We start from the raw sequence: 72089 nt of genomic DNA, 5'->3' as shown, positions 1-72089 counted from the left end.
GCAATCGTGACCAGTTCGAGTTCGATCGAGAAACGAAATGAACTATAACGTGAACCCACTCACTCCATCTATAACGTGGGTTTCGAAATTCGAGTTGTGAGAAATCCGAAACGGAAATCTGAAACCATTTTAGTGTGCCTTATTTCGTGTGTTCACGTCACGTACGAAACCACGTTCTACTTCTATGAGTGTTACAAACCTATTAAATTAAAAAAAGGTATTAATGTGCTTTCCCGATCAACGTGACACACAAACACCCATTCACCTTCCCTATACAAACCCACACCAATCAACTAATAATACTAGTAGTGGAAAAACAATCAACAAACAAATTAAGGGATCATCCAATTACCAAGAAAACATTTAGGACCTTATAGATTACAAGTCCACAAAATGAGATTTAGTGGTCAATTCCCCTAAATTTTATAAATATTAATAATTATTGAAGCTAATTGGATTAGAGCATATCACATTATCTATACTTGGAGTAGTTTTGGTCACGCGGTGTGGTGTGGTGCAGTGCAGAGGATTTGGGATACGTGCTATGACATCACGCGTACCGTCACACTTTGTTAGATTTATTTTGGTTATATTTTAATGATTTAAATTATTTATATTATAACATAAAAAAAATAAAATTAATCGAATAAATATAATCTCATAATTAAGTCAAATAATAATCTTAAGAAATTATTAAAATTATATTAATTATTTATTTTTTTAAACATAAACTTGAATTTATTATAAATTATAAATGTTTCATTAATTTGAATATTTTTATAATATATATTCAACAAATCTTACCATACCAACTATTTGAACCATTGTCCTCTTGAACGAGTTCAGATCCTCTCCTTTACTCCCCTCCTTCATTTCTTCTGTGCAATGGCTGAGATTGAGCCCAACAAATCCAACGGCTATTAAAAACAAAACAAAACAAAACAAAAAATTCAAAATTGGAACTAAAATGTTCCCGCACACTCTCTCATCTCTCTCTCTCCTCCATGGCATTACCCTTTTACTTCTTTTCTTCTCTCTCTCCTCACACTCTGCCACTCCCAACAACAACACCACTCCCTTAACTACTACCAAAACTCATGACCTGGATTCAACCAGATCATGCAAGACACCATCACTAACAAGCAGATCACCTCCCCCACCACCGTCGCCGCCACTCGCTGCCTACAAAAAAAAATTAAAAATTCAAACAAATTGGCACCCCCTCTCTCTCTCACCCAGCCTCACCCTCACCCCTTCTCCGACGACTTGTTTGGGAAAGCTTCCTGCAAAAGATGATTGAAGTTCAAAACGTCCACACCCATTGCTACCAAGAACAAACATTTCCACCACCATGTGAAGTTGTATTTCAGTGGATGTGGCTTGCACTATTTCATTTTCCCCTTCTTTTTTTTGTTGGCACAAAATAAACATAGTTGTTTGATTTCAAATCTGGGTTAGACAATGCACTGCAAATGTTTGAAGAAATGTGTGACTGGATAGTTGTTTCATTTTGGTTAACAAGTTTCTCATACTCTGTTAATTTTTTCTGATATAAATGTTTGAACAAATGTTAATTTTTTCTGATGTTTCTGAGATTCTCGGATTGATCTGTATTCAATCCAGAACTATTTCTCAAATGTGATAATTTCTCAACGGCTGAAACAAACTTCTTTAGATGCTTTATGTACTCCGGATAGATCTCCAAGTCACAATGATTTCCTCCTTTAATCCATAGTGGTTCATATTTTTCTTTACAAAGCTCCTAAAGCTGCTTACCATGGGAGCAGTCCACAACAGCATCTGCAGTTCCCAGCAAGCACCAACAGACAAAAACAGAGTGAAAAAACATGTCACCAACATTTCAGTTCCAATTTTGAGGCTGAGAAGGAGTGTGTGAGGCTGTATAGCTGTGGGCGGGAAATTTTACTTTCCAATTTCCATTTTTTTTTTTTTTTTTTTTTTATAGCTGTTGGATCTGGTTGGTCAGATCTCAATCGTTGCATGGAAGATTTGAAGGAGGGGCCTCAAGTAGAGGATCTGAACTCCTCCTGAACACCCAATAGCTTGTCTTAATCATGTCCAATCTATAGACCACCCATTTGTTCATTTGGAATGTTGGTTAGTTTTTGATTTTTTAATTTTTTTTGATTATTTTTAGGGATAAAAAATCTCGTTTGAAAAAGATTTTTTAATTTTTTTGATTTTTTATGAAATAAAAAATATAATAATTATGTGTTAAATGTGATATTTTTTTCTTATTAAGTTAAAAAATTATTTTATCTTTTTATAATTAAAATAGTCCCAACCCTTCTTCCCACCATTTATGGATACCATCATCTATCATTATGTACTATAAAAACAAATTATTTCAATACAATTATAAATTCCATCAAAGGGGGTGGCACCAGTTGCATTTGAGGATATTGAATTGAAGAAATTGAATATATATATATATATATATATAATTTATGTATGTTTTAATTTGTCATTTGTTGATCTTGAAAATTCGTCCTCGGCTACTTTCATTGTCATTTGCCATCTTTAAAAAATTGTTTGAGCATCAGCTTATTTGGTTTCATTTTTCTGAAAACGTTTTTCTAAAAACAGTTTTAAAAAAATTCTATTTTTTTATTTTACGTGTAATTTTTTTACTGAATTTTTTTAATATTTTAAGCAATTTTTTTAATTTTTAGATATACCTAACATAAATATACCTAAAAAGTAAAAAAATTATGAAAAAAACCTTTTAAAAATTCACTAAATACCAAAAATATAAAAAAAAAATACGAGAATTTAGTACATTTTTTATATTTTTATGTATTTATTAATTTTTAAAAATATTTTTTCACAATTTTTTTATTTTTTAGATACATCTAAGTAAGGTGTATCTAAAAAAATAAAAAAATTGCTTAAAATTTTAAAAATATTCACTAAAAACAAAAAAACACGGAAAATAAAAAAATCAATTTTCAAAAAACTTAATCCAGAAAACTCAAACCAAACACACTGAAAATGTGTTATCTGTAGAAAAAATTTCAAACAGCTTTCTCATTTCAATTTTTTTTTCTTTTTTCTTACAATCAACTTAAACTAATCGGACTGTCGTTTATCACCTCTTAAGAAAATTGAATACTTTGCTTGTTTACTTGGTCCTGTATGCTAAAACTTAATATTTTATTTTATATCCAACTTAACTTAATCTAATTAAAGTTCATCAAGTAAATCATTCATATAAAAAAATTAAGTTAATTAAATAATGTTAACTATATGTTTGAATCGGTTTTATATTAAAAAAATAAATAATTATACTCATCATTTTACATATAAAATTGATTCCGAACATAAGGTTACCATTTTCTAATTAATTTAATTTTTTGTATAAATAATTTACTCGACAAACTTTAAAATATGAAGAACTTGAATCATTGAATTTGATCTCAAAAATGGGCCAACTGTTAAAACTGGACGGTCCAGTCCATATTTGTAAACAAGAATGATACATCCCCTAAAATGAAATAGCTCTAAGGAGCTCTAATGACATGAAAAATCAACAAAAAAAAAAAAAAAAAAAAAAGAGGAGAGAGAGAGAGAGCTAATTTAGAGCTCTAAAAAAAGAGCACTAAACCAGCTCTAATGAGTTGAAAATTCAAAAAAAAAAAAAGAAAAAGAAAAAAAGGGCAGACAGCCATCAGATCATGGGGGGCGAGCTCCATACTTAAAGCTTCCAAGCATTTTCGGAAAAAAAAAAAAAATAAGGCACAAATATTACAAAAAAACATTTTTGTATTTGTAAATCAGGGAGGAGACATTTTAACTTCTTGTACCAAACCAGTCCAAAACATCCAGAGGACAATCATAACTATAATAGAATGTGAAAATGATACTTGCATGCAAAGTTTTTTTTGATTAGTATCATAAGAGCTTTTAATGGATTCATCTAAATTACCTATTAGAGGGTGGATCCTTTCTGTCTAGATTTTGAATTAGGGGGTGTTATTTGAGTTCGTGGAGTTCATCATAAATCTCATTTTGATGAACCAAATTCAAGTTTAAAATAAAAAAATTTAAAAATTAATATTTTTTTAAAATAAATTCAAATTTCAAGTAAATGTTGATTCATCTTTAATTGAGTCCATTACGAGAAGAGGACAAATAATTTTATTTTTATATAGTTTAATGTGCATATAAGCTTAATGAATCAAATACAAGTTTACGATAGAAATTTAAAAAACTAATATTTGTTTAAATAAATCCATTTTAGGGTTGTTATAACCCATTAGGTCTACAAATGAATATTATAACCTGATTAGTCCCATAAACTGTTCTTTTTATTCCATTAGGTCTATTTTTCTAATTTACTATGTTTACTTGGACTATTTTGCCCTCATATATATATATATATATATATATATGTATATGTACAGTGTTAATACATATTACGTGCCTGTTTCCACGCTGATTCACTTTGGCAGTTTATATTTTACGCTTTTCATCATCATTCCATTTCGAAGGGATACGTTTCTATTTTGCATGCTTGTTCCAAGGCTTGGTTGTGCTAGGGTTTCATTCTTGCGGTTGTAGTCTAGTTCTGTGATTTTCGAGTGAAGACGACGAAGAGGAAGGTGTTCGATTCTCACATTTGCTGGACTGTAATTAGTTCAAATCAGTTTTTTTCCAGTTTCTGGACGATTGTAGGATTGCGTGATTAAGGTTAGTATCAATTTGGTTATGAATACATGTTCATTCGTATGATGGATCAGATGCTCTGTTTTTGGATTGATATGGATCGGATGCTCTGTTTTTTCAATTATATGCAATTTACGTGGTTCTGTGGAGGGGAGTTCATTCAGATTATGTGAAGAATGTTTAGTTCTCATTTTACTTTGATGTATCCATAATGAGGCTCTGTCTAGATGATATAATCCAGAGTATATGTATTAATGTGAATGTTTATATTTTGTTAATGTGGAATATGTGAAGAATGTGGATGCTCTCATTTTAAATTGATGTTTGCTTAATGAGGCTCTGTGTGTGTGATATAATTCAGAGTATATGTGTCAATGTGAATGTTTATATTTTGTTAATGTGGAATATATGAAGAATGTGGATGTTCTCATTTTAAATTGATGTTTGCTTAATGAGGTTCTGTGTGTGTGATATAATTCAGAGTATATGTGTCAATGTAAATGTTGACATCTTGTTAATATTGTGTGAAGATTGTTGATGGTCTCATTTTACTTTGATGTTTGGTTTATGAGGCTCTGCGTGGGTGATATAATTCGAAGAATATGTATATGTATCAATGTGAATGTTCACATCTCTTAATGTGAATTATGGATTTAGCACTTGAACTGTACACATAGTCATCTATTTTCTGCACAATGTGAATGTTCATATCGATTTTGATTACTGTTCGTTGTTGTGGTTATGTGTTTTTACAAGAGATGGATACTTTTATGATGTTGGTGTGTACATATGGTTGCAGTACAACTGTAATAAATGTTGCCCGCGCATTGTGTTATTCTCGTTTGGTGGAGTGTTTGTGTGAAAAGTGGGATGAGCTGTCTGCTGGTTCTATTTCATTGTTCTGTAAACTACCTGGGATTAATAGGTGTGATTTGGACAATGAGGAAGAATTTCAGAACATGTTACTGCTTGCTAAATCAATGGGGGTACAACATGTAGAAGTTGTGGTCGAGTTGAAAAGTGATATTGGGCAGTCAAGTAGCTCGAGATTACTGCGTATGGGGGTTGGGGAAGAAATTGATGCACTACGGAGATTTTGGCACCATAAGGAAAAGGTATTGTTGTCAGCCCCGTGGGCAAATGGTATTACGCATGTGGGACAACGGTTTGCTGGAGGTGCACAAGAATTTCGTGAGGTTTTATGTAAGTATGCCATCCAATGTGGGTTTCAGTTTACGTACGTCAAGAACGAGACAACAAGAGTTATTGCTGTGTGTGCGCTGCGGGAGGAGAGAGGCTACTTGTGGGCTATACATTGTAGAGCACAACGAGCAAATGGTTTTTTCTACATCAAGAGGTTTAGTAATGTGCCTAGTTGTGGTACGGATGTCCGAACATCGAAGAATACGCGAGTTAGTTCGAATTTGGTGCGAGTACCATATCTGAAATTGTGAGGGATAAGTCGTTGACTCGGCCGTGTGATGTGGTGACTATTTTGAGAGGGATTATGGGCTAGATGTGAGTTACCATGTCGTATGGTTAGGTGTGGAGAAAGCAAAGGCTGGTATTCATGGAGATCACTCATTATCGTTTGACCAGCTGCGGTGGTATTCGGATGCTGTGATGCGGTACAATCTAGGGAGTTGTGTAAATATTGACTATGATGCGAGTAGTCAACAGTTTTTTCATTTTTTTGTGTTATTTTCTGCGTGTATTTCTGGGTTCAATTCTTGCCGACCTTTATTATTCCTGGATGGAACATTCCTCAAAGGAAAATACAAAGGTCAGCTACTTGCGGCAACGACGAAAGACGAAAACAATGGTTAGTATTTTTTTTAACTGTCTATTCATGTCAATATTCACATTGAGCAGCATAGTCTGGACAAATGAGTGATTGACAAATTATAAGTAATGTGAACATTGACATTAGTATGCACTGATGTGAATGTTCACATCTGTGTCTGCTAATGACAGTAATGTGAACATTCACATTATTATACACTGATGTGAATGTTGACATCAGTGTATGGTAATGTCAGTCGATCCATTAATGAACAGTACTGTGAATGTTCACATTATCAATGAACATTCACAATCAACAATGAATTATTAATGGTCGTTAATGTGAATGTTCACATCATTGATGTTTACGAACTCGAATCCAAAAATAACAATAGTAATAGGGCAATGTAGATATAAACATTCACATGACCGATTTTGTTTATATTGTTTTCTATTCACTTTGGAATATTGTGAACAGTTGTGTATTGGTGTTGTGTTGTAGGTCTGTTTCCTATTGCATTTGCGATTGTTGATTCAGAGACCACGGCCAATTGGGCGTGGTTCTTGCATGAACTTGTGAAGGTTGTTGATGGTAAGCGTTAGATTACTTTTATTTCGGATTGTAATCTTGGTCTGTTAGAAGCTATGCCAAAGGTGTTCCCATCGACTTATCACAGTTATTGCTTACAACACTTGAAGAGCAATTTAAGAGACCGGATGAAAGGAATTAATAATGGATTCAAGGATCACCTAGTAAGTAGTTTGGGTGACTGTGCTTACGAGCCAACTGTGGTAGGGTTCCATGAAAAGCTTGCAAAATTAAAAGAGGAGAGTAAACAACGAGCACATAATTTTTTCAAGGACTTGGCACCTGAGCACTGGGCAAATTCATACTTCAGGTAATAATAGTTTCCTAAAGTGTTCCATTTGTCAAGTTTAGAATGGTAGCAATGTGAATTTTCAGTTTAGAATGGTAACAATCTTCCAATTGTGTTTCATGTTCAAGGTAAATGATGTGAATGTTCACATCTGCTAATGATAACTGATGTGACTGATGTGAATGTTCACATCTGTTAATTTGTCAAACAGTCATGCAATGTATTACAGATTTGAATGTTGACATCTGTCATATTTTGTTGTTGTTAACATTCGCATCTGTCTATCATTTAAGTTTACGTTAATGTTCACATCTGTCTATCAGTTAAGTTGATGTTAATGTTCACTGCGAATGATGGTAATGTTAATGTTCACATCTGTCAACGTGAATGTTCAGACCTGTTAAATTCCGTATTGTAATATGTTTGTGATATTGTGTAGGGGCATGCGTTATGGGGAGATGACATCCAATGCGGCGGAGTCATTTAATAACTGGATTAAAGAAGCACGTAATCTTCCTATCACTCAAATGGTGGACACAATTCGTACTCAGTTGATGCAGAAAATGTCTGCACGGCATGACCAAGCAAACAAATGGAATGAGCTTATTTGTCCTACATTCGAAACAAGGCTGATGGATTCGTGCAATGACAGCAGGTCTTGGCAAGTTAGCAAAGCCAATGAGGATGTGTTTGAAGTTCATTCGATACCATTGGTTACAGTTGATGTTGGGAGGCGTACATGTTCTTGCTTCAAATGGAAAATCAACGGATTCCCATGTGACCATGCAGTTATTGCCATTCAGAAGAGCTGCTACAATCTCAATGATTGTGTGGAACATTACTTTCATGTAGAGACATATAATGCAGCCTATTCGGGTGCCATATTCCCTATACCATCGGTGGAGAAGCCGTCTTTTGATCCCACGGACTTCACTATATACTCGCCAACTATGAAAAGACCACCCGGAAGGCTGAAAAAAAATAGGATCCCATCAAGGAGTGAGAAATTGAAACAAATAAGGTGCGGGAGATGTGATAAGTTGGGGAGCCATAATCACAAATCATGCAAGGAGTCGATATAGGATGTACATTGTTCATTTCGACATTGTGTTTTACATTAGATTCTTATATTCATTTTTGAAATAAGATTGTGTTGTGTTGACAAGCAAAATAATGGTTTGGCAAACTTAGTATTTCATTTGTGTTTTTTTTTTTGTTTTTTGGTACAAAACTGATATTTTGTTAAACTTGTAATGATGAATACATGATGTGGACATTCACACTTACGTACAAGAATCATATTATGTGAAAACTTGCACATGGGTGTGAACATTAACTGTGATGTGAACTTTCACATGCATAGAGATTGACATGGTGTGAACATTCACAACTGTTATGAATGAAAAGAAATGTGAATATTCATACCTGTGTATGTTATCTGTAATGATGTTATGCAGACAATGTGTACATTCATGCACAAAGTATGTGTATTACCAAAAAATCGGGTTCCAAAAATCACATCAATTATGCGATTCACAACACGGCATTATGAATATCATCATTGAATATGAACATTCACATTATTATAGTAACTGTCAACATTCACATCTGCAGAACATTAGTGCATATGAATATCGTAAGTGAATGTTTACATTTGACTGAGAAGCATAACATTCACAACTATTATGAATAAGAACAAACGTGAATATTCACACATGTGTATATGATCCGTAATGATGTCATATAGACATTCCTGCAGAAAATATGTGTACTATATAACAATCAGGTGCAAATCATCGCATAAATTATGCTCATCACAACACAGCAGTATGGATATCATAAGTGAATGTGAACATTCACATTAGTAATGCAACTGTGAACATTGACATCTGTTAAACATTAGTGCATATGAATATCATAAGTCAATGTTCACATTTGGCAGAGAAGACCACCATTCACAACTGTTACGAATAACAACAAATGGGAATATTCACACGTGTATGTGATCTGTAATGATGTCATGTAGACCAAGTGTACACTCCTACACAAAATATGTGTATTATAGAACAATCGGGTTCAAACAATTGCATAAATTATACTCATAACAACACAGCATTATGGATATCATAAGTGAATGTGAACATTCACATTAATGGTGCAACTGTGAACATTCACATCTGTAAAACATAACAACACCAAAGGTAGTTCAAAATTCGCAGGTGGCTTTTTCCCATTAATAGATGTTGTATCACTGTTTTACAATCAGTTGTTGTGTCAAAATGTCAAAGCATTCTATATTAACATTCATATCGAATGTTGGTTAGTTTGTAGGTAAACACCCCACACCTATAGGTTTTAATGAAGCTCTGATTTCTTATGATTCAAAAAACTATGTACTAACAAATCTCGTAGTCCACACCATTCTGAACAAGTGAGGCTGCCCACAATTTCTTCATGGTATATGTGCGCCCGCATGATGTAACATACTGCAGGTCCGCAGTCCACTCTGTAAATGCAAAATGGTTTTGATTAGCAATTGACATATATGTTTGCATAATGGTTATGGTGGATTTGTAAAAAATATAGTGAGGCTTACGAGTCTTTGTAGACGTCCCCGAACGTCCCGGGAGGAAATCCCCCCCGTTTTGTTCGTATGGGCTCACTACAGTTCAGGACTCAATGTCACGGTCCTGTATCTAATCTCGCAGAGTGCAATGCAAGACCGATGAAATCATCAAAGAGTCTAAATCCGGAAAATCGTTTTTGAAAATAGATTTTTTGAAAGAAGTGCCAAACATGGACTGCTTTGCCAGATACAGAGTCGCCACCTAAATATTTTATTTTGGAAAATTTGGGAAACCCTGACTCGTTGCCTAAGGCCACGTGTCCGTCATCGCCAAAGTTGCCTCGGCTCGGGAACTTGGGTACGATTGGGGAAGGTCACTTCGTGAGCACCCCCGCTCGCCCGATCAAAGATCGGCCTCTACTAACCATGATATCTAGTTTTGAAAACACTATGCGTTCTTAATCCGGTTATTAGCCTAGATTTACTATGTGGTACGCACAGCATACAAATATAGACCGGATCGCCTGAATTGAAACGACACATCTCATGTTTGTTTTTTAAAGCGGTTTGCTACTCGCAAGTAGGCCAAAATGTGGATTTGCCACCCTTAGGTGGGCTTAGAAAACAAGGTGATTTGTCACTATCTAGTGGGCTTAAAACTCACAATTGATGAATTGTTCCAATCCAAATAACCCAACCTTCACCCACAGGCATTCAGGCAGGTATATCATATAAGCAAATAGCCTCATGGTAAGCATGCTATCATGGCAGTCACTCACACGCATGCAAGGATGCTAAAGCACAAAACTTACCGAGTACTCCAAGCCAAAACAGAAGCTATGTTAGAAATCCATGCATGATCCTAACTATACAGAAATGCCTAATGCAACACATGCAAAATGCAACTAAGATAGGCTCGGCTATTCTAAAGATGGCATATGAAATGCTACAACTAGCAAGTATTCAACTTGGAATTGAAATACAAATGCAGTTAGTATGATGCGCCGAGCCCGGCACATGCAAGACAGATGAATGATGCAAACATGCTATCATACTGTATGCTAATTGAAACATGCCCTAATCTAACCATCATAAGCTGGTAAATAAAAGGGAGAAAGACGTAGGGTTGGAAAACATACGTCACACACACGCACACTTATTACAATTGTGCCCTCACTCGGAAGGTTCAAAAGAATATTACAGTCCGAAATGAATAATTAAATATTACAAAACCCTAATTAAGTAACAAATTAACTAGGAAAGCGATAAACTAGTATGTAAGCCTCTGGACTGCTTCAGCTCTGTTTCGAATGGTGGAATGATGCATGCTTGAATTGCCTGGCGCGAAAATCCATTGCGATGCCCCAATTCGCCTCTGTTTGTAATTAATCCCGGAATGCTGTGCAAGGCTCTGGAAAGCTGATTTCTGGTTTGCTGCAATAGAGAACAACAAAGGGGCATGGCAAAGTATTTTCACATATGTATGCATGACTACTCTTCGGGGAGTATAGTCCTCGATCCTCGTGCCACCAATCACGCATATCGATGCATGATGGCCGAGGAGCCGAATTGCATGACTCAATATGAGATGAATGCACATGAAAACACAACAAGACCTAAACTCCATCATGGGTAATCCAGAGTGTCGGCGACAGGGAATTGAGACACGTTCCGTCACTCGAAGTACGAAACGTCCCTCGTTTCCCGTGCTTGGGCTAACTCCTATCCCAAACACAATGCAAATGAGATGGCATACACAATGCGACTAACATACAACCTAGCATACGCAATGCTATGAAACGACATACACAATGCTCTAACATGCGACCTAGCATACGCAATGCTATGAATTGAAAAGGCAAACGCAATGCATAATGGACTTACGCCAACATGAGTGGACCTCATCCACACTCACGTCAGTGGCCATAAAATGAAAATGAGATGACCGAAATACGTGCACACATGCACGCAAACCAAGGACCAAACTTAAGACATTAAATGCCACTCTACCAAAACATGGCAATGATGAAGCATGGATTCAAACATGTAATTTTCAGCACTGAAACATAATGCTAAATGGTCCCGAAACATGGAAATATGGCACCCGATGCATGGAATAAGCCCCGAAACTCAAAACTAGGCACATGCATTGAACCACAAGTATACAAAGCAAGCATTATTTGATCATGAAGTCTAAAGACAGAGCCAAGGAAGTCCCAAAACATGCACATTTCTAGTTTAGAGCATGGCCAAAAGATGCTAACATGATGGACTAAAATAGCATGCAATATTGGCTAGCATGCATGGTTTACATGGCATGTATATGAAGAAAATGAGAACTCATCAAACCAGCCAAAAACAGTGAATAAAATATACCAAAATATGCCCAAATAATCACTGAAATGCAGCCCATGCATGCAAAAATGAGGGGCTTCTTTGGAAGTCCATTCAAGGGGTTGTTAAGCACATATAAGATAGACACTTAGCATGGCAAAACCAACTCTGGAAATGGATTATGACAGCCCTAAAACTCACCAAATAGGCCCTGAAATTAGTCTAGGAAACATGCAAAGAAAGGCTTCTTTGAAAGGCCTTGGATGGGATTGCTCTACACATGCATTGTAGACATAAAATATGGCCAAAAGGGCCTTGGACAGAGCCAAGGCAGACCTCAAAACTCACAGAATGAGGCCTGAAACATGACTTCGATGCATGCAAAATAGGGTCCCTTTGGAAGGCCCAAAAGACCCCCAAACAAGACAAGGAGAGAGGGGGTCACCCCCCTCTAATTTTGGCCCTCAAAAATGCACCAAAGCCACTGAAAATCCACTGGATTTCAGTGGCTAAGAGGCCAAACCATGGCCAATGCAAGTGCTCTAATGCATAGCCTTAATCATGAAGAGATGAAGCATGCATAGGGGGAAGATGACCCCAAACAGAAATGAGACCTTAAAAAAACTTGAAGAGGATGTCAAAACAAGACTTTTTCCAGTTTATAGAAAATCTCGAAAATGCTCACAAGTAAGGCTAAAATAGGATGCAAAAATAGCCCTAAAAGAGAGATAAAGGATAAGGGGAAGTAAATGACCTAAAACAGCAAAGTTCCCTTAAACAAAGTCGAAGAGGGGATCAAAATATGACACTTTCTAGTTTATGACAAAGCCCAGAAATACTTGCAAATAAGGCTAACCAATCATGCAAAAAAATGCAAGTTTAAGGGAAATGGACACTTACCCTCGAAGAGCCGACCTCCAGCAGCTTTTGGACCAAGTTGGTGAGCTTTCAACCTCTGCAAATGACTTTCAAGGTGCTGGAATTGATGATGGGGGTGTGGTGCTAAGGGTTGTAGTGCAAATGGACCAAGAAAGTTAGGGTTTTGGAGCTTAGAATAGTGACAATGGAGGAGGGAGGTTATGAGCCTTAAGCAATTTTGTTTAACCTCTAGATATGAAGAGGAGGGCCTCTCTTATAGAGAAGAGAGGTCAAAGCTTCTCTTGGAAGCTTCAAAGATCCTCCATACACGTGTATGGAGGATGCACCAAATGCCCCCCAGCTGGCACAGCTGTAAAGTATTCAGAGAGGGCAAAAAGCAAGAAGCAGGCCGGCCAGTTCAAGTGGCCGGCCGGCCACTCCCCCTGGTCGGCCGACCAAGGGTCAAAAGGTTCAAGCCCCAAAGCTGGTCGTCCATGAATCCCTTGAAGTTAGCTTTCCAATGTCGTAAACCTTGCATTAAAATTCCTCATGTGCAAAAAGTTATGCCAGTTTTGGTGAAGCCGCGCAGATTCGGTCCAAACGGACTTCAACCAACCATATCTCCCCCACCCGGACTTGTCCTTAGGAGATTCTTGAGTGAAAAATAAAGCCCCATAAGTAAGCTTTCCAACGGTGGTGGCCTCATATCTTAATTCCTCCTGTGCAAAGAGTTATATCGTTTCGGTGAAGCCACGCAGATGTTTTCTCTCCTTCTCGGATTCATGCTGAACCACTTTTGACCAAAAAAGTTGGTCGGCCATCTGATTTTCTGGTTTTCCATGTGGCCACATTGAAGCCCCAGAAGTTAGCTTTCCAATGGCACCAACCTCGTATTAAAATTCCTCCTGTGCAAAGGGTTATGCCCGTTTCGGTGAAGCCGTGCAAATTTGGTCCTATCCGGATTCATGCCGAACTTCTCCCAAACTAGTTTTGCTTTCTCTTCTCCTCTTTTCTTCAACTCCAAACCCCTAGACAAGGTGTTTTGAAATATTTTTCAAAGATTTCATCTCTCTTCGTTCATTTCCACTTTGTCCTTGCTCGGTTTACCAAAAAGCACAACATTTGACAAAATTCGAGCCTTGGAACATCATAAAAACTTTATTTCAAAAACGTTTTGAAAGAGAGGGTTTTAAGGTCTAAAATTTTTTGATCAAGATTGTTTTGGTCCAAAAAGGGGTACGAAGTTGAGATTTGACTCTCCTCTTGCCGAAGAAATCGACCCTTTGCACTACACAACTTCCAAAACCATCAGTCGCGTCCAAGTCTTAAAGGTGGTCAAAAATGGGGTGTCTACAGTTGCCCCTCTTTGACAGAACTTGGAAGTCAAGAAGTGACAGGAGTGACTGTCAAAGCCCAGAGACGACCCATATTTGACAAGGCCGAAGACTTGGACAAACAAACAAAATATAGATAAATAAATGGTTGTACCCGCAAGCTGCCTACGTATCCCTTTGCAAGGAATCAAACCAGCGTAGTTCAGGGATAGGATGCAAAATGATATGCAGAAAGATTTTGATAATTGGACTTATACGCTACGTGAAGCTGGTTTGAAAATTGGACTTATACGCTACGCGAAGCCGGTTTGAAAATTCAGGATTTATGCAATGCACTGTAATGACTAAAATGCAATGTGATAGCTAAGAAAATGGAGGTACCTTACAGGGGCAATTGGCAATGACTTACCTCGACAATGTCCTACCTCATGCTGATGTGGGAATCTTCCTCTTCTTCTCAGTTGAACTACACGTACTACTTTTCTCCCTGACTATGGTCGCAGTTTTCCCTATTCTCCGACAGGGTGACAGACTAGGTTGATTCGGTATCCAGAATTGAGGCGCATACATATGCAATCTCAATCTATGGGGCTGCCATACAGATTTCAAGCCGAGGATATACCCCTAGGTATTTAAACCAGATTTTAGTCTCGGAAATCCCAAACCTTTGCATTCTAGGCAAGAGCCATTCGAACTCTAGTTTCCACCGTCTCAGTTGGTCTCCTAGGAACTCACCGCAAACACAGGCAGGTGGCTATACCAGACCACTGGAAGTCGTTCGGGCACGACAAACACCAAAGGAATTGTACCTTTAGAGGATTTAAGGTCTCCTAGACCAGAGAGTGCACAAGACAGTGCGAATGATACAAAAAAAACAATGTGCACAAGACAGTGCGATGCAGAGTGAATGCACAAAACAGTGCTAAGAAGATGCACAAAATAGTGCGATGCTAAAGGTGTACAAAACAGTACGAGCATGGTGAATGCACAAAACAGTGCGATACAGATAAGGTGCGCAAGATAGCGCGATGCGATATGCAAAGCATAAGACAGTGCGATTGAGGTGCGTAAAATAGCGCGAATGTAAACTTCACAAAACTGTGCGATGCGCAAAATAGAGCGAATGATAAACTGCATAAAACAGTGTGATACGCAAAATAGGGCGAATGTAAGCTGCACAAAATAGTGCGATGCGCAAAATAGCGCGAATGATAAACTGCACAAAACAGTGCAATTGAGGTGCGCAAAATAGCGCGAATGTAAACTGCATAAAACAGTGCAATTGAGGTGCGCAAAATAGCGCGAATGATAAACTGCACAAAACAGTGCGATTAAGGAGCGCAAAATAGCGCGAATGTAAACTGCACAAAACAGTGCAATGCGCAAAATAGCGCAAATGATTTGAAATGTACTAACAATGCGATACGCTAAACAGCGCGAGTGATTTGAAATGCACTAAACAATGCGATACGCTAAACAGCGCGAGTGATTTGAAATGCACAAAACAGTGCGATTGAGGTGCGCAAAATAGCGCGAATGTAAACTGCACAAAACAGTGCGATACGCTAAACAGCGCGATTGATTTGAAATGCACTAAACAATGCGATACACTAAACAGCGCGAGTGATTTGAAATGCACAAAACAGCGTGATACGCTAAACAGCGCGAGTGATTTGAAATGCACTAAACAGGGCGATACGCTAAACAGCGCGATTGATTTGAAATGCACAAGAAAGTGCGATACGCTAAACAGCGCAATTGATTTGAAATGCACTAAACAATGCGATACGCTAAACAGCACGATTGATATGTAATGCACAAAATAGTGCGAGTGAGATACAACCACAAGATGCACAAGACAGTGCTAGTGAGATACGAAGTGTAAGTGCACAAGACAGTGTGAGTGAATGCATGTTCTATGCAAATGAGGTTCATTTTCGATGCAAGTATGGAAGAGTGCGTTTTCTATGCAAAAGATACGAGCATTTTCTATGCAAGAGACAGGAGCATATTCTATGCAATATTGAAAGCATATTCTATGCAGAATCGAAAGCAAGCATATTCTATGCATGAATCATAATGATGCGCAGCACGCATGTAACAGAAGTGTATATGAAAGTGCACATTCTATGCAATGGAAGGGCATCAAACATGTACTTTGGTGCCTCCGATTTACCTTTCGGAGGACTTGGCAATACGCTCAGCTCAAAAGGGGACACCTTGTTTATATTGGCGAGAGATAATATCTGCCTGTGAAACCCTCGAGTGCTGCTTGGACTGCCATTCTGACTTGAAACAGGCTTATACTTGGGGTCGAGATACACTCATACTCCAGAGAAATGGCGAGGCCTGAGAAGGTGCACCTGGAGTGCAGTCTCGGAATTTGCCGAAGTTGAAACAGACTAAGATGCTCCAAATTTTCCCTCTTTTCTTTTGCTTTGCAGTCCGGAACCTAAATAGCTTCAGATAGGTCCTTGCTTTACTATTCACACATGACCTGGGTTGAACCTTGCGGTTTATGAAAAAAAGAATCTTGTTTTGCATAAATGTGCAGAATGGCACAGCACTCTGAGCACAAAACGATTTTTTTGAAAATGAGAAAAGGGTTCTCAACCGGGTATTGAGTCTACAACTGACCACAGCCAAAACGACTCAACAATGGAAAACAAAGGTAGAACAACCTAAACACAACTCAACAAAGGAAAAACAAGGTAAAATGACCTAAACACATCTGTTGACACTCAAACGACTCAAAACAAGAATCGAGACAAACACAAACGCACAAACACAACACTCAGCTGTGTTACAAAGGCAAGAGACCTCTCGGTGCACGAGGAGCCAGTTTCTCTGGGTATTGTTTCCCACCCTTTCTTATTTGTGATTCTCACATCACTCGGCCCTCAGGCTCGGCTTTTCTCACAAAATCATTTTTCTCACTTCTTCTTTCAGCGCACATCTCTCTATTCTTTAATCTCTCATTTTTTTTCATCCCTCCCCTGGGTGGTTGATTGATAAACAAGAAGTTGCGGGCTCTTGCCTCTAGCATTCTGCTAGATTCTCTTTCTTCTGCGCACAACTAGTGAATTCCTCCCATAGAGGAATTGCGTTACAATTGGGTGTGTAGCAAATCTGCAGCTGACATCAGTTGACGATGCTCTGCTGGGGAATTTGGGCGTGATCAGATCTGTCCAGATAACGGAGTGGAATATCTTGCCCCATTCCAGTTCGTGCTTCGCACTTGGCTTGATACCTCGTTGCTTGGAGGATGTGAGAGCTTTCTGCCCTTTTGCGGTCAGCTTCCGCTGTGCCCTTTCTGGCGAATACAGTGCCCTTTCCGGCAAGTAGAGTGCCCTTTCTAGCAAGTATGTTGACAATGGGGGAAAAGACAGAACACCTGACTCAATTGTGCCCCTAGTTCATCATTTTGACCATTTTTTGTTTTTGGCTTCTGCTAAAACAATTTTAACCAAAATGAGGGTTAGATTAACATGCTTGTTCGATTTTTAATTTGAAATCATACAAGTCAGGTTATGAACACTGAAAATTTTCCTTTTTTGGATCCAAGAAAACGGCCAAGTTTTAGAAAAAGATGGAATAATTTTCGAGAAAATTAGTCAACCTCAGTAAAAATTTTCAAAAACTGTTTTTGCAAATGGTCACTGCTCAACAAGAACGGAACCTACTCTTGAGATGCACAACCTTAGATCCATAACAATGGAAAACTGCTCCTCATCTGAAGGACACTGCATGGCAACGAAAAGTTGCCCCTTGTTTGAATAGCACCGCAGCACATTGTATGGCAACAGAAAGTTGCCCCTTGTTTGAGCGGCACCGCAGCGCATTGTAGTCAGTCCTCAGAGCGACGAACAAACCCAGACTCTCGGATACAGAAGATGATCAGAACCATCACATGGACATAGTCGAATTTGAAGTGTTTTGCGGCTGGACTTCAGAATGAAGTTGCCTACGTATCCCAAAGATAGGAATCAAGCCTTACGTAGTTCGAGCTTAAGGTACACTCGGGTATTAACCTCTCCTTTTGCGCTCTAACTTTTGCCAAGGCCGCCCTTCCGGGTTTTTAACCATGCGAGCTCTGCTTTTCTTTTCTTTTCAATTCTTTTCATTTCTTTTCTTTTTTCAATTCAATTTTTTCTTCATTTTTTGCATTTTCTTCATTTTTTTTGCATTTTTTTTTTTTGTTCTTTTCCTTCTTTTCTTGCTCTAATTTTTTCCTGGGTCGCCCTTTCGGGTTTTCGGCCCAGCGAGCCTCTCAAGGGTAAAAGTGTAGCTTTTGTCCATATGGAATGGTTTGAGATCTCAAAGCCATCTGAATCCAGGAGAATGGCTGTTGTTCGCTGATGATGTAGGAGTCCATCCAATGGGGGGCTGAATTTGCCCCTAGTGTTGTGGATAGGAACTTGGTTGTCCTTCACCAATACTTCATTCTTTTCTCCCTTCTGGGATTTGGCATTCCCGCTGATCTTCATCTTTGACTCTTCGAGCACATTTGAAATTCTTTTGCCCCTACTTCGAGGGGTGCTCGTGATCCAACTTTGCAATTTTCTGTTGACGACGTTTGATCTTCTTGATCTGACTTCCATGCCCTTAGTTCGAGGGCTGCTTCAAATCTGGCCACACAGGCCTCACATCGTGATTGACCGTTGAGCATTCTGAATCTTAGTTCAAGGTTTTGAAAGCAGAGGGGTCGAGTCTCGAGGCTGAGAGCGATCCTAAGCTACACAATCTCAAGAGCGATTCTACACAGGTCTTCGCAGGACCGCGCAAAACATTTTTCGAAATCTTTTAAGAAAGTGACCAGTCGCTCGCACTGAAGATAGTGTAGAACCAATCTGGATCAAGCCAGGATCCTTCCCAGCACTCATACTAACAAGCATGATTTCATTCATTAAGGGCTTAGCATGCCTCTCTTTCTCTCAATTGATCAATTTTTTGCAAAACCCGAGGAATTCCTTTCTTTTCGTTTTCACCGCAGTGTTCAAAAAGTTTTTGAAAAACTTTGGTCAATGCAATAATTTCAAGGCACAAGAGAGCAAGTGGAATGCACTGCCGTTTCATTCAAATCTCAGCACAACTAGCACACGGCAGAAGCAAACACAAAAGTGCGAAAATTACTGCTGTTTCAATCAGATCTGTTGGCACAACTGGCTCCGTGGCAGAAACAGACTCAAGACAAAACGAAAAGACAAACACAAAACAAGATAGTGATGTCCGAGGTAACACCCCCGGAACCACCCGACTCCTATACAACAGGACTGACTCGATACAACAAGACAACCCAAAACAAAAAGACTGACTCAAAACAAAAGGACAGACTTAAAACAAAACAACAAGACTGACCCAATACCCAAGTCAGAATGCAAAATTAACAGCACTTGTACATTGCTCAAAACAGTGCATGCCATCCACTACAACTGGAGTAAATCGAGTGCCGCCCGCAGGTGGTTCATCCTCTAATCACATCACATTATCCCCTCAAGTTCACCGATCCAGTGCCGATAGACTTTGCTGAGCTCGGCGAAAGGATGACCCCATTGTCAAATAGATCCTGTACTTCGTGGCAAAGACGAAAATAGTTGTCAGTAGTATGGCCAGTTTGCTGATGGTACGCGCAGTACTGGATAACATCATGCGTAGTCAGAAGAGGGTTCGGGAGAGGTCGAGGCTCGAGGGGTTTGAGATGGCCTTGTCCAACAAGGATTTGGAGAGCTTTGGACAAAGGCATATAGAGGGCATGGAAGACCCTTCGACCTCGGGGTTGGTACTTCAAGGTTTGTGGATTTTTGCTGGGCGCACCAGAAAAGAGATTGGCAGGTGCTGGCCTGGCTTGCTGATCTCTTCCAAGTGGAGGATTAGAGCTAACAGGATCGTCTCTGGTATGACGGCCCTTCTCCTAGTTTTCCCTTTGATTCAGACTGCCTCCAACTTGAGTAGCGAAAGTGTCATCCACAGCCTTTGCAACAACTGCAATCACTTGCTGTTTGTTCAGTCCTTCAGTTTTCAAAGCCTTAACAACCCACATGAGGTGTTCATGGGGATCAATGTCTACCCCTACCTTATTCTTACCACTGGCCTCCACTTTATCAAAGGATCGGGTCGCTATATCTGAGCGAAGCCCAGTTGTTGTCGACACGCCAACACTCAGATCTGAGATGGCTTCAGGTTGGCCCTTTTCAGTTGCAGCTTGCTCCAAGATTAAGGAGCCTTTTGGATTGAAACTTCTAGCCTGTGATGTGGTCGATGATGGAGCCAAAATTCCAAAGGCTAAGTCTGCCACAGTTCTCTGAAGATCTTTGATCATTCTCATCAACTCAGAAGTGGTGGGCTCACAGGTTTGAGATGATTGGGGTTCAGATGCACCCATCATGCATAAGTCTATGCTTTCTGGGATAAACACCTTAGGCTTGGGTAGATGGACTGGGGTGATGTATATGCTGGGGTCGTAAGGGACAGCCAGTGTATGGATTAAATTGAGATGTGGATGAGGTACTTGGTCATTGGGGTCTAAAGGTGGAGCTATTGTCCGGTTGTCGATGAGATTTTGGACCTCGTGACGAAGGCGGTAGCAACGGTCGGTGCCATGACCGCGCTGTTGATGGTACACACAGTACTTGGAAGGGTTATGTCTGGCTGGGAGTGGGTCAGGCAGAGGTTGAGGATCGAAGGGTTTGAGATACCCTCTTTCCATCAAGACTTTTAGTGCGCTAGTCAGGCTCATATAGAGAGGGGTGAAAGTTCTGCCCTGAGCTCGGGCTGGGCCGGCGGTTTGTAGGCTTGGTTTGGCAAAAGGATTGGCTGTGGCAACTGTATTAATTTCTGCGGGTTTGGGAATAGCGCTACTACCAGCATTGGCACTCCCTGAAATCACCCTCCTTGTCGCTTCACTTGTTCTGGAAATGATCCCACTGTTGAACGCATTATCGATCTGAACCCCCAGTTCATGCAAACTTTTGAAAGTGAATAGCGGAGCGACTATTAACTTTTGCAACATATCATGCTCGAGGTTTCGCACCATCATCTGCACTTGATCCTTCTCAGAAGGGCGACGATCTGTCATTTGTGCTGCCTTTGCTCTCCACCTCGCAACGAATTCCACAAAAGGCTCTGTTGGGTTCTGGCGAGTTGCTTCAAGCTTTTGGATGGTCATTTTAACTTGGGTATTGTAGGAATACTGATCGACAAAGGCCTCAGCCAGTACTTCCCAGCTTTGCTTCACTGTATCCTCCAATTTTGCATACCAAGTGGCTGCTACACCCGACAGGGTTCTTCCATACAGAGAGAGTTTCTGTGGCTTAGTCAGACCCATTGGCTTTAAGATATCCAAGAAAAGTCGGATATGTACCATAGGATCTCCAGACCCGTCGAAACGGTCAATATGTGGCATTTTGAATCTGTCTGGGAGCCGTACGGCAGTCTCAGTGTACCCATCCTCAATGTCAGGAATAGAGTTAAGGCCCTGTGCCTTTTTGAATTGCTTCTCAAGGTTCGCAATTTTCACTGCGGTCAGATCGAGGTCATTAACATCAAGGGGATAAAGCCTCTCATTAGGCTGCACCAGGGGTCTGAAAACTCGGGATTGATCCAACCCTTCTCGAGGATCTGGACCCTGCAAATCTTCAGCTGGCGGAAGTGGGTCAAAGTTCGACTGGGGTCCCAAAGCTGGGTGTGCGGTAGATGCCCCATATGGGCACTGCGTTTCAATACTGGTCTCGGCCTGCATGGCAGCTCCCTGATTTAACGCTGCTATCACGGCCACAAATTCTTCCGAACCCTATGCCATCATGGTCTGCTGATGATGTGACTGGTGACTGACGGATCAGATGAACCGGTGAGCCTTGACTGGCCCTTCTCTGCCTTGCCTCAGCAAAGGAAAACACTGGCTGCTTTGAACTGAGTCTTTGACTGGACAAAGTCTATCAGCACTAGTTCAATGTACCTGGGGGATATTGGAACCTTCTGAAGCTATAATTCCAGGACTACCTAGCAAAAGAGAAAACAGGCAACATCTCAGCCCATTTTTGCCAAAACAGATATGAGCGTAGCTGAATGACCGTGCTCTCTACCAAATTTTGCCCAAAAGTCCGCCTGTAAACTGATACCCTCGGGTAAAACTAATTCCTAGATACTGATGCCCGCAGGCCTAATACCCAGACTTGCAAACTGTTACATGCATTCCTGTAGGGACACACCCTAAAAGCACATAGCAAGCAAGTGAGAGCCAAAACACTCCTATGTTGGGGTACGGTTTCCCTGTCCTATTTTGTCAGGAGCTAGGGTTTCACTATGCACGCAGCGATTTCAAACAACCTATGATCAGGTAAGCAACCTGTCCTAATTTGGAATGGTCACTATGGATTCCGATATGCACTAGGTCGAATGGTAAAAAAGGATGCCTCGGTAAAACCGGGGTTTGTGTTCCCATCGTGGCAGAGCCCGCAACCGGTCAGCCTTACGGCATGCTTCTCGAACCGAGCCTCCGGCAAACCGTTCAGGAATAGTATATGGCAAACACGGTGTCCTAGGCGCACCAATGCAAATGCAATGCAAAGAAACACATAAGTGTAGTCAAAACAAGATATCATGAGTTCGAGTCAAGTTCTCTAAATCCCCAGCGGAGTCGCCAGAAACTGTAGACGTCCCCGAACGTCCCGGGAGGAAATCTCCCCCGTTTTGTTCGTATGGGCTCACTACAGTTCAGGACTCAATGTCACGGTCCTGTATCTAATCTCGCAGAGTGCAATGCAAGACCGATGAAATCATCAAAGAGTCTAAATCCGGAAAATCGTTTTTGAAAACAGATTTTTTGAAAGAAGTGCCAAACATGGACTGCTTTGCCAGATACAAAGTCGCCACCTAAATATTTTATTTTGAGAAATTTAGGAAACCCTGACTCGTTGCCTAAGGCCACGTGTCCGTCATCACCAAAGTTGCCTTGGCTCGGGAACTTGGGTACGATTGGGGAAGGTCACTTTGTGAGCACCCCCGCTCGCCCGATCGAAGATCGGCCTCTACTAACCATGATATCTAGTTTTGAAAACACTATGCGTTCTTAATCCAATTATTAGCCTAGATTTACTATGTGGTACGCACAACATACAAATATAGACCGGATCGCCTGAATTGAAACGACACATCTCATGTTTTTTTTTTAAAGCGGTTTGCTACTCACAAGTAGGCTAAAATGTGGATTTGCCACTCTTATGTGGGCTTAGAAAACAAGGTGATTTGTCACTATCTTGTGGGCTTAAAACTCACAATTGATGAATTGTTCCAATCCAAATAACCCAACCTTCACCCACAGGCATTCAGGCAGGTATATCATATAAGCAAATAGCCTCATGGTAAGCATGCTATCATGGCAGTCACTCACACGCATGCAAGGATGCTAAAGCACAAAACTTACCGAGTACTCCAAGCCAAAACAGAAGCTATGTTAGAAATCCATGCATGATCCTAACTATACAGAAATGCCTAATGCAACACATGCAAAATGCAACTAAGATAGGCTCGGCTATTCTAAAGATGGCATATGAAATGCTACAACTAACAAGTATTCAACTTGGAATTGAAATACAAATGCAGTTAGTATGATGCGCCGAGCCCGGTGCATGCAAGACAGATGAATGATGCAAACATGCTATCATACTGTATGCTAATTGAAACATGCCCTAATCTAACCATCATAAGCTGGTAAATAAAAGGGAGAAAGACGTGGGGTTGGAAAACATACATCACACACACGCACACTTATTACAACTGTGCCCTCACTCGGAGGGTCCGAAAGAATAATACAGTCCGAAACGAATAATTAAATATTACAAAACCCTAATTAATTAACAAATTAACTAGGAAAGCGATAAACTAGTATGTAAGCCTATGGACTGCCTCAGCTCTGTTCCGAATGGTGGAATGATGCATGCTTGAATTGCCTGGCGCGGAAATCCATTGCGATGCCCCGATTCGCCTCTGTTTGCAATTAATCCCGGAATGCTGTGCAAGGCTCTAGTAGGCTGATTTCTGGTTTGCTACAACAGAGAACAACAAAGGGGCATGGCAAAGTATTTTCATATATGTATGCATGACTACTCTTCGAGGAGTATAGTCCTCGATCCTCGTGCCATCAATCACGCATATCGATGCATGATGGCCGAGGAGCCGAATTACACGACTCAATATGAGATGAATGCACATGAAAACACAACAAGACCTAAACTCCATCATGGGTAATCCAGAGTGTCGGTGACAAGGAATTGAGACACGTTCCGTCACTCGAAGTACGAAACGTCCCTCGTTTCCCGTGCTTGGGCTAACTCCTATCCCAAACACAATGCAAATGAGATGGCATACACAATGCGACTAACATACAACCTAGCATACGCAATACTATGAAACGACATACACAATGCTCTAACATGCGACCTAGCATACGCAATGCTATGAATTGAAAAGGCATACGCAATGCATAATGGACTTACACCAACATGAGTGGACCTCATCCACACTCACGTCAGTGGCCATAAAATGAAAATGAGATGACCGAAATACGTGCACACGTGCACCCAAATCGAGGACCGAACTTAAGGCATTAAATGCCACTCTACCAAAACATGGCAAGGATGAAGCATGGTATTCAAACATGTAATTTTCAGCACTGAAACATAATGCTAAATGGTTCCGAAACATGGAAATATGGCACCCGATGCATGGAATAAGTCCCGAAACTCAAAACTAAGCACATGCATTGAACCACAAGTATACAAAGCAAGCATTATTTGATCAAGAAGTCTAAAGACAGAGCCAAGGCAGTCCCAAAACATACACATTTCTAGTTTAGAGCATGGCCAAAAGATGCTAACATGATGGACTAAAATAGCATGCAATATTGGCTAGCAAGCATGGTTTACATGGCATGTATATGAAGAAAATGAGAACTCATCAAACCAGCCAAAAACAGTGAATAAAACATACCAAAATATGCCTAAATAATCATTGAAATGCAGCCCATGCATGCAAAAATGAGGGGCTTCTTTGGAATGCCATTCAAGGGGTTGTTAAGCACATATAAGATAGACACTTAACATGACAAAACCAACTCTGGAAATGAATTATGACAGCCCTAAAACTCACTAAATAGGCCCTAAAATCAGTCTAGGAAACATGCAAAGAAAGGCTCCTTTGAAAGGCCTTGGATGGGATTGCTCTACACATGCATTGTAGACATAAAATTTGGCTAAAAGGGCCTTGGACAGCGCCAAGGCAGACCTCAAAACTCACAAAATGAGGCCTGAAATATGACTTTGATGCATGCAAAATAAGGTCCCTTTGGAAGGTCCAAAAGACCCCCAAACAAGAAAAAGGAGAGAGGGGGGTGACCCCCTCTAATTTTGGCCCTCAAAAATGCATCAAAGCCACTGAAAATCCACTGGATTTCAGTGGCTAAGAGGCCAAACCATGGCCAATGCAAGTGCTCTAATGCATAGCCTTAATCATGAAGAGATGAAGCATGCATAGGGGGAAGATGACCCCAAACAAAAATGGGACCTTAACAAAACTTGAAGAGAATGTCAAAATAAGACTTTTTCCAGTTTATAGAAAATCTCAAAAATGCTCACAAGTAAGGCTAAAATAGGATGCAAAAATTGCCCTCAAAGAGAGATAGAGGATAAGGGGAAGTAAATGACCTCAAACAAAAACGTTCTCTTAAACAAAGTTGAAGAGGGGATCAAAATATGACACTTTCTAGTTTATGACAAAGCCCAAAAATACTTGCAAATAAGGCTGACCAATCATGCAAAAAAATGCAAGTTTAAGGGAAATGGACACTTACCCTCGAAGAGCCGACCCCCAGCAGCTTTTGGACCAAGTTGGTGAGCTTTCAACCTCTGCAAATGACTTCCAAGGTGCTGGAATTGATGATGGGGGTGTGGTGCTAAGGGTTGTAGTGCAAATGGACCAAGAAAGTTAGGGTTTTGGAGCTTAGAATAGTGACAATGGAGGAGGGAGGTTATGAGCCTTAAGCAATTTTGTTCAACCTCTAGATATGAAGAGGAGGGTCTCTCTTATAGAGAAGAGAGGTCAAAGCTTCTCTTGGAAGCTTCAAAGATCCTCCATACACGTGTATGGAGGATGCACCAAATGCCCCCCAGCTGGCACAGCTGTAAAGTATTCAGAGAGGGCAAAAAGCAAGAAGCAGGCCGGCCAGTTCAAGTGGCCGGCCGGCCACTCCCCCTGGTCGGCCAACCAGGGGTCAAAAGGTTCAAGCCCCAAAGCTGGTCGTCCATGAAGCCCTTGAAGTTAGCTTTCCAATGCCGCAAACCTTGCATTAAAATTCCTCCTGTGCAAAAAGTTATGCCAGTTTTGGTGAAGCCGCACAGATTCGGTCCAAACAGACTTCAACCAACCATATCTCTCCCACCCGGACTTGTCCTTAGGAGATTCTTGAGTGAAAAGTGAAGCCCCGGAAGTAATATTTCCAACGGTGGTAGCCTCATATCTTAATTCCTCCTGTGCAAAGAGTTATGTCCATTTCGGTGAAGTCGCGCAGATGTTTTCTCTCCTTCTCGGATTCATGCTGAACCACTTTTGACCAAAAACGCTAGTCGGCCATCTGATTTTCTAGTTTTCCATGTGGCCACATTGAAGCCCCAGAAGTTAGATTTCCAATGGCGCCAACCTCGCATTAAAATTCCTTTTGTGCAAAGGGTTATGCCCGTTTCGGTGAAGCCACGCAGATTTGGTCCTATCCGGATTGATGCCGAACTTCTCCCAAACTAGTTTTGCTTTCTCTTCTCCTCTTTTCTTCAACTCCAAACCCCTAGACAAGGTGTTTTGAAAGATTTTTCAAAGATTTCATCTCTCTTCGTTCATTTCCACTTTGTCCTTGCTCGGTTTACCGAAAAGTGCAACATTTGACAAAATGCGAGCCTCGGAATATCGTAAAAACTTTATTTCAAAAACGTTTTGAAAGATAGGGTTTTAAGGTCTAAAATATTTTGATCAAGATTGTTTTGGTCCAAAAAGGGGTACGAAGTTGAGATTTGACTCGCCTCTTGCCGAAGAAATCGACCATTTGCACTGCACAACTTCCAAAACCATCAGTCGCGTCTAAGTCTTAAAGGCAGTCAAAAATGGGGTGTCTATAGTCGTTGCCTTGCTAAGGACAGACATCAACAGATATGATTGGTTGTGATGGATTTTGGCCTGCTAACTTGGTGCATAGCGGTGATGACTTGCCAATAGCGCGCACAATATGCTCGATGTACTTCCTCTGTGCAGGGAATTTCAAATTAGGCACCAACAAACATATGTGTGTATTCAGTCATTTAATGCATTAGAACTAGTCATATTTGTGTTCAAAAATAGCCACTTACAACTTCCTCTGCTTGGTCGATATGCGTGTCATGTATGCCTGTCCTTGGGTGCAATGAGTTGTAATGCCTCCACAAATTGTCTTTAGCATCATACACAACTATCGTCTAGTGGTATTCATGATGCAATGGGAACAGTAGGTATCTTTCTCCTTGGTAGTTTTTGACATGTGCATCAACGTGTTTACTCCTTTTACGAGGATGGTACTCTCGTATCACTTTCTGTACACATTGGACAAATAATTAATGCACTGTGAAGTTTCACATTCACATTACAAATACTAGAATGATAGATTTTACCAAACACATGCTAGTGAAGATGAATGACGCTTCATCCGAAGTTGGGTTGACCACCTCTTGTTGTTCATGTAATAGTTCGGCATATGCATCTATGAGCTGCACAAACATGGGATCATATTATATAATTTGTGTTGGGTGAACAATGTATGTTTGTGGCTGTGGATGTGTGTGTGTGTCTCTGTGCGTATATGCATGAAGCGTGAATCATCTTCGTAATGGCATACATTGCTGTGTATCAATTCATCCTTGATAAGGTTGACAATGTCATCAAAATACACATGTGTAGCCTTTGAATATCCTTTCCACACCAGCAGCCTGTGCATTATGAACAAACCAATGTGAATATTTACATTGCACATATCTGAACAAACCAAATAAATAAGCACAATGATGAATATTGACAATTATGGAATGTGAATGTTAACATTAGGTGTTTGTACAGTCACTTACTCATCGCCTCCACTCTTTTGTAAAGCTTAGACCTTTTGCTTGTCTTGTTTGGACATCTTGCTCTAGACTTTGAACTTGTTGGTCAAGGTTAATTTTTTTGGTTGCTTCGCTGGTGGGTGTTTTTCCACATCTTTAACAATTTCGACTGTATGGGGCTGCTTTTGGCCAGGTAAGTTTGGGTACTGGAAGTCAGGCAAGTGATGTTCTTTTCGATCTTTTTTCTTTATACGCTTCACCCTAGAAGGTGGGATGATATTGTGTTGCATTGGGCTAGGGGGTTGCTTCTGTGCCACAGCCTGTGTGACAATGTGGACTGACTGGTCATCATAAAGGTCTTGAAGAATTGTTTTTTAGCATTCTAAGTCTATGACCAGCTGCGTTAAGCATTTTATTTCTTCATCCTTCTGCTCCATGCACTTTTTTATTTCGGTATTGACGTTGGGTGGGCTGGACTGGTTGAACAATTTATGTTCAAGATCAGCTATGACTCTTACCCTTAACTCCCATGAAAATTGAAGGTATTTGTACTTTGCTTCCCATTGCTTTATGACGCCCCAAGCCTTCCGATTTTCTTTGATAAGCACATCAATGAAATCAGGTTGGTTTGTGTTTGGTATGACAATAGCTCTGTCATCATATGGGCTGTAATATGGACTGTGAATGTCCTCATCACTGTCCTTTAGCTCCACCCCATCCCCAGAACAGTGGGAGTTACTGCCATTGTGTTGTTCTTCCTTTATGTTAGATAGGTTAGGAGATGTTGTGGTTGGTTCACGAATTTCGGGCTCCATCTTCAATGTTTTACGCTTGAACTTTTGTAATTCTGTTGGGATTGCAAAGAGTTCACTAGCATTAACCTGAAAATGAAAAAATTATGTTACTTAACATATGTATTTGGGTGGTGTTATAATGTGAATGTTTTGATCAGTAGTTGAAGGCCTACCTCATTAAAACCCAAATCAGCCAAAGAGGTGGTTTTCATCTTCTTTTGTAAAGCAGTTAGATCCCACTTCACACAGCGAGGAAAAGCATTGGGCTTATGAGGTTGTAGGATGGTTGTGTGCTCACACAACCAATACTTCATTAAAACAACAAACACATATTGTTATTTAGCGTTTGCATAGTAATGTCAACATATGTGAACATTAATAACAGTGGCACTGTTGTGAACATCATAGTAGTACATTATGAGTGGATGTGAACATTCACATCAGTGGTTCAGATGCTAACATTCACATTTGCGAAACATAAGTGCATATGGACATTCACATCAGTAGCACTGTTGTGAACATTCACAGTGGTACATTATGAGTGAATGTGAATATTCACATCAGTGGTTCAGATGTGAACATTCATAGCTGTGAAACATAAGTGCATATAGACATTCACATCAGTGGCACTGTTGTGAACATTCACAGTAGTATATTATGAGTGAATGTGAACATTCGCATCAGTGGTTCACATCTGTGAAACATAAGTGCCTATGGACATTCACATCAATGGTACAGATGTGAATGTTCACAGTTGGCTTAGATGAACAATACTGAAGGACATGTGAATGTTATTATTTGACAACATGGGTACTTACCATCAATAACATGACACAGTCGGTGACTTTTGCTGGCTTTTTGTCATTTTGGAAAATGGACGATGTCAACATTGTTCTAATTTGCTTGGTCCAATCATATTCTTGCATGCTTTCCAATGGGACCATATGTGCATAGTAGCCCCATCCTATTGTCTCTCTGCTTGTTGAGAAAAAAAGCTTTTGGCAAGCATACATGCACACTAGTCGCGCGACTTTTTCATTGTCATCTTTCTTTTTGCCTTTCAATGCCTCGCTCAAAAGGGTCCGTATCCATTTTGAAGTCAGCCGGCTGACATTTTTGCATCTTCTGTTTATAATGCCAGTCTTTGGTTTCGCACCATATGATATATTCATCGGCTTGCTGCCACAGTCCACACCAAAAATGAGCTTGATGTCGCTGTTGTGTATGTTCATCTTCTTCTCCCCAATGTAGAAGGCATCTTTTGAAGCTTTGTACATTTGTAGGACATGCACAACAACATCATCATACTTCATGCATTTGTCAAGGTCGATGTTGTTGTTTCGCAATACATCTAACAAATTCCAAAAAAGGTATTTGTTGCATGCAGCCAAGCTGTGATTGTGTGAACTTGGCGCTTCTCATTAATTTCACCAGTTCGGTCATGTTAGATCTGTAGTTCACATGGCGCATGTCGACATTGTTGCTAGTATTTGTTTGTGGGGTTTCTTCCTTGACATGGTACTCATCTCTCTTTCTCTTTAAGGTTTTCTTTTGTGCAAGATCTGCAAAATGAAGCATTTAAAAAAAATTAAATCAAGGCTCATGTGGTTAGCATAGTGTAACAGATGTGAACATTCACAGCATTGCCACTGATGTGCATGTTCACAGTTGTGTAACAGATGTGAACATTCACAGCATTGCTACTGATGTGCATGTTCACAGTTGTGTGCATGGGTGTGAATGACCAGAGTTTGTGTGTGGATGTGAACATTCACATCTGTACATGGATGTATATGTTAACTATGTCAGCACAAACACAATGTACATATTGTGTGAGTGTGTGAAAAACAATATATTTTTATACAATCATGAACACCATTGAAGAACATGTGAATGTTAACACAGACTTATAAAATGATGGATCAACTTATTGGATCATCATTAACAATCAACAATAGCAACAAGGCAAACATTCACAATAGGGGGGGGGAAATTCTAAATATCCCTATTCATTGGCCCAACATTTCAATCCATGTGCATATTCACAGCATAGAACAACACCACCAATAATATCTGATTATCCAAAAAATTTCAACCAATGTGAATGTTCACATCTTCCAACAACAAGAACAACAACAAAATTGGCCAAACATTTTCAATCCATGTGAATGTTCACAACATAAAACAACACCATTAATACCTGATTACCCAAACATTTTAATTCAATATGAATGTTCAAATCTCTTATCAACAGCAACAAAAACAGAATTGGCCAAAACATTTTCAAACCATGTGAATGTTCACAGCATTAAACAACAACACCATTAATACCTGATAACCAAACATGTTCACTCAATGTGAATGTTCACATCTCTTATCAACAGCAACCAAAACAGAATTGGCCCAAACATTTTCAAACCATGTGAATGTTCACAGCAATGAACAACAACCGAATAACATCTGGAATAATTTGATTCTCCAACCATTTTCAATCAATGTGAATGTTCATATTGATTGAAAAAAACAACTACAACAGAAACATTTTGGAATGTGAACATTCCAATGTAATGGCAACTGCAATGTTTTTCACTGAAAAAATCGATATAATTAGGGCTTACTTTTAAGGGGTTCAGATTAAATGTTAGGGTATGAATATTATGGACTCGTATATATTGTAAGCATAGAAACAGGGGATATTTGTAAAAGTTCACAATATTGTTTGTTGATAAAGAAGTTTAGGGTTTAAATACACGAATGATTAGAATGCTTACGTTTTTTGCCCATTTCGACGAAGAAGATGATGAGACCACTGAACGATGCGACGAAGAGAGGAAGACAGCCTTCTGGGCATAGGGACGACCAAGAAGATGATGAGACGATGCTACGATGCAACGAAGACAGTCTTCTCGGCGTAGGGACGACGGAGAAGATGATGAGACGATGCGATGATGGAACGAAGACAGTCTTCTGGGCGTTGAGGCGATGTGGAATATGGAATTGGATTTCTGGATTGTAGAGATACTGTGCGTGATTTCCTGCGCAAGAATAGAGAGGGGAAGAGAGACGATTATTACATTCAAAGAGACAGAGAGGCGCGTGTTTGGTTGAGAGTTTTTTTGGTCTTTTTGTATGAAATGGACCTAATGGAATATTATAAAACACTATGGGTCTTATGGAATAACATTCTTAGATAATGGATTTACTGAAAAAGATCCCTTAAATAAATTCAAATTTAATTTATTTACCAAACAAGTTCATCTCTAGCAAATTTCAATAAATTAGATACAACTGGAGCTTTGGTGACTTGGTTTATTTTATGACTCTCGAAAATATTTTGTGATGTGGTCCATTTCGTGAGTAGATCAATTACCAATTTTGTAATACAAATCTTCCAAAATTTTCATACTATCTATATTTCTCATAAAATATTTTTAAAAAATAGCAATTCAGGCGTAAATTTGATGGGGGGAAAAATTGAGATCAATTACAAACTTTAATAATTAAAGTTATAATTTTTTTTTTATAAATCTGTAATTAATTTAAGAAAGTATATTGATTTGTAATTTTCCAAACATTTTGAGGTTATGTTTTCTTTAAGGTGTTAGGTTCGAAACCTTCTAGATGCACATAATTTTTTGACGTCAATCCGTACGGGACTTTGTCTCTATTTTAATTGGGTCTCTTGCCCGTGGATGATTGGAATAGTCACCCAAATTAGTCTTTGCTGGTTAATAAGTTATCAAAATATATAAAAAAAATTAAGATGGAGTCTCTGACACAAACTTCCAATTACAGTCGCTCATGCTCTATATATATTGTAAAGGGTTTGGATTGCCTCTTATTGATCTGGACAATCCAATTTGGTCTACTGTAAGCTCATTTAAGGTTTATTTTAAGGGAGTTTTTTTTGATAAATATTCTTTTTATAAATTTTATTCCATTCAATTCATATTATTTTTAACTATTTCATTAGGTCTTTTTTGAGTTAAGAAAACCAAAACACCCTCAATCTCTTCTACCCCTATTAATGTTAATATTTAATATTGATTGTCATTATGTTTTGGTAGTTTCTATGCATCAAGATGTTGACTATCATTATATTCATACTAATATGAAATGAAATTTTGTTATTGTGATATCAATTAAATGATGTGAATATTCACATCATGCAATTGAAATGAATATTCACATCATTATATTCACATTAATTTGAAATGGATTTTTGTCACTGTGTTGTTAATTACATGATGTGAATATTCATATTAAAACATACGAATGTAAACATCGACATCGCTATATTAGATGAGAGAGAATGTTCACATGATATGAATGTTCACATCACTACATGTTGTGAATAAGAATGTGTTGTCAATTAAAAATATAATTAACGTTATTTTAATGTGTTGTCAATTAAAAATAAGAAAATTCACATGTTATGAACATTCACATCACTACATTAGATGAGTGAGAATTTTTTGAAAAGGTGTTGTGAAATTCACATCAGATGAGAGAAAATATTCACATTATTTTTAATGTGTTGTCAATTAAAAATATATTTACATTAATAATAATATAAAATAATAACATCAATATTATTTTATTTGTGTATGAAATTTCCTATGCCTTGGTCCTTTCCTTCCTATATCCTCCCCCAACATTAAATATCAATATTAAATATAATGGCATAAGAGTCTAAGAAAATAATGTAAATCAAGTGGGTTAGAAAATTCCTTCATAGACTTTTGGGTTAAAACACTTCTAAATGAGATTTATCAATAAAAAGTCCTTATTTTAATGATTCGAATTATTTTATATAGTTTGCTTAGAAGATCATCCATGTTAGAGATCAAATTAATCAAATATCGATAATCACTTGATCAGATTACATTTGCTTAAAAAATAGATGATCTACTTCAAAATCATACTTTTTTATTAATTATTTTTCAAACAAATGTGATAAGGTCAAATGACTTCTAATATCCAATCAATTTAATTTTTTTTGGCATGGATAATCATGAGTTCAACAAGTTTTACAAAATAAACAATTCAAATTATTGACACTAGCATATCACCACTACTATGCTCGGGATTGAATTTAAAAAACTATTTATAATTATGTCAAACATATTTTTAAATTGTTAGCATAAAATATACGTCATTTTAAAAGCAAATGTTGACATTGCATAATTAAAGTAATAAAAATAAGAATTTATAACATTTGTTTGAAATTTACTGAATAAATAAAACAAAGTATACAATCTAAATTGTTGTGGGTCTTCCATTAACATTCCTACATTGTCAACATGATAGTTAACATTATAATTGATGAACAACATATATATTATGTATTTATAAAATATTATAAAGTACAAATGTTATACTTACATATTATATATTTCTATTTTTTTTTTACTTTCTAAAAGGTATAGACATTCTTCAAACCAATCTTTATTTAAAACAAATGTCATGCACGGTGCACAATCTAGTTGACGTTGCATTGTTGGTATAGGTATGATAAATGCATAAGCACGATCTTTGCATGACACAATATAATCTTTAATCATTCTAACTCCATTATCATGTAAAAGTTTGAAATTATAATATTGTGTTTGAAAAGTTAAGAATAATTATAATAAACTGTATAGTTCTCTACATTTGATCTTATATTCTTCAAATAGGATAGTTGACATCGCAAGATAAACTTTATCCATTTATCTTGAACAATGAGATTTATTGAACTAGTATTGTCTTTGACCACAATGTCAACATTGTATCCAAAATAGATAAATAAATAAATAAAAATAATACGCCCAATCATGAATTAAGTTAATTAATAGTTAAAAAACACAACCATTTAAAAAAAAAATACAATGAGTTAAAAAGGGCAATTACAAAATACAATGTAATCATCATCATCAATTGTGGGTATTTTATGTGAACCTAATGAATACAATCCAATTTTTTTTTCCGAAAAAGATAAATTCAAAATATAATTACCGTATTAAAAATTAAATTAAGTTCAATCACAATCACAAAATACAATCTAATCATCATTAATAGTGGGTACTTTATGCGAGCCTAACGAATGCAATCTAATTTTTTATTGTTTTTTCAAAAAACATATATTAAAAATACAATTGCCATGTGATTGTATTCAAAAAACATGAAGACACTATTTTTTTTTTTTTCGAAAAACACAGATTAAATGGAATGTAAAAAATCACAATCATTTAAAAAAATAAAATCATTGTGTGATTTTTTAAAATCATTGTGTGATGAAAACGGAATGCAAAAAAGCACAATCACATTTTTGTTCATAAAAAATAAAAAAATAATAAAAACAATCAAGTCAATTGGTCATTAAAAAATACAATTATGTTTTTTTTCAAAAAACATAATAAGTTAAAAACTCAAACACGAATTAAGTTAATTAATAGTTAAAATGCATAATGAATAAAATGAGTTAAAAAATCCAATTACAAAATGTAATCTAATCATCATCATCAATACTGCGTACTTTACGTGAACATAATGAATGCAATCTATATGTTTTTTCAAAAAAAAAACATAGATTAAAAATACAATCACCGTGTTGAAAAATAAATGAAGTCCAATCACACTCACAAAATACAATCTAATCATCATCAATAGTTAATACTTTATGTGAACCTAATGAATACAATCATTCTTAATCATCACTAGTTAATACTTTATGTAAACCTAATGAATACAATCATTCTTAATCAATTTAAAAATATAATCATCATATTAAAAAATAAATGATTTACTTACAGATTTTGAAATGTTTTCCTTCCAAGATTCTATCTTAATCTCTCTCCTAAACTGCTGCGTAGGTTGCTGCCGCTGCGTAAGGATTAGGCTGCTGTGATAGGTTTAGATTTAGGCTACTGCATTAGGCTTAGGTTATTCTCTCTCTCCCAAAGGTTTAGGCTACTACTTTAGGTTTAGGTTATTCTCTCTTTTCCAAAGTTTAGGCTGTTGTGGTAGGGGTGATGAGATTTAGGTTAATATCTATATATTATTTAAATCAGAGGGCGGGAAAGTTTTTTTTTAAAAAAAAAAATCAAAAACTTACGAAATTATGATTGGAATAATAGAACTCCCACAAAGTTTGTGGGTTAAAAAAGATTACTTTCCTTATATAATAGATAAGCACTAAATGGACCCATAATAGACTGAACTAGACGATCTTGACCAATTGGAGACAATTAAGTCCCATGTATTATAAACTTTATATGTTAAGAACACATTTGTTTGGGATATTAAGAAGGGGATTGAAAGTGGATTGGATTTTTAATTCGATATTTGAGTGTGGGATAAGAAGAATAGGATTGGAGTTAGGAATTGCAATATTATAACGATTATACCTCTTCAAATAATTGTTATTCTTGAAGGGTTAAAAATATTAAAATATTTTTATTTCATCACAATCAAAAATATTTTATTCCTTCCATCTAATGATTTATTCAATTTATCTCATGGCATAACTTATCCCTTATAATTTTAACTATAATCATATCGTATATTTAATTATTCTTCTCATCTAATTCCTTAATGTAACCTATATCTCACAATCTTATTAATAATCCATCGTATTTAACCACATAAAAAATAATTCCACAATAAAATATAGTCTAAAGAAGCCATTGTGTGACATCTTTATGGACAAATACAAGGACCAATTAATGACATACCTACCCTCTAAACCAACTCACAGCTTTTCCACTATATAAAGGCTCAAGAGCCAACTATTTTTCTCCAACTCTTGCCTTCAGTTCTATCATCCATTGTTTGATAATACTTTGTGTTTGTTGGTGGGGAGGGTGATTGTTGAGATGGGTCTAACTGGTAAGTTGGTAAGGCAAGTAGAGATCAAGTCTGATGGTGATGTGTTCCATGAACTCTTTAGAGACAAACCACACCATATCTCCACCATGTCCCCTGGTAACATACATGGCGTTGATTTGCATGAAGGTGATTGGGGACATGTTGGCTCTGTCATTTCTTGGAACTATACTCATGGTAAGCCTACACCAACACCAATTAACCCTAATTTAATACCTTTCTTTTTGTCTTTGTCTTTTTTTTTTCTTTCTTTTTTCCTTATACCAAAGATAAGTGGACACTTACAATTACGATTTTTATAAATTGTCACTAAAATTTACAATAAATGACGTTTTTTGTGACGAATTTTTTAAATTATTGCTAAAAGTTGAAAATTAGTGATTTTTTTTTTGTGACGATTTTTTAAATTGTCGCTAAAACTTATACTTAGTGATATTTTTGTGTCTATTTTTAAATTGTCACTAAAAATTAATAATTAGTGACGTTTTTTTAATAATATTTGGTAAAAAAACGTCATCAATTATCATAGAATCTATTGAGCAATAAATTTACTTATTAGAACCTATATGAAAATAGATAAAGAGCGAATTTGTGGTCCATAATAAAGTTCAGGTCCTGGTCTCTAAGTGCCCCAGTCCATAATCTATTGATCGGTAGGTTTAGGCCTCGTTTGACAACCTTCAGTTTTAGTGAAAAAGTCACTATAACTTGTCACATCACTTTCTCTATTTTTCTGTACATTTTTTCATAAAAAGTTAAAAAATTACTAAAATAGCTTGTTTCTAAAGGACGCTTTAATCTACTCGATGATGAATGGATTTGACTGCGATGGTTGAAATTAGGTTAGACTCAACTGACTCAGAAGGCCAATCCAGTCATCGATGGGGAATGAAACTTAGATTGTGTTTGATTGAAGGATTTGAGATATAGGAAATGGAAAGAGAAAAAGAAATAAAAAGAAGATGATAAAGAATTGATAAGATTCAAATTTCCAGTTATAGATAAAGTCTGATGGTGATTTGTTCCATGAACTGTTTAGACACAAACCACACCATATCTCCACCATGTCCCCTGGTGACATGGTGTTGATTTGCATGAAGGTGATTGGGGACATGTTGGCACTGTCATCTCTTGGAACTATAATGAAAAAAATGAATTTATATATGAACCAGCATTTTGTGTTCTTATAGACCATGCTCTTGTGAATCTAATGGTGTACTCATCATCTCTCTTATACAATCTCATTCTTAGGTGTCAGTCATATAATTCTTACTTAAGTTTTAAATATCAATTGTTTTGTATTGTAACATCAGTTACATATTAAGATTTTGAACTTTTAATATTGCTATTTATATATAAGTAAATAATGTTTGATGATGATTGATTTATAAGAAAATCAATTCATATCCCGATAGTTATTTAAAATCGTGTTGTAGAAATATATATGTTGTTTTATTGATCATTTAAAAAAAAAATTCAATTACTCATATTCACATAAATTGCTAATAATACAAAACAATTATTGAAAATAAAAATAAAAAACCTCACATTTAGGCCTTGTTTGGCAATTTATTGTTTTAGCCTAAAAGTCAAAAAGATATTAAAAAAATTAAAAAACTAACAATCTATATCAAAAAATCAAAGATTCTATTTTTTTTTTAATTTTTTTGCACATCTTTTTATACAAAACTAAAAAATCATTCCAAATATATTAATTTTTTTAATCTCATATTTTAACCAAAAAATTAAAAAATTAGAAAAATAATTTGTTTCCAAACCACACCTTAATCTATTTCTTGAACCGGGTAAATTTTTGGATAATGGTGCAGACACTACAAGAATTAACACTTTTGGCAACAAAAAAATTGGTCGCTAAAAGTCTATTTTTGGTCGGCAAAAGTTATCCGCGACCAATTTTTTTGGTCGCTACTTTGGTCGCCAATTGAGGGTCGGCAAAAGTAATTCGCGACCAAAATTTTGGTTGGTCGGCAAAAGTTGGATTTGCCGACTAAATTTTTTGTCGCTAAATATTTAATTACCGCGACTAATTTATTTTGTCGCCAAAACACTTTGGTCGCGAAAAGTGATATTTTTCCGACCAAATTTCTTAGTCGCCAATTGTCACATTTCGCGACCAAAAAGTTTGGTCGCCAATTATTACATTTCGCGACCAAATTTTTTGGTCGCTAATTATCACATTTCGCGACCAAAAAAATTGGTCGCCATTTGTGTCTTTTCGCGACCAAAACTTTTGGTCGGCAAAAGTGAGATTCCACGACCAAGAGCTGTTTTGGTCGGCAATACATGTATTTTTTGCGACCAAAACTCTTGGTCGGCAATTGTCATTTTTTGCGAAAAAAAATTATTTTGGATGTCGCGACTAATAAATTGGTCGCCAAAGCAGGAAAACAATACACCTGTAATGATGTTATAATTCAATCAATCCATAATAAACCAATAATTTTAAAGTATCATTCAAATTAACTGAATCATTAACATTCGACACAATACATAATTCATTAACATTCGACACAATACAACTATTCTAAGTTTTCAATTCATATTCAACACAATACATTAAGTTGCCTTGATAGCCAATCAAAAAGATCCACTAAGTTTTAATTCATTAACTATTCCACACAATACATAATTCATATTCTAAGTTTTAATCCACTAAGTTGCCTTGATAGCCAATCAAAAAGATCCTTACGCCCTTCCGTGCCGAGCTTCGCATCCATCAAAGCAGTAGTGATGTAAGGCACCTAATAAAGAAACAGAATTGGAAAATTTATCAGAGAAGCATGATAGTGGCAGCAACACTAGATTGCAAACCCGTATCTTCGCAAAAATCAATTAAATCCTATAAACATGTACATCATATTGAGACAACTAGTTGGCATAATAAAACTGTACCTGTTGTTGTACCTGTGTCATTGTCATAACAACCCTGCCAGTAAGATAAGCAAAAAAGTTAAATACCTGTGTCATTGTCAAATCCTACTCCAACACAAATACAATTCAATGATTGCTAATTGGAGGTTGAGCAGTTATATCAGACACTAATTACTTCTCTAGGTAGCATATCTTACAAATGATGAGTTATTAAAGACCTAACATGAACTTATTCAGGCATAGTTAACTATCAAGGCTCCATTCCCTTTAAATGACCTAAAATTTGCAATTCACCCGAAGTGGGCCCTTCAGCACAATAAATATTTCTTACTTTCCAATTTCCCAATAGGCAATAACATAGCACATAAATTCGAGGAATGGCGCAAGTGACGTTCCATATAGTGGTAAACCCAACGTCATAAACTTTGACGGTCTTTCATTCTTCCCTTCATGATCACCAAAACTCATGGTACATGTTCAAGAGAAATCAGAAAAACTAAGTATAAACATTGGACATGGAGAGAGAATAACCTTCCAGCCGTTCTTTCCATACAACACTCTTCAATTGTGAAACACTATCAGCATTTACTCCTACTGACAGTGATGAATTGCATTACTCATATATATATAGTGGTGTGGGTTATCATGAAAAATTAGATTTTATTTGGTCCAAAAAGATAACTTACTTGAAGAACAATCATAATTTAAAAATGAAAAGAAAAGAAGATGGTATTAACTGATAGGAACAACGGCAACTACATATTCAGGCATTTGACAAACAAATTTTTTAAAAATACCAGACAGTAAAAATTGTTAGGCTGACGTTGTCAAACAAAGCAAAAATGACACCCCCACAAAAATTACTACTTTTTTGATAATTATTTACGCCATGTAATTTCCCCTTCAATATATATATATATAAATGTAGTACAGCAAATCATAGTGAATGCTACCGTCCTGATGCTGTCAAACAATTTAATTGTTAGGCTGCAAAAGCCACCAATTTATACTAAGGCATGTATCATGCACATTAAGGGAAAAATGAGCACTACTTTTGCCTTGGACCCACCAAATCCAAATGGTTTATCCATTTTCTAAATGAATAAACCCATCATCCTCTTTGGATTTTGCACAAACAGCTAATATATATACGGTTTGTTTTTTTGGACATATGTGATCCCTTTTATGCTGAAGGACCATAACTGGCTGGCATATTGTCATGCAACATTTTATAAACAATAATACTATTCCATTTTGAAGTTGCACTATCTATGCCACTTTTACAATCAGAAAGAAATATAACCGGTTTCAAATTCTTGATCAATAACTTACAATATATACATTAAAACTATATAATGACAAAAGTAATCGTACTGTTTCCATTTGTATAACCAAAAATAAATACATAAATTTACTATATTTTCAATATTAACTTTAGAAGAAACAAGATTCACCAACCTTGCAGTCGCTTCTTACTCTTGTTCTCCAAGTCACCTTAACTTAAACAAGTCAGTATCTGCATTTTTATTCAACTTGTTCATGACCATTTATATTCAACTTGTTCATGACTTCGCCATTAGACTGTCATTCATCATTTTGCTTCAAATGGTGAACACGAATGAACTGAACTTGTCAATTCTTTCTCTGTTCTAATTATAGATAGGATTCAACTACAGAAATCAATCGACTTGATTAACAAATTCGCATTTTTCTTGGACTTGTCAATTAGCTCTGCATTAGGCCGGTCATTGTACTCTATCTGCATGATTAATTTGGTCATATAAGTTTCAAAAAACCAAAAAACTTAGGGGTACATTAAGTAATGTGGAACCAGTAATAGACAAGAATCAATAAACCATCAATGCAAGTTATAAGCACCATGACATCAAGCTTACCCGCCATTTAGCAACATCTGGAGGTTTTCCTACAATACACAGAAATAAAATCAACACACACCAATCCTTTTCATCATGCATGTTAACAAGTGGTTGATTAACAATATACAAATGCAGACCGGTCAATACATGTCTCTTTAAAACTTGTTGCATTGCTGTCTCAATGTCAACCTCGATGAACCTTTGAAAGAAATCAGCATCCAAAAGACATTATCCCAAATAAGTCCCCAAAATTCTGAATTTAATGTTGCCACAAAATAAGAGGAAAAATTATTTTTCCCAGCTCATTTAGCGAGATAGTAATTTACTACAAGCTTATTTTACAAGGGTTGAACATGCCGTCAAACAAAATATAATTTGTTTATAAAGTGCAACTTCATACAGATCTAAGTCAAGTCACCATGTTGACATAAATGCCAGAGTCCAAGCCATCTCAACAAAACATACACTTGGAGCATTACGAAAGTTTTCCAAAAAGGAAAGAGAACAGGAAGTGGAGACATCTTTGTTAGGCCATTACTCTTTAGAAATGTATTCCTCATTTTTTATCACCATTATCAAATATACTATGAAATTGCAGATGAAGCAGATTACATATGAAGCTACCATCGTCAAAATCATATATTTATAGCAATTAACTTTAGTTTGAAAACTGTTACACAGTTCAAGTGATCTGCCCTATAAACATTTATTAAGATCTTTTTGGAACTTAGGTACAGGTAGAGGAAAAACAAAAATTATTAGTGGCTTCCTTTCCATAACATTGATGAGGATTTCATTCCTAGAAAATCAAAAGATATGAACAAGATTGTATATCCAAAAGAAGAAAAAATTGTATACCCAAACGAAGAAAAATACTTACTGAAGGTTCACAAAAATATCATCTTCAATTGGATCTCCAACACCATGGTCAAATGAAGGAGCGTAAACTGATCCCTGAAAGAGAAATAACCATCAGAACTCAATATGAGGAAAGAAAGCATACATGCTATTCTTGCCTATAAGCAATAAATTCCAAAGTACTATAGAAGAGAGCCGTAAAAGAATTTCCATAAGTCTATGAACTAAATCTACAATTTCAACATAAATAGCTACTCACCTGATTCTTCAAAGTCTTGAGACATTTTAGCAGTAGTTCAGGATCAAATGTCCATGGAGCTGGTTAACCAATGGAACAAGCAACTATTTCAAACACTAACAAGATCTAAAACAAAAAATTACCAGACGAAGGAAGCTCACCTCCCCTTCTCGCATGAGCTTCCTCTGGATCCTGAATATGCAAAAACACAATTCCAACAATAAGAAGTGTCTATGAAGTTTCAATACCAAAAGCCTGCATTTTCGTGTCTGCGTGTGTATCTTTTGTGCGCATTCACATGTATGCACATATACCCAATATACTAAGACATATCATAGTGGCAGAGTTCTTTACATTGCAAAAGAAGCATTGTACAATTCTTACCGCCTTTGTCTACATCACAAGCATTTACTAAGTAATAGAGTAAACAAATCAATGAACCAGAGTAGAGTATCATTCTGAAATGGTATAGGTTTTCCTATCATAGTGATATTAACCAAAATATAATGCTTGCTCAAGCTGATACTTGCTTTTGATGTTCTAAAGGAATTTGAACATCAGAATTCCTATGGCATTCAATATATATATATATATATATATAAGATGTTATGAAAAAAACTGGATAGATTTTACGAAAATCAAAGTTTTGAGCTCCACTGAATCAGAATCTATTTTACAATGGACTCATCTGGAAACCAACCATGAACAACAAAAAGTTATGATTTTAATATAGTCATATAAAAAATTTTATAAAAAAAAAAAGGATAACTAGTTTTGTTCGAACATGTATCTCTAAATCATTTATGAAAAATAATGCATGTTCCAACTTCTGTTGGTAATATAAAATAGTAAAAAATTAAATCCCATGATCAAGAGACATTCTAGTTCATTTAGCTTCCTTGATAGTAAAAGAAACACAAACTGAGAGTGCAAGGCATAAATATAAACTAAAAATTCAGAGCTAAATCTGCAGACAAAGGCTTGTATATTTGACAAATTTAATATTGCTAAATCTGCATAAGATCCATAGTTTCTAAGTAAATATTTTCATACAACTCTAAGTAAATATCTACATAAGATCCATAGTTTCTAAGTAACAGAGCAGCACACAGAAACAGAGGCATAAAATATAACTCTAAATTTTCCATCATGTTTATATTAGCTTCATGTAGATGATTTCTATGAAATCTTGAAAATGAAACTTTCTATTTATGTAGCTTCATGCAGAGAGAGAGAGAGAGAGAGAGTACCGATTTAAGCTTGAAATGCGAGTAATCGAGAGGTCAGAGGTCAGATCTGGAGCTTCGATGGAGCTTCGAAATCGGTTCGATCTGGAGCTTCGATGGAGCTTCGAATATCTGAATCTTCAATGGAAATCACCGAATCTCTGAATCTTCGACGGAGCTTCGAAATCGGTTCGATCTGGAGCTTCAATGGAGCTTCGAATATCTGAATCTTCGATGGAGCTTAGAGAGGGTTGAGAGAGAGAGAGAGGGGCTCAGATTCTCAGATTCCAAATGATGTATGCGTATGGGTTGAGAGAGGGCCCAGATACAAAATAAGGATTGAAAAGGCGCGTGTGGTATACCGCATTCGGAGGCGTTTTTCAACGCCTCCTATTATAAAACGGTGTCGTTTTGGTTAAAAGAATATGCGGCGTTTAAAAAACGCCGTTAAAAGTTAATAACAGTGACGTTTAAAAAACGTCGTTAAAAAAATGCCACCATAACCCTTTTTTCCTGTAGTGAAGGCAAAATAACTAGTAGGAAACTAGCCTTTAAAAGAAAAAAAGAAAAGAAAAATGAAAATAAATAAAGCAACCTAAATTGCGTTTTAGACTAACAGCAGAAACACCAACCACTGAGGAAGCTTCCACAATTTCATCGTGTAGTCTTCGCTATATGTCGCGACAAGGTTTCTATGGGAGTGATGTGTGATACCAATTACATCCTTCTCATGGACCTGCCAAATTATTAAGAAATAATAAGAGCACTTTCAAGCCAGAAATATTGGATTTCTGCATAATGCAAGCCAAATTAGTAAATAAATATAACTAACAATTAATACCACATCCTGTTTATAAAACTAAGAATGAATCAAACTTCAAAACATAATTGCCGATTCTTGCAATGTAGAGATTGTGGCACTTGCTTGGCCTCCGAAAAAATAAAAGATTACCTTCATTAGATGCTCCAGTTTACCATACTGGTAGCTAAAGCAGTACATATTTCTGCACAAAATTTATAAATCGTTAAGAGTTAATAACGAATCCCATAAATGTAGCAATTCTAAGCTATAAAATTGTTATCACAGAAGCATGTGGTTCTCAGTAAGACATCAAGGCATTCAATTCAAGGATATGGAAATAGGCTAGTATTTACAGCTCAGCTGTTCCAAAGCAATAAGCTTATTTTATAATCAAATCCAATAAAGATGAACTGGAGGATTGAAATAGGCTTCCAAACAACAAAACCCATTGCCACCACATTAAAGAGATGAACAAGAAGACAGGGAACCAACAGAACAAAAGGAATGAGTTACTGTATTCACTGCATTTCATAGACATAGCATGGTCAAGGAGAGAATGATTTGTAGCATCTCATTTCCTAAAATAAAATTCCAAAAATTCACCATGTTCCGTAGACATGGCACAGGAGAAGGGAGATTGATTTATGGCATCTCTTTTCAACTGATAATATGATACTTCATCTTTATAATCTTTCTGCATCAATATGATCATACTGATTATGATGAGTTTTTGTTCATAAATATAAAAGGTGATATACTTTTGCCTCCTTTTCTATGCAGCAAGTGGATGTTCTAAACTCTATATATATATACAAAAGAAAAGGAAAACAAGTGTAATCAGGAAGCAGTTTAATACGTTAGGTAGTTAAAGCATAACATCTTGAGTCAACAATAACCTAAGGCAATGTCAACCTTCAATTCAGTACTAATTTTGAGCCCAAAAAGAAAAACAAACAAACAAACAAACAAAGACGGAAAGAAAGAAAGAAAAAAATTATATAAATTTTCCAGAGTGCATAAAAAGTGTATGGGTATGTTTGGTTTGGTTTTAGAAAAGTAGTTTTTAAAAGTTGTTTTGGGGACAGAGTTTAGAAATTTTTTTGATTTGTATCACATTACAATTTAGTCCTGTGGGAAACACAATTTTGTATATTCTGCAAGGTGCGCCATCCTGATTAATTGTTAGCTCAAGATAAACAAGGCACCAAAACCTTCGGTTGCTAACAAGGATATGGAACAAATAAGAACAAGCCACAAAGGGCATAATTTTCACTAGTTAACTAGGTAAACATAAATCACAAGTGAACTGCAAAGACAAGTTGACATATTCTTCAGTCATGCACAGAGCAGTATGAATGAAGAGAAGATATAGATGATCGTGACAGACTAGTGTTACCTGCATCCAGGCTTGCCAGTTTCCCATTATTAGTAAATTGAAAAGTGTCACCATTCCATTTGGGTAGTCAGTGAAATTGAAAAGTAGGTAGCTTCCTTTGTCAAGAAAACTGAGTCACAAAACTAAAATTTAACTCATAGACAACACCTTAGAAAGTGCAATGAACAGGAAAATAACAATGTCAGCTCTTGGAGATGTAGGTCTTTGGTAAATGTAGGTAAATCATTAATATTCTATCAAAAACAACTATGGATTGAATAACGCATGTTCCAGAAGGTGTATTAAAATACTCTTAAGTTAATGGCATAGGATACTCATTATCAGAAAGATCTGTTCCTTCTAATTTGGGGTTCCCAGCATTGACTAGACCACCAAATATCTGCAAGCAAAAGAAGACACATGAAAGACAAATTATGTTAAATTTTATACTGCAGACAAAGACAATCAGTCAACTAAAAAGAAATAAAATTGAAGACCACATGAAAGCTTTTGACATGACTTGGAATTCAAATTAGGTGAATAAGGAGTTCCATGTTTTGTTCTGAAAGTGAAAGATGTCAGAAATGTTAAGCATAACTAAGCAGAAATTTAGGACGACAAAGGCCACATGAAAAACTGTCTCTACACACAAAAGCCAAGAGAACAAAATGGAAGTAGGTGAAGATAGAACCTGTTTTACCTGTAAACCAAGAGAGCAATAGATGCATAGAATGCAAAATATGATGCCCATCCAGACCGATCATGCAGACCATCCAGACAGATCATGCAGACCATCCAGACCGATCAGCAGAGGATCTTTCTGAAGCCAGACAGATCATGCAGACCACCATATTGACAAATAATCCTTGCACAAGAAATAACAACCATATTGAAAACAAAAATGATCAAATATGATCCCCAAGCTAAGCATGTGAAAAACAAATAGCATGAATAGTTATGTACCATATCAGGACTCCTCCCACAAGCACAACAAACAGGTAAAGCTGACAAGAAACAGTGACAATACATCTATTTAGAAACTTGAGAAATGATAGACAAAGCATTCAATATTAATGCTTATGTTTTTCATTTGGTGGAGGTCAATTGGGTCGTTCTGTCCTCTTGTGAGTTTATGTTTTGTATTGATTTTAGAGGAGGATTGGGATCAAATAGAAGGGCTTGGGTTCTATGAAGATGTGTGGCTTGTGCAGTCTTTGGGGTATTATGCTTGAAAGGAATGATAAAGTTTTTTAGGAGAATGTAGAAGATTAGGATAGAATTTGGGAGCAGTTGTGTTTTTAAGGCTCTTTAAAGAGATTCCACATTTTTTAATTTCTAGGATTTGGAATGGTATTTGTAGAGCATGAGAACCTTTGTTTTTGGTTTTTTGGTTTATTTTTCTTACTTTTCTTCCCTTTTTGATTTTGGTGGACTTCTTGTCCTCCTTCGTATTTCAATTTTTTAAATGATTATCGGATTTTCTTTGTTGCCTTAAAAAGTTTTAATAGTAACAGGTTTACCATTGCCAACGCCAGTAACATGCTTCCTTTCCTCGCCTGAACAACCTTACAAACATTGTACACGCTGCACAAACGCAGAACACCATATAAAGTAAAATCAAGCTGATGATCACCCAGAAACAGTTAAGAAGTCATGAATGTGAGCTTTGGCATGAGCAAAAAAATGTCATAAAACTCAAGACCAAAATAATCCTGCTCATATGAAGCCTGCCATGTGTAATAGGATATGCTATTTAGAAAAGAAAAAAGAAAAAAGAAAAAATATATATATAGCGTGTAAGATATAATCTTTGATGTAATTATGTGCAACCGCTAAATATTTCAAGAACAGCTGAGTAATATGGACATGTATTCAGCCCACATCCGACAAACACAAGAAGAATAGCATCCTTGATGGTAATGACGCCAAGGATGCTGCAATGTGATTATAATTCTTACCAACAATTTCAAATCAGCAACTCAAACCCTATTCTACAACATCAATCTATGACTTTGGGAATGTACAGCCCATTCACATGTAACATGGAACAGTACTCTATTAAAGACTACATGGTGGCATCAAGAAAGTCAAAAGTTTTTTTTTTTTTTCTCAGGGCATCAAAGTAAATCGCTACAGATACAAACAAATAAAGTAAGTTGGCTAGGTAAGAGCAATAAACACAGGATCAACAACATAGGCACAAAAGAATTTGCTACAAGTTATTTGTGTCATACAAATCTGTTTCTAGATATACATAGGTCATACCATTTATCAACGGAACCCAGCTCAGAAATGGCAGAGACTTCCCAAAAGGTTGAGCCCACCAATCAGCACCTGAAAAAGAATGGAATAATATTATTACAGTATAATACCGCCTAAAAAAAAGAATGGTATTTTCCTTCCTAAGTTAAACTCCCCATCCAAAGACCAACTAATGGAAAGAAAATCCAACACAACAGTCACAGAAAAGAAGTAAATAATGTTTCTTTTCTCTTTCCCAAAACCAAAAGGTAAAAATGAAGTATGTCTCTATGGGAAACAGTTTGTCATATATAGAAAGATCACAAAAACATTTTCATTCTATTGGTTTTTCCAATGTAGCTGAGCAAATGAGGTTTAAAAGCAACATATATCTAACTAATTCTAGAATAGAATTGTATATGCAAATCAAGCAGCCATAGTACAGGTAAAATGTGAAAGCATATATATATACACGTTTATCTACACACATAGGCAAAGAGTTGTCTAATCATATCAAATTTAAAATTTTCAAATCTATTTAGAAATCAGAATCTGAAATAGCATGAAGCAGGTCAGGGCTAATAAAATAGATGAAAAAGAGCAGGGCCCGATTGGCATTTAGCAGAACTTCTAAATATTTCCATAGTCCGTGACCAACGCACAATATTTCACCTGAATGTTGCCTCTAGCACGTGTAACTCACTAAGCATGAGATGTTTGAGAAGCAAAGGATGTTACTTCCTTTCATATAAGGCTCAGCCCTCCATTTTCTGTCCCTGGTGCGGTGTGGGATAAAAAATTGCAGAAATATGTTTACCACATTACAAAATGAAAACTCTATACCCAAGCTGAAGCCATTTACCTTATCTAAGTTTGTCCTATGACTGAAATCACTAGTCCCACATCACAAAACTAATAAAACTAAGAGCCATATATAAGTTCCATATACAAAAAAGTAGCCCTAAGCAGCAGATTGCATGGCTTCAATGACTGCAGATCAAACTTTTGATGTCTGGTGAAATTACCCTGAAATTTGGTCAACTTGCCAATTACCATCCCTATGTATGGGCTTAGAAAAAGTTTCTCCACAAACTACAATCATTTGCTGCACATTGCAAAAGTATTAAAACTAAGAAACATGTATAAATTCTACTCTCATGTAAGTTTCACTCTCAGAGATGGGAATTTTTTACAATCATTTGCTGGGAATAAGTTTCTCCAGCAACTACAATAATTTTCTGCACATTGCAAAAGTATTTACATAGAGCGAATCAGTTTATTAAAAACCATTAAAGTCTGGCAGGTTACCAGTAGATAGGTTCAAATTGCATTTTTATATATAGGCACCAAAACAATATCAGCGAGAGAGAGGACAACCTTTTTCATATTATTGAAAAGATACTTAGATCCATGTATCAAAAACATAAAAATAAAAATAAAATAACAGAAATTTTGTTTAAACTCCATTGTATGAAAGTAAATCACATAACGCTCATGCCTTATGCTATTGAATTGCTACTTTCTACTAAAGACAATAAGAATGGTATAATTCATCAAGCCATCCAAGACAAGCAAGTATGAACATAAACTGCAAGCACATAGCAGGACAGAAGCATATGATAACACTGCTTGTGGGAAATTTAAGCAGACCTGATATAAGAAGAGAAGCAACCCATGTGCAAAAAGGACCCATCTAGGAGGAATTGAATCCAGGCGAGGTGAATATATCTGCAACACTTACATGTGAAAATAATGAAAGGGACACTTATCAAAGAAAATCGTCAGTCAAGATATTTTGCAACTACTTTAAAACTCAAACACAGTAAATAAACCAAACCAAACCAAGCCTAAGTCCCATCAAATGGGATCGGCTACATGAATCCTTCGTCTCCACGTGGCCCTATCAAAGGCCATTTCATTAGACAAACACAATAAATGATAATAAAAAAAAAAACATAATCTTTTCTATCAGATAAGAGCCAGGGATTTAGATGAAAATTAGCTCGGCGGCGAAAGTGCCCATTTGCCAAACACATACTTTCTAAAAATTACACATTATTTATTTTACAGATATTAAGATTCAGGATGTTAATTCAGTTGTAATCTGCATTTAGTTCAATTGTCACGGTTCCATGGCCCATATTCAGCACTACATCCAAGAGATGAATGTTATAGAACATTTTGCGACTTTTTCAGGACATTTGATCCTTCAAAAAAATTTCAATTGTGTGTAAGTTCACATTCAAAACAGTCTCATAGTGAATGTATTGAATTTTCCACTACCAAAATATAATCAAAGTATGAACTAGAACTAAACTGATTTTTTTCCCTTGTTGATCTTCCACTAAACTAAATTATAAAATTCAAATCTGAAACTAATGTGTCAAGAACATGTGATGAAATTTTCCGTCATCTAGAGTCATCAGGCAAACATTTAATTCAAAATAATCTAATCACACAGACATCCATGTATCAATCATGATGAAGAAACACAATCCAAATAAGAAAATTGTCGAAAAGAACAACTTTAAAAGCACTATAAGAATTTTCCAAGTATAAGCTTAGCATTAGAAAGATAAACAAATATAGTCTTATGCATTTCTTGCGGTCCAGCGCAGGACGAACACAAACCTTGTTCAATTGAGTAAAGAATTCTTTATTTATTTTTCTTTCGTTCAACTGAGTAAAATTTAGTTTTTGATTTCTGAGCTACCAATGAAATTTCAATCAGAATTAAATGTGCCACAAAGAAATGAGGAAAGCTGTAAAGAACAAATGAAAGGTCAAGTGGAAAGGCATGATTGTCTACACTGGAGCCCAAAATATGACTCCATATAGAACTGAATGGTGAAAGTAAGAATTTATAGCTGATCCATATTTAATAATTAAGATTTTCCTAAATTGGGCAAAGATGAGTTTGTTTCTCTGATAAATCCTTCTTTTTATTTTCTTTCAATATTTTATTTTTAAAATGACCTTTAGTACCTCATTTCCTCTTACCCAATGACAAGAAGGATATTAAATTAGTCTTCACCAAATCTTGGGGATACAAACCGCTGAAAACTTATGATTAAGAGAAACAACATGTTTGCAATACAATAGATTTGAATTAATATTATGATGTTCTCATCAAACAAAGTGGCACGTATCAAGAAAGGGGAAAAAAAAGGAAAACAAAACTAGAGAGAAGGAGAAAAATATGAAAAGAAGTATGCAAACCATGATAAAGATGTCATTAATCAATAAACTTTAAAATGCAGTACAGAGAAGCAAATGCATAGTAAGAGAAGGAAAATAACTCACATAGCTATGCAATGTAGATATGACCAAGAACATGAATCCCATAAGGGTAATCTGGAGGGGAAAAAAAGGTAGCACAACCTATGAGTAAAGCAGTAAAAAGCATAATAAATTGAACTTTACATATCAAGAAAATATGAGATGGTTAGCAAAGAGTGTTTTACCATATTTGGTCTGGAAAAGCACCCCGCCCCAAAAAAAAAAATGAAAAGAAAAAGAAGAAAGAAGAGCAGTTAGTTACTTTCAGTGAAAGCTTGCAAGGTTTGCTCTGACAAACATTAACAATTAAAGGAAAGGAAGTCATTTATTCTCCACTTGTTTGATATTTTTAATTAACCATTTTTCACAGAGACACAGTTTACACCCCACCTCACAATACAATATCCCAACATAGCATAGAACAACATAAAAGAGTTTCAGTTCTGCCCAAGGACCACAACTGAAACACTAAAAACTCAATTCAAAAGAATCTTTAAGTAACAACTAAATAATTACCATAAAATAAATAAATAAAAAGAAACAAGATCCATTCATTTTACTATAACAATGCAGAACACTAATATTACACACCCAAAATTTATATCCAGAATTTTACCCAAAAACATTAAAATCCAGATTCATTCCATGCATGGACCCTACAATACACCAACTAAATCTCAAACACAATTTTCCTTTTTGGGGAGATTTGTTGACAAAAAATTTGGGTGAGTAGATTTCTCAAATATAAAATAAGGAGAAAACCAAAGTTACACAGAATTGGAAAGCATCTACATTGTCGAAGAAGTAAAAACTCAAAATCTGAAACAACCCTAATTCGCAATAGCCCATAAAAAAATCAAAAGGGGAACACCCTTCAGACGGCAGATATTGACCAAAAATTTAAAATCTTGGTGAAGAACATTCATCTTTTCAGAACATAAAATAAGAGAAAAAAGAACAAACGAAAGCAAGAAACAATACTCAAATAAAAAATTAGCTGAATTCAAACTATCTGAACAAAGAAATCATACAAAAATACATAGAAATGACAAAGGACTCAACCTGAAAAACAAACAATACTTGGAAAACAGAACCTACGCCCAAAATCTAAGAATGACCCGCTTGGTTGCTGAGAAAACGTGTGTAATCAAAGAAACAGAGTTTGAATCTTAAATCTTTGGTCTAACAGAATCTATTTTCTCTTCAATTTCTAAATTTATCAGCAATGAAGGATATAGGAAGTTATGAAATATACATAAAGAAAGAGAAATACAAAATAAATAAATAAAAAGAAATCCAGACAATCCAGCGCAGTGGTAGGGAACCAGACACTAAAGATTCAAACTTTATTTTCTCAGTTTTCCTCAGTTCACTCACAAGCTTAAAAAGCAACGAAAAATACATTATCAGATTTAAAATCTAAACTCTCTGCTTCTATTTTCCTAAATTTTCTCAGCAACCAAACAGACATATGCCAAAATACACATAAACAAAGCTCACCTGCACTTAGCAGCAATGGCGGCCAATCCAAATAATGGAAATCAAAGAGAAAACGTGAGACACAGAGATATAAACAGAGATTTCCTATTATAAGTTGAAAAAAATACCTAGATGAATCAGAAATGGCGAAGACGAAACAGAAATGGCGAAGATGGACGGAGGCGCAGACGGTGGAGAGACGACGACGGCGGACGGCAAGGTCGACGGTAAGGTGAGGTGATGGCGCAACTGAGCTTTGATCAAATTCGACTGAGGTGTGTGAAAGAGGCGTATTTCTGATTTAGATGTGTTTGAATTAGTAAATTATCCCCTACCAACCTGTTAGTCGGCTAATGGCTGTGTGCGAATTTAGATACCAAAACGACGTCGTTTTGGTATCAGCGACCAAATTATGTTGGTCGCTGAAAGATCAAACAGCTTCCGCCCAGAGTTTTGGCGACAAAAATTGTAATTTGGTCGCAAAAAATGACTTATTTGCAACAAAAAAATTTTGGTCGGTAATAGACAAATTTTTTAGCTACCAAATTTTAATTTGGTCGGCAAATGACATTTTTTTGCGACCAAATTTTTTTTGGTCGGCAAAAGTGGTCGCCAAATGTGTAAATTCTTGTAGTGAGATGGGAAAAAGAAGGTTGCTAAGGAGGTTGTCGAAGCAATAGATGAGGAAAACAAGTCAGTGACCTTCAAGGTTATTGATGGAGATCTCACAGAGCTGTACAAGGCATTCAAAGGCACTGTCCATGTCGATACGAAGGGCGAAAACAACTTGGTGACCTGGACTCTTGAGTATGAGAAGAAGAGCGAGAATGTTGAAGATCCAAATACGTTGATGGATTTCCTCATCAATGTCACCAAAGATATTGAGACTCACCATCTCAAGTAATAGACACCTTCGGGTGTATGTGTGTCAAATGTCAATCTTATCATCTAATAATTGCAGTGTGGTGAAGCTTCTAAGTAAGTGTGTAAGATAAAATAAATAAATAAGTATATAAATAAGTTAACTCTTTTCTCTAATAGCTTAAGTTGCAGAGGGTATTATCAATGCACGAATATCGTGTATTTAGTTCCTAATATTTATTAGCCAAATATGCATGAGCATGGGATAAGCATAAGTTAGAATGCCCTCTTTAATAACTTAAGTTTTTAGATGAATTGACTGTTAACAATTTACATATATAATCTATTTTGTGGCTACTTTTGTATCAGTTAATATTGTAATTTATTTGTTAATTTTCATGGTGATGAAGTTTTTATTAGTAGAATTCTCTCTATCTCTCTTTGTTAATCTCTCATACAAAAATAGACATATATATGTGTATTTACAATCTTTTTTTCTTTGTTTTATCGGTAAAAATCAATTATTAATTATTAAATTAGCTCTTAATAAGAATTGAACTCTCAACTTTTCATTTGCAAGTATCTAAGTTTTCATGTCACTAGGTCACAAAGTCATATATTTCATTAAACATATTGAATATACAGTCTTTTCTTTAATTATTTCTCTTGAAACCAAACATGATATATTAAATTTAATTTTTTTCACACACTTTGAATGTATGTCAACATAAAAACAAAATTTTATTGATACAAAATACAGAAGCCCACAACTTTGAATGGGATCAATAAACTTTTTATTGGGGTGTAAACCAATTGATTGTTTGAGTTAGCATAATTACTGAGAACTCATTAAATAACTCTATAATTGTGTTGTTTGCACATAATCTATTTACCTAATAGATGACATAACAGTTTTTTCTTTAGTTATAATAAAAAAAATAAAAAAAATAGAAAAGAAAGTAAAGTGGAAATAGGGATGGCAATTTGAACCCAGCCCGACGGGGACCGGACCCCCGACTCCAGTTAGAACGGGTTTTTCCCGAAAATGATCCCCATAGGACCGGGGCTGGTATTAAAAATTAAATCCCTGATATTTTCGGGCCAAGAACGGTGATAGGTAACCTAATATCTATCACAAGTTCTCAACTCTCTCTCTCTCTCTCTCTCTCTCTCTCTTGTTCTTCTCTCTCTACTCTCTGTGAGAGAGATAAATGAGCACAAGCACCTTCTAGATCTAAGCCACGACGAAAAAGTCTAGAGACAGATTGGCGACAGAGAGCTCCTTTTAGATCTCAGTCGATGAACATTTCTGAGCACCATCGTCAGCTGCTGATCGCACCACCGTCACCGGCACCACCACTACTCTCTCTTTCTCTCTTTCTCACACCTCCGTTTGCTGCCTTGTCTCCAGATCTACTACCATTGTTCTCTCATTGGTCGCCCTCTAACCATCTCTCACTGTTCTTTCGATCTGAGATAATATATATACACTGGTTCTCAAGATCTTCACTATATCAACATCATTGATATAGATATAGATATATTTTGTTGTTGTTGATATTGATGATGATGATCATTGATGATGATTTTTCGTTATTGTTGTTGATGATGATGTGATAGCTACTATTTTGCTTTTATTTATTTATTTTTGCAAAGGAATATTCAGGGTCTTGGAAACCCAATCCCCATTAGGGGGTGGGGGTGGGGGTGGTGGCGGGGGGTGGGAGCGGGAGCGAGGCCGGTGATAGGTTTCCAATCGGGGAACGAGGCCGAGGAAATTTTCACCATCGGGGATCGAGAACGGGGAGTACAATCCCCGGCCCTGCACCACCCATTGCCATTCCACCGTGGAAACCATATGCTACTATGTAGAGCTCACAAGTGAAATCCATTCTTCTTTGTGGATGAATTCTGTAAAACTAATTTTATTCCTAATTCAATGAAATCGTATGAAGCACGGGTAGAAGTACTGGGGTACTAGTACGATATGGTAAAATATAAAATATTAAAAAAAAAAAAAAGTAGGGTACGGGGTACGGGTACAGGTACGGGTACGGGTACGGGTACGACTTGATACGTTTGTAAAAAATTATTTATTTTTCATTTAGAGTAATGTAAAAATTAATTAAATGGTTTAATTTGTTAAGATCCAGCCTATAATTAACATTTAATACCAAATGTAAAAGTATAAATCAAAATTAAATATCAATATATAAAATAACTTACAAACCATTGTTTAATTTTAAAATCATACTAAGTATAAAACTAAAAATAAAAAAGAAATCTAGTGAAAGGAGTGTTATCTCTATAGTAGAAGAAAATATTGTTTCAACTGAGGTATGGTATGACGTGGGTATGTACTAGGTATGTTTGGGTATGCCAAAAATTGAGAAGAAAAAATGTGAGTACTTGTTTTATGTACCCAGTATGTATGCAGAAGTACCATATGAGGTACCATATGCTGGTAAGTACTCGATATGAATACGATATGTTTTTCAAAGTACCCGTGCTTCATAGATGAAATCCAATGAAATAATACGAAGGGAAATATAAATTTTAAAGGGCTAATTGCTTTTTTAGTTATCAAATGATGGGGTTTGTATCATATGCACCACTCGAAGGCTGTGTACCATATATATCTTGTAATTAAAAAAAAGAAAGAAAAAAGAATAGTATAATTTCATACATTTTGAATTATAACTTAAAAAAATAAATAAATAAGTCATTACTAAACACGAAAAAAATCATAACAAAATATCTCAAAATAATATTATTACTAAAGAATAAAATTTGTCATAAAGAAAATGATATAACTAAGAATACATATAATATGAAAGTGTGTATAATAGAATTCTCCATCATTTTGATCCCAAATAATTAAATTGTTTCAATTTAATTTTCAATGTATAGAAAATGTTTTGATTTGGCCTCCAAATCTAACTTCTTTGCAGATATGTATTTAAGTCCGTCATAAATAAAAAAATACCCTTAAAAATTTTAATCTTTTAATTCCCAAACTAATAGATAGGTGTGAATAATTTATTTTAAAATTGGATTATGGCCTTGTTTGGGAACTTTGTATTTTAGTCAAAAATTCAAAAAGTCACTATAAGTTATCACATCACTCTCTCTATTTTTTTATATATTTTTTCGTAAAAAACTAAAAAATTATTAAAATAACATATTTTCAAACGAGACCTAAGTGTTCTTTTAGGACAAGGAGTCATTGTTGTGCCCCCTCCCTGCTGTGTTCCTGGTGTGAGGTAAAACGGTATAGTTTTACCACTTTTTTTCTTTTTCTTTTTCTTTCATCATGTTGTCACTATAGTTTTTTGGCATGATAAATTACACTTTACCCTAAATCCTAAACTCTAAAATAAAATAAAAAAATAAGTTTTAGGAATTAAACCTAAATCCTAAACTCTAAACTCTAAAATAAAAAGATAAATTTTAAAAATTAAATCATAAATCCTAAATTCTAAACCCTAAAATAAAAAATAAATAAATAAATTTTAAGAATTAAACCCTAAACCCTAAAATAAAAAAAATAAAAATTAAACCTAAACCTAAATCCTAAACCCTAAAATAAAAAAAAAATTAAGAATTAAATCCTAAACCCTAAATCCTAAAATAAATAAAAATAAATAAATTTTATCCCTAAACTCTAAAATAAAATAAAAAAAAATTTAAGAACTAAATCTTAAATCCTAAACTCTAAACCCTACAATAAAAAAACATAAATTTTAAAGAAAAAAGAAGAAGATAAAACTATACCGTTTTATAGCACAACAGAAACACAACAGGAAGGGCGCACAGCAGTGACCCCGCTCCCACTCTTTTAGTCCCCAGAGTATATTTGTGTCATTTTACCCTTTCAATAAATGAAGTTTACCGACTGATACCAATAGAGTTATTCCTTTCATCAATAGGTCAATATCAAGTATCAATAATTTATTAGGAAAGTGGCGGAGAACTCTAACATTAGAGTTCTAATATTAGCTCTAGTGAGATGTCAAATAAAAAAAAAAATCAAAACATCACAGCTGCATGTGGGACATACCATTAGAGCTTTATTAAAGCTCTCAAATTAAAACTCCCAAATATTATTGAATTTATTAAGGGGTATTTTTTTTAAGGTCCATGATATTATGATTTTATAGTATAAAGGATATCAAATATTTTCATGATGTCTAAGGTCTCTCAATATCAATCCAAAGAAATTTCAGTTCCAAAGAAATTTTCTCTAAAGAAAATTGAACTTCTCTCCAGAGAAATTCTCTAGATTCAAATCAGAGAAAATTGAAATTTTTCTGAGTACTAAAGAAATCCAGAGAAAATTGTAAAGAGAAAATTTGTGTATCTATTCAGGAAAATTCTCTCACTGCACAAATTTCTCTGGCTCTTTTCTAATTTTTGCATGCCATTTATAGTGCAAAATGCCAAAACAGAGCATCAGTATCTGTAAACACTACAATTTCATCATGATGAGTGGTACCAGTTATTGCTGAACCATCATCTGCAACAGCATCCTTGTATTTATGTGGCGTAAGTCTCCCCTGCAGTAAATGCTCATCTAGAAGGAGACACAATGAATCACCATTAAAAACAATGCTCTCATTAACTTCATTCCCCTCAATCTCATGGACATTAAGTGGATCATCTAAGGAACTACCCACGCAAGGGCTCCTGTTTAAGCCAAAAACATTGGACAGAAGGTTCAAGAATTCAAGGAACTTCTCTAACCGAGGAGCCTCCAAAAAACAGATGCAAAGAGGTGTTTGGTCCAGGCCATGAATACGAAGCAGTGATAATGGAACAAATTTATGTAGTTCATCTATGGTATCTGTTATCATGAACCCAGAGAAATTTGAATTTTCTCTGAGTTGAATCCAGAGAAATTTGAGAAATACTTGGGGCCTTCGCTCATGAGCTGTTGTCATCGCTTAGCCTTCTCTTGCACAGTCAATGACTGATCAGACTCAATAGCTCGAATCGTCGCGATCAGATCCCCGAAGCATGTGCTTGAACCTCTTCACCACCACAGCATGGCCATCCATGAGCACAGCCTTGTAGGAAAACCCAAAGTTGTCACTCCCCAACACCTTTGCAGAGGCTCTCAGCAAGTCTTGCAAGTCAAACCTCTGTCTATCGTCCCTCACGAATGGCAACTTTCCATGTTGATCACCCCTCTTAGAGTTGCCACTCATGCTCATATCAAGTGATGACCCATACTTTTGTTGTTCCGCAACTACAACTGCAACTGGAACTGGCAAATTAACCTGTGGCTTTTAAGGAGGACGAAGATCCTAATTGAGGTGAAGAGGTTTTGCCCCTGAACTTTCCTTCAAATACCCAACCACACCCCTCATCACCGCCGCTGGACAGGCCACCTCATTGCCTCCGTCCATGGCCACGGTAGCTGTGGGGGGATTCGGAACGAGCCAACGTTCAAGCATGTGGAGGGCGTTGAGTTGGTCAGAATCGGAGTCTGAAGTGAGTTGGAGCTCGGCGAGGTGGAAGAGTTCTAGAGGCGGTGGTTGTGGGTAAGAATGGCGGTGGGTTTGGGGTGGTGATGGGTCAGATTCCGGTGGTGGTGGTGGTGGTGGGTGAGAGTGGTGTGAGATAGGTGAGTTTGGGAGTGGGAATCTCCACTGGGTAAAGCTTTGGGAAGTGTTGGAAGATGAGGAGGGCTCAGAGTCGGGTTGTTGGGGTGGCGGTGGGTCAGATGATGAAGATAGTATAAAGGAGCGAAATTTCTCTGATATATGTTTAGGGACCTTAGACATCAAAAAATAATTTTGTGGATCTCTTCCATTACGAAAAGTGGGAGAGGGACCCCAGACTAATTTTTCCATTCATTAATGCACGTCATATCAATTTGTAAGAAATAAAATTATATAAAAAAAAAATTATTTATATAGCATTTTTTCCTTAAGGGACGACACCTTTCTATATTTGTGAACATATGCTAAATATATCTCACATATTTGGGTCCTTAAAGAAAAAAATTGAATGTACTTACACTCTGTTTGGCTTGTAGAGTGAAAATAAAGAAGAAAAAATTGTGGTCTTTTATTTAGATGAGAAAAAAATTGTATTTTTTCCGCTATCATGTTTTGATAAGTGAAAGAGCAAATTATGTGCTATAAAGATATAAATTCTTTTTATTTTAATAGAATAGGGATTGGATTCTCAAGTTGACTGGAAAGAACATTTGGACTTGGTAGACCCATTTTAAGGCCAATCTTGGTAATCTAAGCTGATCACTTTTTAAGACTTATTGAATTGAATATTCACACAAAAAATTAAGATAATCAGTTATCAATAACTATAAATTTTAATCACATATGTTTTAAAAAGATAGACAACAATTATAATTTTAAGAGTAGCCATACATTTTTTATAATACAAATGTGATATATAGCTACTAATATTTGATTATCTTAATTTTTTTATATATATATTCTCCTCAACGAGCATAAATAAATTTTGTGTGTGTTTTGTGCTAAAATATTTTAAAATATCTTAAAATCTCAAAACAGTAAAATAATATTTTTTCAAAAAGTAAGCACTCGAAATTTCATTATATAAACAAACATAGTTTGACTTACAATGCCAATCTAATATTAATTATCTCCTCACTAAATTTCATTATATTAAACTTAATTTGGCAAACAAACAGGGAGACCTAATTTGAATGGAAAATTATATGCATCTTTGGTTACGACTTTTGTCATATTTAATTATGATTTATTATGATATTGATTATCACATTATTGTGATTTTGATTCTAGAGCTACTTGGTTATACCTTATGTTGTATTTGATTATACGTTTTGTTTTTTTTTTTAATTTTTTTAAGTTAGAGGAGATATCATTTTGCCCCCTTAAACTATCACTCACAAATCTATTCAACCCTTATACTTTCAATTATATCAATTTTATACCTAAACTATTGAATTTTGGATCAATTTTACCCCGTTGTCAGTTGCCATCTAAAATCAGACAAAATTTACTGACGTGGTATTAAATTTCATTTGAAATTTTATTTTACCCTCAAACTATATCTTAAAAATCAATTAGACCTCAAATATAAAAAATTTAAAATTTTAATTTTAATTAATATTTTTTTCTCAAAAATGAAAAAATATATTTTAAATAATATACTTTTTAAAAAAATTCTCATTTAAAATTTTCTCTTTAAATCTTAAATTATGTTGAGTCAATCCTAGATAAACTAATTGACCAGAAAATTTCTTGACTACTCTATATGCGTGCGTGCACGCAATTGTATCTAACTTATTCTCCAAATTAATTTTAATAGAATTGATCAAGTAACAGTAATTTTAAAGTTGAGTGGGTAAAAATTTAGACCACGCTTATTATGAAAGTAATATATTTTTTTGACATTTGAAAAATTATATTGAATATGTCGAGATTTACCTACAAAATCGAAATAAGTACATACTCAGTCGTATCATCGAATGAATAACAATTTAACTTAAAAGTTAGCAATTACTCTCTCACGAATACTCAACTGGATTAATACTAGAATAATTTAGATGAAAAAATATTATTAAATATTTAAATTTATTTTTTTCTATGTTAGGCATATAATTGATTTTTTAGGGATAAAATGATATTTTAAATAAAATTGTTGCTACATCAGCAAGTGCCATCTAATTATAAACGACAGTTGAAGCTAGAGATGAAATTGACCCAAAATTATATTGGTTAAATGTAAAATTGATATAATTGAAAATATAAGAGTTGAATTTTTTTTGTTTTTTGAATAATAATTTAAAGAGTAAAATGATATTTTTTTTCCTTTTAATCACTCCCATAAAATTGAATTGTGATATTTATAATAATCAAATTCACAAATATTACAATTTATATAGTACTTGTCCAACTTCAATTCATATAATATTAAGTCACATCACATCACATGGCATCTAATGAGTATTTCATATTATCAGGCCTACTTTGAAAAATGTTAAATAAATTAACTTTTTACTTGTTACAAATATATATATATATAACAAATAATTAATATAATTTAAATAAAAAAATAAAAATTAATAAATCGACTTATAAACCACTTCTAAGAAAAAGAAATCAACCTAACCATACTCATGAAGAAGTTATTTAGTGATCTAAGAACATTATTATTTCATACCATGCAAATCATAACAATTATCATGTTACAAAAAATAGTGAAATCCACTATTTTAATTAACAAAACGCATATTAAAATCTCGTTTGGTAACATCACTTTTTAGTTTAAAAATCAAAAATTCATTAAAAAAAATCAAAAAGCAAACGATTTATGCTAAAAAGTCAAAAAAATTCTTTTTTCTTTACTTTTAGTACATCTTTTCGTAAAAAATTAAAAAATTATTTCAAATATGTTAATTGTTTTATATTATATTTTAATTAAGAAATTAAAAAATTACTATAAAAAAAAAAAAAAAGTATGTTTCCCAAACTAGAAGCACCATTTGAATTTGTCCTTAAAGCAAGCTATTCTCATTGTATCCGACAATATCCAAATCGAATCACGACGGAATCAAGAAATCCATTTATATATATATATATATATATACACCAATCAAGAAATCCATTTATATATATCAAATCAAATCAATTATGGGTTGGGATGTAGATTTTGATTTTTTGATTTTTTAATTATTTTAATTTGGGTTGGAAAGTTTTGTTGAGGATGAGTTTTTTAATTTTTTAATTTTTATAAGAAAAAAAATAAATAATTATAATTTAAATATATTTTATCTTATTAATTTTTTAATTTATTTTGTTATTTTATGACTCTTAATTCAAGATTGAGATGCAAAGGAAAGCTAAGCGGAGTTGGGCCAGGCATATCTCCAAATGTTTGATTTGATTTGTCTTCGGTCATTATTGGACTATATCCACTTTCCGTAATTTAAATCATTAATTTTATAATTTATTATTTATAAATATTCATATAAAAAAATTTAAATTAATCCAATTGTTTTTTTTTTTAAATTTTACATTTTTTTTCAAAATAAATGTGATTAAATTAAATGATTCCCGTTATTGAATGAACATGAATTTTGGTAATGAATAATCCATATATGAAAGTTACGAAATTAACAGTTCACATCATCAAAATGAGGCATTTGATAAACTCATTGACTCAAAAACTAAATATAAGAACAAAAAGAATAATTATTTAGTACAAAAGATTCCGTTAAATAAATATTTATAATAATCAACATCATAAATATCATAATTTACATACAATACACAAATCTAACCATTGGATCAAGATTCTGGCTTTAATATATTTTTTGATAAATTAGGCTGACGGTGTTGAGTGGAATGGGGCCATAAATCAATTACCTGTTAAACATGGAAGGCGCATGTACAAAACATGAAATAAGTAAAGACAATTACAAATCAGTGATAACTGTAAAATATTTACAAATTCATAAAAAATATATATATATATATAATTTTAATTATTAAAATTAAAAAAAATTGTCACTAATTTAAAATTATTTTTGAAAATATATACTGATTTACAATTTTTCTAAAGAAGAAACTAGGGATTAGGCAGGGCCGACTCAACGCCTGGGCCATTCAAGCAATGGCTCAAGGCCCTATTTTGGAAGAGGCCCTAAATTCTTTTTTTTTTTTCAAAAGTCTAATATTAAAAAAAATTAAAAGCCCAACTACAAAAATAAAAATAAAAATAAAAATTTTATGCCAACATCCAACCAAAATAACCTCTCTTTTTTTAAGGCCTCCGAAATTGAAGATTAAAAAAAATAAAAATAAATAATACTCTCATTATCAAGCAATTCAATTTTTTTTCTTTTTTAATTTTAATTTTTACCTTTGAATAAAGATACTTCATCACAAAAGTAAATACTAAGGTGCTGTTTGGTAACACACGTTTTCAGTTTTCTGTTTATATTTAGAAAAATTTTAAAAACTCAAATAAAAACTTGTTTGGTAAAATTTTTGATTTATAAATCAGTGGTCTCAGTTTATAAATTTGGCCAAAAAATAAAAACACAAAAAATGTGTTTCCATTTTGAGTTTTCAGTTTTTTTTTTTTTACCACCCAACACTAGCCACCACCCGCCACCATTTTCCACCACCGTCTTCCGCCACCACCACCACCATCACCACCACCCACCACCCACCACTCACCTGCCATCCACCCGCCACCACCCACCACTCACCACTACCATCCACCGCCCGCCACCACCACCTACTTGCCACCACCACTCACTACCCACTTGCCACCACCACTATCCACCACCTGCCACCACCAGTCACCCATCACCACCAGCCACCTGCTACTCACCCGCCGCCACCACCCACCATCCACCACTACCACCACCACCACCATTACCCACTCACCTGCCACTACCACCCGCCACCACCACCCACTCGTTACCACTTATCACCCGCCACCGTCACCCACCCACTCGTTACCACTTATCACCCGCCACCGTCACCCACCCACCCACCCACCATCCGCCACCTACACGCCACCACCCGCCATCCGCCACTCACCTACCACCCCCACCCACCGCCACCACCACCACCCGCCACCGCCCACCCACCATCCGCTACCTACCCGCCACCACCCGCCATCCGCCACTCACCTACCACCCCCACCCGCCGCTACCACCACCACCCGCCACTGTCACCCACCACCCACCATCACCACCCCCCATCACCCGCCATCCGCCACCCACCTGCCATCACCCGCCACCATCACCACTACCACCCACTCGTTACCACCCACCACCCGCCACCGTCACCCACCCACCCACCATCACCACCCGCCACCACCTAGCACCACCCGCCACCGTCACCCATCCACTCACCACCACCACCACCCGCCACCTACCCGCCTGCCACCACCACCCACCACCCGCCACCACCACCACCACCGCCGCCACCACCACCACCAACTCGCTACCACCCGCCACCACCCGCCACCATCACCCACCCACCCACCTACCGCCACCATCACCCACCCACCCACCACCACCACCACCACCAATCGCCGCCACCACCAACACCCACCACCCACTGTCACCACTTTGCACCACCGTCTTCCGCCGCCACTCGCCACCACTCGCCATTTCTCACTCTTTTTTATATTTTAAATTCTTTTTAAACATTTTGTTAATTACCAAACGCATTTGTAGTTTATGTTTTTCTAAAAATAAACAAAAATCAGTTTATAAATTTTTTGTAAATATAATCTAAAAACGTAAACGTTACCAAACACACCCTAAATAAAACCTTTAAAATGTCAGCTCTAAGGATTGGGTTCAAAGTATTGATTCCTGAACGAATCAACAACTGATGTGCGTTAGCCTACGTCATTGAGGGGTAAGTTTAAAGGTAATATTTTAGAGGGCTAAAGTATTTTTTTCTAATAAAAAGTGTTAAAAAAAAATTCTTTATCGATAGGATTAATAGAGAAAAACTTATTATTCAAAGTCCAACTTAAAATTCTACTCTGTCCCCGTTTGAAAAGTGGGTTGGTTTTTTAGTTTGTTGATTTTTTTTGGTTATTTTAATCTGAAATTAAAAAACTTGGTTTAGGAAAGACTTTTGACTTTTTTGTGAAAGAAAAAATGTAATAATTATGGGTTAGAAGTGATGTTTTGTCTTATTAAGCTAAAAAATTTATTTTATTTTATTTTTTGTGATTAAAATAACTAAAAAAACCCCAACCAAGGCTTCCCAAACGAAACCAACATATATATATTATCCAAAAGTGCCCCAAAATATTAAAGTCTAGAATTTTAGTTACAAGGATTAAAGAAGAGAATAAATTTTAAGTAAAATACTCCACACTATTAAAAAAATTACAAATATTATTTTAATTAGATGAGCAAATAGAATTATTAAAGTGAATTCCCACAATGTAAGAATTCACTGGTCTAGTTCTTATGTAAAATTGAAAGAATTGATTTTTTGTTTTATTAAAATTACCGTTCTCCTCCCTTATTTTTATAGGCAAATACTAACAAATGTCCTTATGCATTATTTAATGTTGAAAAGTATGTATAAATTGTCTTAAAAATATGTAAATAAATAATGTTATATGCACAGTATATATAAATATGTTAAAAAATGTATTGATTTCAAGAGAAGTACATTAAATTTAGTGAAAAATGTCTTATGTTCTTAAAATTTTTTGTTATTTATTTGTGTCTTAGGAACACTTGTTAACAAAACCCATTTTTATATGAAAAATATTTGGGATCCCATTTTGGGAAGACCCTCACCTATCCCACAGTGATGCAGACCAATGATGTGCTTGTGTACGGGAAAGAAATAAACCTTCTCGTATAATCCTGTTGATCAAGTCTGCGCTCCTCCAAACATCATCGCTTTACTCCCTGAAAACACAAACGTGAGCTAGCCAGCGGGTGTGTGCCGGAAACCCCTCCGATGCCTAAGTCAGAAAAATAGACAAAGACAAAAAGCTCTGTGTATCAAAGTTGTGTTACCTCTCCATAGGTGATGTTTGTGAGCTTTTATAGGTTCCGTGTGGCACAATCCAAGTAGGACTCTTACTCCTCCATGTAGAGTCCTCCCAGGATTCATACTCCTAAAAGATAATGCCTATCCTTCAACACTTCCCTCACTGTTTAAACCAAGTGAGATGGTTTTACCATGGTCGGACTCCAATGTGGCCGAGGTACACATGGCTATGCTTAGCCGTAGAACAGACCAAACTATCCTTAGTTCGGCTCATTCTTTTACTGCCCTTACCTCAGTTCCTCCTGTACAAACCGTGGTGAGTCTAAACCGAACTAACTTTTAGCAAGGTTTAGACCGAGATAACTGTATTGTGCCATAACCGGTATAAGTTTTAGTACGGTGACTGAGCTAACCTCCCCGGGACCGGAGTAACTTTACACCTCTCTTGGGCCGGAGTAACTTCATGGCCTTTTTACTCAGCCCTTCGCACCGTGGCCCATAACGGCCCATTACCCAGTTCGGCCCAATTTTCATATAAATTACCCTCTCAATTGCCCTTTAATTCCATCTGCATAGCATGATAGGGATTACCTGTACCCAGCCGAGCTAAAAACGTTTCTGCCTTTTCAGCCGAACTAAACCCCTTTAGTCCTTCCAGCCGAGTTAAAAAACTCTTAAGCTCTTCAGCCGAACTAAATTCCATACCGGGTTCAACTTGTCCGATCAAAAATGTCCCTTCAATCACATCAACTGAATCGATTCTCATTTCAATGACACGTGGCACGCTCTGATTGGCTAAAGGCAGCTGTCACGCTGCCCTCGTACCTCGCGTAATTTGAACAGTTCCCGCCTTTGTCCCATTGTATCAAAACAAAAACTCTCTATTTTGGATCAAAGCACTGCACTTTTTCACTTCCTCTTGTCTCCCTCTCGTTCCTGAGCTTCTGAACTTGCTGAGTTCTTCGATCTGTTTTTGAAGAAACTTTGTGGTTGTGCTGCCGTTACTCTCATCTTTTCTTGTCCTGGTAAGCTTACTCAAACCTACCTTGTTTTTGTTGTTTGTCGTATTTGCTTTCACAATACATGTCTTTTGTGTGTTTTTTCAAAACATATTCCCTTCTTTCGTGTAATAAAACTTCTGGCTTGTCACGAATAAACTGAAAAATATTGATTTTGATCCAAAATCATAGTATAACCGAACTAAAAAGTTGTTTGTAGTTGATGTTAGTCTAGCCAGACCAACCAACCGAGCTAACTTGCTATATTTGTAGTTCTGACAAGTCAAGCCTTGAAAATCTTAACTACGCCCGAGCTGAACTTAGGGGCTAAACCAGCCTTCTAGGTTCAGGCCGAACTAAGAAAGCTGCCCCTTGAGGCTCAACCGGGCTAACAAATGCCTTGCTCAAACCGAGCTAACAGACCCCTTGCTGAAACCGAGCTAACACCCGTATAACCGAGATAGGACTTCATTTATTTTACCTTGATTTCTTTTTCGCACGGTGCATCGATCTGTGCATAACCCCTTTCTTTTTTCACTTTGCAGACTTAGGTTGCCAGGCACTCCTTCGCACACTCAACCGAGCTACTCAGCGTCATTTTTTAACTGAGCTATCACAGTAAAATTATACATAACTTAAGAGTAAATGGGTAAATATAGGTTTTTAGTAAAAATACCTGGTGGCCTGGCCGAATTCTGAAGGGAATATAACATTCCTAACGACGTCCAACTCACCTTAGCCGAACAAGACATCGTACCTTGGGGAAACCCTAGTTTTGTTCCCTTCACCCTCCTTTCCATTGTAGAAACTGGCCTAAGATTCCCTGTACATCCCTTTGTGAATTCCTTAGGCAAACTAGGATATGCCCAACTCAGCTTTCCACAAACTCATACTTCATAATAAATGGTATAGTCAAGCTAAACCGCCGAGCTGGCATTAACCTCGGCTTAGCCGAACTCTTTCATCAATATTCAATAGGATCAAAAGAAGATGGCCGGGTCTATTATCTAAGGATACGCCGTCGTCGAGAGAAAATAATAACGGACACACTAGATAAAGACCTGAACGACGATGATTTCTTTTGGGTTTGTGGGAACTTCGAAGACCAAGAAGCCCAGATTCCTGGTGACCGAATAAACTGGAATAAAGGGACCACCGGTATAATTACCTCGGCTCATTTGCATGTCTCTTTTTATTTCGATTTCCTGTTCTGGAACTGAACTGACAGTTGTCTTCTTTATGTAGACTCAGCCTATCTCAAGTCACTGTACATTTATCCAAACCTAAACACACTTCGCGCCGCACTACGGTATCCTGAAAGAAGTTGGGCCAAGTGCTCAATTTTGAACCGACATACAGATATAGCAGTTGACGAAAAGCCAGAGTGACAGACTTTTTGTTAGAGGCATCGCCTGAACCGGATCCAACCTTGCCACAAATTAATCTGGTCCGTACTACTGCTGAACAAGAGATGGCGAAGAGGAACAGAGTGAGAGCCCTCCTAACCGAAACATACCCAGCCGAAGTAACACCAACCACCCAGACTCAAGAGACCGTGGTGGCTCTTCCATCTCAGCAACCCTCCTCATCTCACCCCTGCAAGCGTGCCCGAACTACCCAAACCGAGCAACACCTTGTTGATGAAGATGAAACCCTTCTTCCACCAAGCCCTCTATCGAGTCCGCAACTGGAGCATTCCGACCGGGCTGGCTCCTCCAAGTGGGCGCCCAAACTTACTTTTCAAAACCGTGATATTCAGGACACAGACTCAGTGGTCACTGAAAAAGATCACTTAATGGAATTTAACCTTGCCAAGAGTGTCTGCCTTCCAGCAGACATGGAGCACCACCAGCACCTGACCGAACTAAGGGCCATTCGTTCGGCCACGAAGTCCATGGTGCTTGTAAGTAGCTTCCTATGTTGATCTTTTTAATTTGCACGACTTTTATCTCGGTTTGATTACAAATCTCCCCCTCTTTTTGTAGGCTATGCAGAAGTGCCATATTGCTCACAAGCGAGTGCTTGAACTTCGCAAGACTACAAGGCAAGTGTTGGCTGAAGTGACAGAAAAAACTGCAGAGCTAGAAGAGGCTAGGAAGCAGCTAGCCGAGCTAAAATCCAAGAACGGTCGTCTAGCCGGTCTTGTTAGCGCGGCTGAAGCAGAAAAACAAAAAGCTGCAGCCTTGATCAAAGACAAATATCTGCGTGAGCTAGCCAAGCTTGAAGGTAAGAAAAACGCAGAGATCACCGAGCTAAAGAAAAAGGTGGCTGATGCGAATGCTGAAGGTTTCAAGGAGGGGGAGGCCCTCTACATGCGACAATGTGAGGCCGCTAAAGATCTTTTCTTTAAATACGGTTGGAGGGCAGCCATGGTACAGCTCGGTTGTGGACCTAAAACCGAGGTCTACAATCTTCCTCAGTACTTCATACCGAGCTCACTGGCGGAGTATGCTGTATCCGTCCAACAACAGTTTCTTGAGGGTTCAGATGATGATGAAGACACCGAGACCAATAATACCCCGGTCGTCAATGATCAGGCCAACGATCAATCAGCTCGGTTGGAGCCAACAGTTAAAGATCTGACGGCTGAAACCGTGCTTCCAATAGACACCGAGCTCCCAACCGCGACCGATCTACCCTCCGAAACCGGTCTTCGTGTTGACATTGATGCTGATCTTGATGATCTGTTCAATTGATTCTGTACTTTCTTTTCTTGTTGCTAGTTTTCAGTATTTTCTTTTTTCCTTTTGGTCTTGTAACCGGGCTGAGGCCCTTCCTTTTTATTTTGCTTTGAATTTGATCAATGAAAATCATCTTTTATTTTCAACACTTATTCCGGTTTAATCTGTATGCTTGCACTTGTAATGTATTTTTCAATGAATTCTTTTGCTCCAACTGTTATCTCGGTTTACTTTCCTGTTTATGCTTGCTTTCTAACTGCAACTTGAACGAAACATAATATTTTTCGGCCTGTAGACGTCCCCGAACGCCCCGGGAGGAACGAGTCCCCCGTTCTGTTCATTTGGGGTCACTACAGCTCAGGACTCTCAAATTGTCACGGTTCGTAATCTAAACCAAAGAGTCCAAATCCGGCAAATCGTTTTGAGAAAACAGATTTTGAAAGAAGTGCCAAACAAGGACTGCTTTGCCAGATACAGAGTCGCCACCTAAATATTTTATTTTGAAAAATTTAGGAAACCTTGACTCGTTGCCTAAGGCCACGTGTCCGTCATCACCAAAGTTGCCTCGGCTCGAGAACTTGGGTACGATTGGGGAAGGTCACTTCGTGAGCACCCCCGCTCGCCCGATCAAAGATCGGTCTCTACTAACCATGATATCAAGTTTTGAAAACATTGTGTGTTCTTATTCCGGTTATTAGCCTAGATTTACTACGTGATGCGCACAGCATACAAGTATAGACTGGATCGCCTGAATTGGAACAAAACATTTCATATTTGTTTGTTTGAAAATGGTTTGATGATGCTACTCGCAAGTAGGCTAAGACGTGGATTTGCCACCCTCAGGTGGGCTTAGAAAGCATGATTTTGCCACTATCTAGTGGGCTTAAAACTCACAGTCAACGAATTGTTCCAATTCAAATAACCCAACCTTCACCCACAGGCATTCAGGCAGTTATATCACATAAGCATATAGCCTCATGGTAAGCATGCTATTCATGACAATCACTCACACGCATGCAAGGATGCTAAAGCATAAAAACTTGCCGAGTACTCCAAGCCAAAACAGAAGCTATGTTAGAAATCCATGCATGATCCTAACTATACAGAAATGCCTAATGCAACACATGCAAAAATGCAAGTAAGATAGGCTCGGCTATTCTAAACATGGCACATGTAATGCTACAACTAACAAGTATTCAATCTTGGAATTGAAAATACAATGCAGTTAGTATGATGCGCCGAGCCCGGTGCATGCAATACAGATGAATGAATGCAAACATGCTATCATACTGTATGCTAATTGAAACATGCCCTAATCTAACCATCATAAGCAGGTAAATAAAAGGGAAGAAAGACGTGGGGTTGGAAGAAATACATCACACTCACCCACATTTATTACAGTTGTGCCCTCGCGCAGAGGGTCCGAATAAATAGTACAGTCCAAATATATACAAATTCCTAATTAATTTACAAATTAACTAAGAAAGCTGTAAACTGGCATGCAAGCCAGGGACTGCCTTGACTCCGCCCCGGATGATGGATGATGCATGTCTGGGCTGCCTTGCGCGGA

General features: G+C 36.5%; 3 protein-coding genes across 16 annotated transcripts in view; 1 reads left to right on the top strand and 2 right to left on the bottom strand.

Annotated features, from left to right (window-relative positions):
• LOC114316560 (putative WRKY transcription factor 7) overlaps positions 1–1353 on the bottom strand; it is a 2095-nt gene extending 742 nt beyond the window's left edge. The window contains exons 1-3 of the mRNA XM_082872387.1: positions 1236–1353; positions 805–917; positions 1–42 (exon numbers count right to left, since the gene is read on the bottom strand). The exon at positions 1–42 is cut by the window's left edge and continues 404 nt beyond it. Of these exons, the coding sequence (XP_082728513.1) occupies positions 1–42; positions 805–917; positions 1236–1353 (273 nt within the window). The remainder of the gene's footprint in view (positions 43–804; positions 918–1235) is intronic.
• A 35748-nt stretch (positions 1354–37101) lies between these two features.
• LOC145791041 (kirola-like) lies at positions 37102–54740 on the top strand. Its single transcript, XM_082870688.1, has 2 exons — positions 37102–37386; positions 54115–54740. The coding sequence occupies exons 1-2, from the start codon at positions 37200–37202 to the stop codon at positions 54378–54380; spliced, it is 453 nt and encodes a 150-aa protein (XP_082726814.1). The 5' UTR covers positions 37102–37199; the 3' UTR covers positions 54381–54740.
• Positions 39657–54082, bottom strand: LOC114292277 (two pore calcium channel protein 1A-like). Of its 14 annotated transcripts, XR_014330679.1 has the most exons (20): positions 53605–54081; positions 52022–52072; positions 50369–50618; positions 48743–48811; positions 47998–48061; positions 47441–47481; positions 47178–47342; positions 46813–46877; positions 46499–46589; positions 45253–45304; positions 44933–45036; positions 44325–44540; positions 43236–43266; positions 43096–43154; positions 42859–42932; positions 42116–42177; positions 41997–42025; positions 41560–41860; positions 40123–40156; positions 39657–39971 (listed from the first exon to the last, which is right to left on the bottom strand). XR_014330679.1 is itself a non-coding variant. In XM_082870693.1 (11 exons), exons 7-10 carry the CDS (start codon positions 47226–47228, stop codon positions 45287–45289), a joined length of 225 nt encoding a protein of 74 aa, XP_082726819.1. In that variant the 5' UTR covers positions 47229–47342; positions 47441–47481; positions 47998–48061; positions 48743–48811; positions 50369–50618; positions 52022–52072; positions 53605–54068; the 3' UTR covers positions 44932–45036; positions 45253–45286. The 14 variants fall into 14 exon arrangements, 1 of the variants encoding a protein (XP_082726819.1); XR_014330682.1 differs by lacking the exon at positions 42116–42177 and having other exon boundaries at positions 50369–50446; positions 52183–54080; XR_014330681.1 differs by lacking the exon at positions 42116–42177 and having other exon boundaries at positions 50369–50446; positions 53605–54080.
• Positions 54741–72089: the final 17349 nt, after the last annotated feature.

The sequence above is a fragment of the Camellia sinensis genome, chromosome 5, assembly GCF_055761805.1.
Source record: "Camellia sinensis isolate YWXY chromosome 5, ASM5576180v1, whole genome shotgun sequence".
Taxonomy (NCBI): Eukaryota; Viridiplantae; Streptophyta; class Magnoliopsida; order Ericales; family Theaceae; genus Camellia; species Camellia sinensis.
Note: the sequence above shows the minus strand (reverse complement) of the source record. Positions and strands in the feature narration are given on the sequence as shown.

Excerpts from the sequence above, each read along its gene's own strand:
- LOC145791041 (XM_082870688.1), top strand. The coding sequence starts at position 37,200 with ATGGGTCTAACTGGTAAGTTGGTAAGGCAAGTAGAGATCAAGTCTGAT. Across the intron at positions 37,387-54,114 it reads TTCTTGGAACTATACTCATG|ATGGGAAAAAGAAGGTTGCT; the intron begins GTAAGCCTACAC and ends TCTTGTAGTGAG.
- LOC114292277 (XM_082870693.1), bottom strand. The coding sequence starts at position 47,228 with ATGGGCATCATATTTTGCATTCTATGCATCTATTGCTCTCTTGGTTTA. Across the intron at positions 46,878-47,177 it reads ATTGCTCTCTTGGTTTACAG|ATATTTGGTGGTCTAGTCAA; the intron begins GTAAAACAGGTT and ends TTTTGCTTGCAG. Across the intron at positions 46,590-46,812 it reads ACAGATCTTTCTGATAATGA|CTACCTACTTTTCAATTTCA; the intron begins GTATCCTATGCC and ends TGACAAAGGAAG.